Below are 72089 nucleotides of genomic sequence, written 5' to 3'. Positions count from 1 at the left end.
TGCTTATTGCATTAGCAGATTTGGGGCAAGATAAACCCTTGCGTGGTTTATCGGCGAAGCCCAATTCTATGCGTGATGATGATTGGCAGGATCTTGATGAGTTAGCCATGTCTACGATTTGTTTGCATCTGGTTGAGTCTGTTTACTGGCAGGTCTCGAGGGAGACTACAACTCATGCTTTATGGCAGAGTTTACATGCTATGTACGTGATATCCATGTCTACAGGGGAGTTTAGTCCCACTTCTATGTCCATGGCAGAGATTGGTTCCACACGCAAGTCTCGACGGCATAGAGACTTGACATGTTGGCATTGTGGACATAGAGGGCACATTAGGCGTCGATGTTTCAGGCGTTTGAGACAACGGAAGCGACAGATACGTGATGCAGATTTGGGCATGACAGATGCTAGTGAGATCAGTACGGTGGTTACTGAGTATGCTTGTGACGGCGATGTCACATTTACATCTAGCTTGTCTTCAGACGATCTTATGTCTACGGATTGCATATTGGATTGCACATTGTCTTCACATTGGTTACTAGATTCAGATGCTACTTTCCATGTCACGTCGCATCGTGAGTGGTTTAGCACGTTTTCTAGTGGGAGACTTGATTGTGTGCACATGGCTGATGGTGTTGTGTATGACATTGAGGGTGCAGGAGACGTATGTTTGTCCTTGCCCAGTGGTATGAGATTTACCCTACGTCATGTGCGTTATGTGCCAGATCTGAGACGGGATTTGATCTCAGTCAGACAGTTACGGGATAGTGGATGTCGGGTATCGCTGCTTGAGACATCTTCTGCGTTGCATTTGGGTTCGTTAGTGATTGCGAGAGGTGCTAGAGTTGGCACATGGTACCCATTGTACGTAGTACTGGTGCGAGATGGTCTAGTCTCAATCTTGTTACAGCCATGCAGAGAGCGAGAGACCCGGACAGTCTCTTTTTCTCATGGGTTGTAGGGTGCTTTGCATGGAGTGCAGAGTAGTGAGCTCGTTGTGCACACAGTTGGGGCACAACTTGAGCATTCACACAGAGAGGTGACAGAGTCAGACATGCATGCTTTGCTAGTGACTGAGCAAAGCAGAGAGTCAGTTGTGCGAGATACTTCTATGCAGGATAGACAGGTAGAGCGGTCTTGCTCTAGTGAGTCACAACAGGAGGACGTTGTGCAAGAGTCTATGCATAAGGAGTTAGAGCATTAGAGCTCTAGTGAGTCACAGCAGATTGAGTGGTCATGTTTGCAGTGGATGATTGCAGAGGAGGCTGAGATGTCATCGATTATGCAGTCATTCCTTTCTATGCTCGACAGTGAGCATGGGGATATAGTTGTGCAGGATATGTCTTCTAGCAGACACCTAGAGCAGCTGGTTTGCTCTGAGGTTGCACGACAGGTTGATGCGTCTTTTGCAGGCAGTCAAGAGATGCATGTGGCTGACACGCCTTGCCAGTCAAAGATGCCTATTGCCAGGGATATATATGTTGATGCATGCTCCGTAGAGCTAGCAGGGCCTACTAGCATTGCATTGGCATTCGGTGGTCTCATGTATGAGATGTTGATCTTGAGACCGGATATCGCAGCTGCATTGGGAGCATTTGTAGTTGGGGTTGTCAGTCGTTTGTTGACTGATGATGGCATAGTGCACGAGGAAGATATACAGGTATTGCGTACATACTTGCAGTACGTGTGCGGTACGTCTGGTGGTGTATAGACTTACACGGGAGCAGGACAGCCGGATGTACACGATCACAGCCAGCCAGTGGGCATCGGTTGAGAGCGATTTTCTCTCACCTTTTGTAGTCTTTAGACTAGGTTCCCTTGCTTAAAGGCACAGTCGCCTTTAAGTGGGAGGTTGTTGGGGTATAGGCGCCTGTGTCTTGCCCGACCGCCCAGAGTCTGGGCGCCCACTGACTTGTATACCTTATACATAGCATAAGTGTATAGGGGGCTGCTCACTCTTTGAGTCTCCCCACCCACATCGTGTGTGTGTCTTCTTCTCTCTCTCTCACTCTCCGTCTGTAGTGCTCCCCGATCCCCTTCAGCCCATATCCAACATAGCGAGTAGAGTCCATTCAAAACTCACTTGAGTATGCTAAACAAGTTATCACAACTAAGATGTATCCAAAAGAGTACCTCTTTTCACTTTCCTTGAAAGTAATTGGCTGATGTAACTTATCAGCAAAGTATAAGTCCTTGACTTGTTATCAATTTTCATCAGTACACAACTCCACCATAACTAGTGTGCAAGGTTGAGAACTTGACTTACACATGAAAAGACTAAACCTAGTTGAAAACCTAGTTACAAACATGATTTACTTTATGGTAAGCAAACTCCAACTAGAGCGATACATGCTTGCTAATTGGATATCTTGCTTGGTGCTAACATACATGCTTCGTATATTCTTTAGCATAAGGTTACACTTGTAATCTGCCTATCCTCTTTATATAAATGACAATACTAAGGTGTGTTTCCCCACCGTTTAAATAAAATCTTTTTAAATGACTTGTAAACGGGGATCAAAATGCCTTACAACATGGTTGAGGAATCAACAATGTTATAAATAACCATCCTAATTAACTTCAAAGATCCACAAGCACCCAAACCGAACCATGTCCTCTATTGGTGATTGTTAGATCTATGTCATGATTTTGCACGCCGCTCCAAATCTGTCTTTGCTAAACACTAGGGCCCATAACACCTAGTTTGCATGCATCAAGCAAAAACATATCAAAACCTGCATATCCATGACCATACTTGCCAATACTTATGGCAAATATGATGCTCATAGCACACATAAAGGAGGAGTGTAAATAATTATTAAAAGATACTAAATACTTTCTACTGCAATAATTGGTAAGCCTTGCTGAAACGTTTGTACCATAATAGAATGTGAAACATAAGTCACTTCTAGTACAAACAATGAAACATTTTTGTTAACAACACGCAATAACCATCCATTAATGTTGTTTAGAAGCACTTGTACCTTAACAAGTTGGAAAACTTATCCGACAATTTTTGGCCACTGAAATTGTTCCTGATACGATGTACTCAAAATAGTCTAGGGGACTTTGTTGTGACACATAAGTCAAACAACGCGTGCCAGTGTCAATTCCAGAGACTCATATTCTCCACGTGGAATATGTCTCAGATAAGGATGTCTTAAAAAAGAACATACTTCAAGTACAAGATGTACTTGGGGGTGGAGGTAATTGTAAACACTATCTGACAAGAATTTTTGATATTGCCTATTGAAATTTGTCAAAGGGATTGCTAAGAGGGATTACAAGGCATATTATTACAATGGCCTCATCGACTTGGACATGGGGTGTATCGGTATCCAATTTCTTAATTGGGACATGGGCCTAGCTTTCCTAGTGCTTAGGAGGGATAAGAACAACGGAAAATTAAGACTACTAAAGTTTTTGTAGCAGATGGCAGGTGTCCCTAAAAATAATATGTCTTTGTTAGCATGAAATTAGACCAAGAATTAGACATCCAAATGACCTCACCTTCTAGGATGCTAAAACAAGAGGGATGCCAATGAAAACAATGCAAGAGATTGGCAATGACAAGGCTTATCATGGTAACAACTAAATGGTTACCTCGGCATCCTCTATGGACTTTCTCAAAAGGTATAAGCAACCAAATATAGCTTTTTCCTCCAAATATCCCCACATCATTGGATGAACACCAACCAAGAACCTTTCAGGCTTGAACTTATGGGATACATCCCACAAGATTTCATCTCTGCCAATTTCCCACACATTCACAAAAACAAGGATATCTCTTGGCAAGGAAAAGCCAATTTAATCCCAATCGGATCCCTCGCCAAATGCGGTAGTAGGAGTGGCATTGATGGGTGTAGCCTCAAAACTTTTTTAACAAATGCTTGCAAGTATGCCAGGCTATTAAAATGGGACTCCTCCACTTTCTACCCCCATTGTTATGGAATTGATATCTTATTATTTATTGCAGCTGTGACAGGTGGAAAAGGCTTGACCGAGCTAAGCTATTGCAAAAGGATATCATATTTTATGTACATTTTATTATTCAAGTGCTCTTTATGAGCTTTGGCCATTTATGACCGGCCAGCCAGTTTGTACTCACTTTGACCATTCAAAAATCTATAAATTAAATACGTACAAGAGGGAAACGGTCACTCTTGCACGGGGGGAGATTGCACCCAGCACTTACCTACTGTCGTCCCCAAGCACGTGCTCATTTGTCACGCCATTCAGATCTCCCCTCTGCGCTCACTGACTGCCAACAATAGGATGACCACCAACTACTGCATGGAAACACTTTTCCACAACCCCTACATGGTGATCTTTTTCCACCCAATGACTCGCACTCTAACCTTCGCGACTGGCGGCCACATGCTCTCACAAGACCCACACACACACACACACACACTCAGTGCCGGTGGGCACTCAGTCTACTCGACCTTTCCCTGCCACCCACCTTCGCTCAGACGCTTCCATGCAACCTCACCACCTTACGTCGACTGACCTGAGATCGACGCCACACACAGTCCGAATTTCTACCAAACCCCCCTACACCACACACCATGCTAATTGACAACCACTCCTACCTTGAAGTTGAGTGGGTTGCAACTCTCATCCATGAACAGCCCGTCGTGCACCAACCTCTTCGCCCACCACTAGCAGCAGCCTTTTTCAACTCCCAGTAGCCCCATACTCATGCAATCAACGAGCAGCAACCCTTCGCAATCCTTCTCTCTCCCCTTGATCATCTGTAACATGCAAACAGTGTCCACTCGAGTTAAACACACACTCTCTCTCTCTCTCTACCCCCCCTTTTAGCTGCTAGATTTTCTTTCACTAATCACTGGCGGCGTCCAAATTTTTGTCATGGCATCCCCATGCAGCCATGAATTACCTCGTCTCAACTACAAACTCCAGTCATGTCTCTCTCTCTCTCTCTCTCTCTCTCTCTCTCTCTCTCTCTCTCTCTCTCTCTCTCTCTCTCTCTCTCTCTCTCTCTCTCTCTCTCTCTCTCTCTCTCTCTCTCTCTCTCTCTCTCTCTCTCTCTCTCGTCTGAAATGGATGTCGTCTCTTTCTACCTCTCCCTTTAGTTGGCAGCCACCCTTTTAGTGGTATACCACCCACCAACCTACTCCATAGAATGCAACGTTCTGTGCCGCCATCTCTCTTTCTCGCTCTGTCTCTCTGCCCCTCGTTGTTGCAGAACAGTTGCGCACACATCGACACCAACTTGCATGCATTGACGACCCTGTGGCGAACCCCTTCTGCAGCGTTATGAGAGAATTTGGCTCTTCTTGTCCCACCTGCAAGCTGTGAGCTCCCCTCCATTGCCCCCCTCAGCACTGCGCCTTTCTTTTTTCTTTTTTTCCTTTCCCAACTCGAGGCTTCCAGTACAAACCTTTGATCCCTCGCTTCCCATGCTCGCCATGTTTCCAGGCGACTCAAAGAAAACCCTTGCACCATGTTTTTTTTTTTAAAGAAAAAAAATCAAACAAAGAGGTGATTCCCACCGAGAGAAAGCCTCTCAAGACCATGACTACATCGTTGCCACAACTACCATTCGTTTTCTTCTCTACCTCGTAACTGACCACAGTCGGGGAAGGCAAGCTTCAAATATGGATGGCTTGGACAGTCATAACATGCAGCCAGACACCGAATCAATGACTAGTGGAAATTTCTCAGTTGACAACATTTGCTTCGCAACTGCCACACTACAGCTGACAACCTACTTGGTCATGGCGACACTCTTCAGCGAATACTGCAATACTTTCTCCTACAAGACCTACTGTCGACCATCCTCTAGCATCGACGACGGTGCTGCTAACGATTTCTTTTTATTTATTTTTAGTCTTTTCTTGTACTTCATTTTTGTACCCAGATATTATCGTAGATCCACAAGAGCTTGATCCCATGGCCTTTTGAAGACTAGTAATATAAGATTTTAATTCATTTTGCTCTTACTCTTTCCCTTCCGACTATCGCCACTTACAGCGGCGAACATTGATGAAATTCTTCAGCGAGCAGTGCAATCCTTTCTCTGGCAATGTCGACCAGTGACGATGATATGATGGTTTACTCCAATGCTTTTAGACTTTTTGTTCCAGTCTCACTTTCTTTTATTTTAATTTTAAAAATTTTTCCCCTTTACCCAGGCATTGGAATAGATACAAAAGGATTGTATCAGTTTGTTTTCGTACATGATTTTGTTCGTGGCTACGCGGTGTGAGATTTGTGTGTCTATATTTATGGTGGAGAAAAGCATTGCTATGTCTCCTGGTATTTTATTGTTTGTTGTATCCATTCAAAGATGACCATCGAAAGTAGTTCCTACGAATTTTTTCACGAGAAATTCTCTTTGGATCAGAGTACTCATAGCAATATTTGTTGATCGAGTTAGGGGTTGCCAAATACAAATTTCCTAATGGAAGACAATAAGGGCACACCTAAATCTTTTTGTTTTTAAGGTCAAAACCCAAAGATTTTTAGGTATTCACACAAAAACTTGTAAAACTTTGCCGATTTACTTGAAGGAAAGCATGGAATCTAGCCGATGTTTTGCTATTTTAGCTAGTTTCAATAACACTGGTGAAATTTTACTAGCTTCTAATTTTCTTGCGACAACAATCAATGGTTTAAAAAATTACTCACATATACACTCCACCTCACCGATAGCTGACACCCATCTGTACGACTTGAACTTTGGTTTGTTCTAACTTGCATAACATTACTCAAATGATGAATTTTGCTATTGACCTTTGTTTTCAAGAAATTGTTTAGCATTTGCCGACTTGGATACTAGTCACTTCTGCAAACCACCTCCAAGTACGTAATTTAGTGTTGTTTTTCACAGTATTTTAATTCTCCTTAATGAATCCATTCCTATAAATATATCTATGGCTATCATATTTCTTAAGATCTCATCAATTACACAACATATCTCATCTACCTATACTGCAATGACATCCCAAAATATACTCCTACAATATTACTCACTAAATTTTCTACTTGCTTGCAATTGCAAGTTTTTTTTGTTGGTGCATATATATTTAAGGACACAAAGTCAAGCAGTTTGCAATAGGGATAATACCATTGGATAATTTGAAAGCAAAAGGATCTTTTACTTTTTTGTATTTTCTTATGCCATATGAAATTAAGCATCCCTAAAAGTTCTGGGTTAGTGTACTGCTTGCACTTCATGACTTTCTATTGAGAGGATTTTGCATTAAGCTATGCAACTACTCATATGAGCCGCGATGCTTTGAGTTAGTGAACAACAATTTGTAAGTACTCTGCTACTCAACTATACTTCAATGTGGTGTCATACAGGTAGTACATTTTTTGTCATTTTTATGTCTAGCCTAGTCCATTGGTCACCAACACACAGATTCGCCGATTTAGGCAGTGTGTCGATACTCATCTTGGTGCAGATCCACATATTTAGGCAGCACATTGAAAATTAGAGATTCATGATTTTTAAACAATACCAAATGCAGATTCGCCAATTTAGGCAGCATTAGTGCACATTAGCCGATTTAGGTAGCACGTCTTATTGGTGTAGACTCGCCGGCTGAGGCAACACCGATCACAACATCATGCTGCAGTGGATGGCTAGCACTGCAACTGGTATGATTTTGTTACGCGGGTACATAATGAAAGTGATTTGGATTTGGACTTATACTGTGGAATTGGAATTTGGATTGGGATTTGGTATTTGCTGATTATTATGGCAGTGTTTATGTGATGAGACTTGACATTATGAGATTAATGATGAGTGTGACCAATGATATCCTGATTCATCAGGGTATGACATATACTGCTTATTCTAGTGGTATGGGACACTAGAATAGGTAGTATGTGGATGACAGCAGGCATAATCTAATGTTGTTTAGTTTCATAAATTTTTCTTTTATTATGTGATGTTTTGGACACAACATACTGATCACTGTTTTTGACAAGTATTGTTTGCAGATTTTTATCTTCGCAACTGAGGACATTTACTTTCCAACGGAGAGGTATGTTATGGAATTGATATCTTATTATTTATTGCAACTGTGAGGATAGGTGGAAAAGGCTTGAGCGAGCTAAGCTATTGCAAAAGGATATCATATTTTATGTACATTTTATTATTCAAGTGCTCTTTATGAGCTTTGGCCATTTATGACCGGTCGGCCAGTTTGTACTCACTTTGACTATTAAAGAATCTATAAATTAAATACGTGCAAGAGGGAAATGGTCACTCTTGCACGGGGGGCGATTGCACCCAGTGTCTGCGTTGCTCTTCTCACCTCTCTTCTCTTCTCTCTCGCCGTGTCGGCGTAGCACTCCGCTCTAGGAGGTGCGCCTGCACGTGCTCTCTCAATCTCTCTCGCTCACTGTCTCCCTCTGTTCGTATTGTGCTCGATTATGGATTTGTGCGAGTCGACAGGTACGTAGATTTATTCGTTTATGTCTTGCTATGCGCTATTTTGAGTATTTTGCAGGGCGCTCTACGCTTCCGGATGTAGCACCCATTGTACCAGTGCATTTATTTCCTCTTGAGACTTAACTAGCCAACTTTGATTTTGGGACACACAATAGCTCTGCCATCGCCCACTCTGTAGATACCATTTTGCTATATGTACTTCCATTTAAAATTTTGTGCACAGCTACGACATAGACATGGATTCCTTTAAACCTTAGAGTTTCCCAAGTCTTCTCATGATGTGGCCAAGAAGGGTTGAAAGACCCACTTGAGTGGAGATCCAAGAGACAAAATTGACCAAGCCCAGGCTCTACCAAAGAAAACACTCAGCTCAATAAGTCATGTCAATAATGAAAAATAGTTTGCAGAAGGTTCATGGACACAAAACACTCATAGCAATAACAAAACCACATGGTCCATGGATCGCACACATGGTGATGATGATGAGAATAGGTTTGAAGAGGTGTGGATGATCAAGTGTGCTTCTCCACACTAGGAAGGCCGCTCCTTAGTACCACATCCTTTCACCCCCTGAGGAAAATGTAGACTAAACTCTTGTAGCTCCCCATCGGCACAGCCTTGGAAGATCTGTATAATAAGCACCTCAGGAACGCATCAACCAATGCAAAAATTGCACATGGACTACATATAACAAGCATCCAACATGCTCAAAGACTTTGAAAAGAATCACTCTTAGGGACCTTCCTTGCCAATGCATATATGGGCTGATTTTGGATGATCGGGGTGGCTTTTGTAGTCTTCTTTCTCTCAAAGTGTGGCCATATTTAATGAAGGTCTTTGACGTACATTAGAAATGCAGGGTGCGATACTACTAACACAAGAAGATTTAGAAATTTTCTCATGTAGGAAAACGGAGTCTTTTTCAGTGTTTTCCATGCAATGCATAACATCATCAGTTTCTGCTTGAGAGGCACCACATACCTATCTAGATATGATTGGGAGCAGGGGACCACCGGCCCCCCATTAGGCCGGTGCTTCCCTGCCCCCAATCGTACCTAGATAGGTATGTGGTGCCTCCCTCACAGAAGCTCATGATGTTCAGGTAAGTCAATGTGGAAATTATTGTGAGAATTTGTCCAAAACTTCTTGTGTAATACTCTCTACATCAATCCCTTAAGAATTTGTTGTTTGTATCCTCTCTTGCAAAAAATGGTCTTCGGGTCATTTTTGAGGATGACAGATGTGTTGTACGAGATCGAGAGAATGGTTATTCTCTTATCACTACAGGTACGCTGGAAAATGGACTATTTGTGCTAGATCGTTATGAAAAGCAGATTCAGGTATGTATTGCAGAAACAAAGACTCGGGCCATGCAGGATGCTAAGTTGTGGCATGCTAGATTTGGGCATGTTAGTTATGGCAGTTTGATGACTTTACAACGTCATAATATGGTGCATGATTTGTCTTTACTGGAGATGCCACCAAGACATGTATGTGAAGGTTGCGTTCTTGGAAAGATGCACAGATTTGCATTTTCGCAGGATGGTTCAGTTAGAGCGACACGAAAGTTGCAACTTGTACACAGTGATGTATGTGGTCCTATGAGGACGCCATCTATAGGAAACAGCCTTTATTTTGTGACCTTCATTGATGACTTTTCTAGGTTTTGTTGGGTGTATCCACTCAAAGCAAAGTCAGATGTGTTTGCAGTTTTTCAACATTATGTCGCCATGGTTGAAAATGAAACAGGTTGCAAAGTACAAACTCTTCGTACCGATCGAGGAGGTGAATACATGTCAGGTGCATTTAAGGATTTTTTGGGAAAGAAAGGCATTAAACACCAATGCACTATGCCATACACACCACAACAGAATGGTGTTGCAGAAAGGAAGAACAGTTCTTTAATGGAGACGGCTAGATGTATGCTCAAGGCTAAGAGTTTGCCTCATAAGCTATGGATGGAGGCAGTTGCTTGTGCAGCACATGTTTTGAACAGGTGTCCTACTCGTGCCTTGAAGACCATTACTCCATATGAAGCTTGGTATGACAGAAAACCTTCAGTCGGTTATCTTCGTGTTTTTGGTTGTCTTGCTTATGCTCACATCCCTCAGCAGTTACGTGGGAAGCTTGATGATAAGGCAATCAAATGTATATTTGTGGGGTACAGTAGTGGAAGTAAAGGTTATAGACTTTACAATCCTGCTACAAACAAGATTTTTGAAAGTCGTGATGTAATTTTTGCAAAAACTATTGCTCAACCTATGGTTGCTTTTGATGTACCGCATATGCAGACACATGATGTATTTGAAGGTTTGCTTCCTTCTTTTGTGGAGAATCAAGAATCATAACAGGTTGATAATCTTGATCAATCTTTTGATCAGCATGTGACACCTCATGATGTAGAGGAAATTGTGCGTGAAGAGCAAGAAGTTCTCAGGGAAGAAAGAACCTTGCCTAAATGGGTTCAGAAAACTTTGCAGGATAGCAAGTTGGATGCACCGTTGCCACGAAAAACATGTGCTGGTACTACTTTTGGTAGAGAGCAAGTAGATTTGGCTTGCTTTAGCACTCTTTGTGATGCAGATGAGCCTGATTCATTTGAACAAGCTTTAGAGTGTGTTCAGTGGAAAGATGCTATGCAGCAAGAAATTGATTCTATTCAAAAGAATCATACATGGGATCTAGTGGACTTGCCTACAGGTAAAAAGCCTATTGGTACAAAGTGGGTTTTTAAGGTAAAAAGGAAACAAGATGGTACTGTTGACAGGTACAAAGCAAGGCTTGTGGCAAAAGGCTATGCGCAACAAAAAGGCATAGATTATGATGAAACCTTTGCTCCTACTTCTTGTGCGTCCACAGTTAGATCACTAGTTGCAATTGTTGCTCATCATGGTTGGAAAGTGCATCAGTTGGATATCAAAACTGATTTTTTGAATGGTGATTTGCAGGAAGAAGTTTATGTAAGTCAACCAAGTGGTTTTGTTGTAAAAGGTCAAGAGCAAAAGGTATGTAGATTGTGTAAAGCTTTGTATGGTCTCAAACAGGCTCCAAGAGCATGGTATGAGAAGATACATACTTATTTGATTGGCCAGGGATTTCAGAATAGTCCAACAGAAAGTACTTTGTATGTCAAAAAGAGAGATGGAGTTCTCATTATGCTAACACTTTATGTGGATGATATGCTTCTTACAAGCAATACTGCAGATGAAATTGAAGCGTTTAAAGATGCTTTGAGAAAAACCTTTGAGATGTCTGATCTTGGTTTGCTACATTATTACTTGGGTATTCAGTTTGTGCAATCAGAAGATGGCATATACATGTTGCAGGCAAAATATTTGCATAAAATTTTGGACAAGTTTGGTATGCAAAATTGTAAACCAATCTCTACACCCGTAGAAACTGGATCAAAGTTGAGCATGCACGATGCTGGAGAACCTTTTGATGTACATACTTATGCAGCAGCGATTGGTTGCTTGATATATTTGGCAGGCAACACTCGTCCAGACATTCAATTTGGGGTTTCACAAGCAAGCAGATTTATGCACAGCCCAGGTATGCATCATTGGCAGGCTGTGAAGCGCATACTTTGTTACCTTTCAGGTACCCCTAATCTTGCCATGTTCTTTCCAAGGGGGGATATGTATGGAAAGCATAGTTCTATGCAGCTTCTTGGTTACAGCGATTCAGATTGGGCTGGTGATTTTGACACACGACATTCCACAAGTGGCAATTGTTTTTTCTTGGGAAATGCATGTATATCTTGGCTAAGCAAGAAGCAACCCACAGTGGCTACATCAACTTGTGAAGCTGAGTACAGGGCAGCTTTCACGGCAACAGTTGATTGTGTATGGATACGCAGGTTATTAGCAGATCTTTGTGAGTGTCAACAAGCACCCACTACCATTTTCATTGACAGTCAGAGTGCTATGGCAGTTGCAAGGAATCCAATATTTCATGCAAGAACAAAGCACATAGAGGTTCACTACCACTATGTTAGGGAAAGGCTACATGCAAGGGAGATCACACTAACTTACTGTCCTACACAGGATAACATTGCAGATCTATTTACGAAGGCGTTATCACGAGAAAAGTTTGAAGCTTTTCGAAAAGCTTTGGGCTTACTCTCATACACATGATGATCTGCTACCTTGTACGGATTCACACTATCCCTACAGGGGGGATTTGTAGACATGTAGTAGTGTTAGTGTGTATACGCGCTTCACCAGGGGCACTTTTCTCCCACTGGGTTTTTCCCCCTGGACATCTGGTGTGAAAGGACACCTTATCTCTTAGGGTTTCATATAAGCTTTGTAGCTCTGAGTTTGTATATACACTATTATTCTAATACAGAGAGAGAGACTACAGAGATCTCGTACACAAGCTCTGTGTCTTCTCCTTCTCCATCTTCTTCCTACTCTGAGTTGCTGTCTTCCTTCTGTTTCCTGTTTCATCATCTTCAACAAATAGTTCCCCACGTCATATTGTACCCTTATAGATTTTCCAAAAATATTTAATGAAAGGTAACTTAAAAGTAAGGGGGGGATCCTTCCATATTCTCAAATGAAGCAAAAAATGGTGAGTGTAGCCCTCCCTCCTTCCAAACCCGCACTAGGTCAAGATAAAATTTTGACTTGTAGAGTCCACTCATGGAGGCACTAGGCCCCAATTATGGACCTAGTGTCCACCTTTTGAGGCACAGTTTACTTTTTTGGACTCCTTACAAGATTATAGCTCATGTAAAGAATCCAAGTACTAATAGATGACCCACCAGAGTTCGATTCGTTCAAAACCATTACTACAGAAAGCTTGTACAAGGTCCTTCTTGTCTTTGCTTGCTTACTTTGTTGAATGATTGCTGAAAATGATGGGTTTGATTTGGGAGAGGATGACTTTATGAGCCCATCCTGAAGGTCTATTGCTACTTCTATGAATAAACTTGAGCACCTTTATTGGCACCATCAATTCCTTATTTATCTTGGTTCTTTGTAGATTATTGTGAACTACGAACTTCATACTCAAGAATGATGTGCTTACACCAATTGTACCTTCAAAAGTGGTGGCATTGTCATATATGGAGAGGCAGGAGGGGTAGATTGGATTAGAGATGGTAAAATGCTTTGGGGTTTAGTTGTTGACCCAAAGGATGCCATCAAAGTACCGAAAGGAGAACTTGAGTTGTTGTAGCTAAAGTCGGAGCTAAGGATCTTATAGACACGAGTCGATGTAGTTATATTCTAATGCGGGAAGGTAAAGATTACAAAAAAATGGGGAACAAGCTAGTTCCATAGGAGTGTCGTTGACTTGCCGATGAGTTCTTCCATTGCATTTAATGTACATGTGATCTATCAACCAAGATGTAAGCTCCATTACTTGAGATTTGTTAAATGAGAGTTGGTTTTTGTATGATTGATGCGACATGTTCCAAACATACATAAGGAAGATTTTAAAAGATATGAAAGTTCCTTGCTAGTTAAAGACATAGCTAAGTAAATTGTTGATAATTGTGCTTAGGCCTATGTCTCCATGATGTGGGATATTTTCATAGCATTTCTTTATATCAGCTGAGAAGTCTGAGGTGACTTGTTCAAGCAGGTTGAGGATAACCTCATATAGGGAATCAATCACCCATCAGGATTTAAGCTTTATATTGAAAAATAGGAGAGATTTTTTATTTAGTAGATGAGCTCCATACTTTAGACATGAGATACAAGTTTTTAGTATTCATGCTAATAGGAGTGATGCTTCAATAAAACAACAATTAAACCCATAGGTGATCCCTCAGTGATCCATCTGAATGCTTTTTTGTGACCCTTGTATATAGCCATGAGATAGGGGAGAGGGAGAGGGTTTTGAGCTTGAAATTTAATCAAGAAAAATTGAATCTCTTGTAGAGTGGTGGGGGGAGAATTATCACTGGGTAAGAAATCATTTCCTTCTAACCTCTTCCACGCCTCTTGAATCATAAAGGATGGGCATATGAATATGAGGTTTTTAATTGTTTTGTTTAAACAAGTAATAAAATACTTGCTTTTTAGATTACCAATGTGAGGATCAATGGGGGTTATCATTTTAGTGGACTTTTGTTGGGAGGGAAGTTTCACAATACTTCCAAAAGAGACTTTTTACTTGATCCTCATGCAAGTGAGGTGGTAGGGTCAGAATGCCCTTCCTTATGATTTTTAGAAGACAAAGCCATAGTTCATTGGTGGCTATGTGTCTACATAAGGGTTGAATGGGAATATGATTGAGTCCTTTCATAAGTGTGGTTCTTATGAGATTATTCTTAAGAAGCATGAGAAAAAAAAAACATGTTTAAAGTCTTGGTGTTAATCGGTCAGTATAATGACATATAGGTATAGTAGTGCAAGTAAAAACATCCTTAGCCTTGTATACCATAAGCTTGATGGGGTAACATAGGTCGTTCCAAATCTCATTAGTTATGATGTTAATTCCATACAAAACTATCCCAAAAAAGGCTCGAATGGACCTCAAGTCCATGAAAGCATTTCAATAGGTTAGATGAAAGATAATGAGGTCCTTAGGTGGCTGACCTTGGGAAAATAATCTGCTATTGACTTCATCCTTGATAATGCCCTGCAACCATTCAAAAGCACAACATATTTTTATCACTAGGAGTACAACTAGGTGTAATTGCAAAGAGGGTTTGCGAGATGGGTGTAGGATTTTGATTGAAGCAAGGGGTGGAAGGTGGTTGCCTTGCAGTCTGTGCAGTAGATGGGTTGATAGTGGAGTGACTAGCAGATGATTCAAAAGGGGAGAAGACATGGTTCCACGAAGGTGGAGTAGGTGGCTAAGCCAAATACCATTGGTTTTGACTTTTCATTTTCTTTCCTCTTCCTGAGCTCTTTTTCCATGCCTAGAATCAGAGCTAGATTCTCTGGTGGGTAACAAATCTTTTGGGAGGAATGGGTCCAATTTATAAGATTGAACATCCAAGGGTATTTTTTGGAATGGGGTAGCTTGTTTGATGAATACCTTTTGCCTCTCTTGGTACATATAGTGAATAAGGAGTGCTTTTTTGCCTTCTTGTCCTTCAATTGAAACCAAGTTGAGAAGAAACTTCTCATTTGGCTCAAGAAAACCCCTCACAAGCCATTGCCAAGGTTCGGGAAATCATTACCAACATCCCAAATATTCTCAATGAAGACACTTGAGAAAGCAAGGATGGAGGGAAAATTCTCCTTCCATCATGAGGAGATTTATGGAGATGCAGGGAAAAAAGATCCAGAATGCAACCTTTGTTTTCCTTTTCCCCACCATCAAATCCCATGAGTAACCTTGTACCAGATGAGCTCGAAGATGGTGAGCAAGAAGCAATCAAGGAGGAACTTTCTATTGTAGGTGCTCTCCTGGATAAGATCTCTAAACCCATGGAGGCTTATAGGACACCCATCAAAAGGTTTGGGGGTTTGGGAACTATGCTTTGCTAGCTCACATTGGGCATAGGTACACAATTGTGCAAGGATATCCAAGATGGCTAAGAGTAGAGTATCAAACCCTACCCCAACATTGACACATGCAAGGTCATGCTCAATGATGGTAATCGATCAAAATACCTCATGCCAAGTAGCAACAATGTCCCACTTGATATGAGTCCAAAGTAATATAAGCTCATCTTGTTAGACAAAGGAACTTGGTCAGCTTGTGAACTGCCAAGACCGTTAGTGTGTGTAGGTAGCTTTCAATATAGGGAGCACATAGCATCACATTATTACAAGTACAATAAATGAATTCTTCAAACAAAAGATACTTCCATTATGGTTGGCAATTACAACAGAGTACTTTTAAGAGAATTTGTGTGCAAAATATAGAAAACTCCACAAATGATACGTGCATCCATTATGAGACAAGGACAAGTTGATACTTAACTCATATATTGCATTTGTCTTATAAGTGGGGTACTTGTCATCGATGTCCACTATATGCTATACACAGATCAAAGAAAATATACACAGATCAAAGAAAAAACACTCCTATTGCCCATAACTTGAATGGGAGGTCCAAGTAGAATTGGTTAACAAGTCTTGTAACCTAAAGGCCACTATATGCTATACACAGATCAAAGAAAAAACACTCCTATTGCCCATAACTTGAATGGGAGGTCCAAGTAGAATTGGTTAACAAGTCTTGTAACCTGATGTCCACTATATGCTATACACAGATCAAAGAAAAAACACTCCTATTGCCCATAACTTGAATGGGAGGTCCAAGTAGAATTGGTTAACAAGTCTTGTAACCTGAAGGCCTGGGGATCAAAGACCACCACCTTCATATAAATATGAAGATGCTCTATGAGAGAGAGTATAGGCAGGATTATGGCAATTAGTACTCATAGTGGGGTGGTGAGGGAGTGGGGGTGGTGGAAGAGGTGGGGAAGGTGGCGGGCCTACAAGTGTTTTTTTTAATAGCTCCTTCCATGCAAGGTTTGAGTCAAGATAGTGGACTCGTGTAGTAAGCCGGTACCTTGATTTAACCTCCCTTCTTTTATTGCATGATAGTTTCCCATGTCATATTGTACCCTTATAGATTTTCCAAAAATCCTCAATAAAAGGTAACTTAAAAATAAGGGGGGGTTCCTTCTATAATCTCAAATGAAAAAAAACAATGGTGTGTGTAACCCTCCTTCCAAACCTGCACTAGGTCAGGATAAGATTTTTTGACTTGGAGAGTCCAGTGTGTGTGTGTGTTGAGAAATTGTATGTGTATGTGTGTGGGTGTTTGTGTGAAATGTACTAAAGGGTCATCTACTTTGGTTAAAAAGTAGGGAGATCGTCTCTGTGTGTGCTAAATGTAGAATAGTGTGTCGTTATTTTAAACTATTACATATACACAACAGAGCATATCAGTTCAAAAGATAGATGGCTCTAGAAAACGGACAGAAAGAAGCACAAAAACGACTTAGTCTTTGATTCATCTTTGCACTTTACAATCAGAATGAAGTATCATTCCAATGATCTTGTACACTGGACATTTATGAGTAGAGATGTCTATGTTAGAAACGGCTAAAATACATCAATGGCAAACAACAACTTCAAGCCAAAAAGATCCTAAGTACCTCACCTGCATCCATATAAACAAGTTAATAGATTTGTTAGCCTTGAATATGTATTACATGTGTCAACGAACTTATCAGTTGTTATCCATGTCCTACTTACACCTGCCATCCAATTTTGCTTTGTTTCTTTCATCTGCAAGGGAATCATCACCAAATAATTTTTTTGTTCCTTTTAAGCACTGCTTCAGTTTCCATTTTAAAATCATAGATTATAAGTAAGGATAGTAAATGACCCCATTTTTTAAGAAGAGAGTTTATATTTATTTAAATAAAGTATAATTTTGATCAAAAGGACACCACCCCTTTTGATCCAAATGTCTTTCCAATAATCATTGTCCCACCATGTTTCTCAACCACCAAAATGTTTTGATTTTGTAAAAAAGAAGGTTTATATTTATTTGACCAGATCTTGATCAAAAGGGCACTACCCCTTCTAATAAAAAAATGCTTTACCAAAGTCATTGTCTACATGATTTTTTAATCCTAAACACATTAAAATCATTTGTCATAAAACTGTAGAGAATATGGCCTAGAAAACCACTTAAAGTAAAGAAAGTATGGCCTAAGTCAGGATGATTTATCCATAGATGGGATAGTGTATAAGATATATTTTAGGTAAGGAAGCAAAAAGGTAAACAAGTAAATACTTTTCCGTATTTTAGTGCAAGAACATCAAGTGTTTTTATGCTTTATCTACCAATATTTTGTAGATGCTAGAACCAATCATGTGTTTGAGAGTCTCAACCTAAATATAAGTTTAGAGAATTAAGTATAAGTGCCCTAAGAGATGCAATGCAACATATCTACTATCCATCGATAAAATTTTTCCTTTCTAAAAAAACCCTGACTTTATTCTGTATGCTTCGTAGGAGGACATGAGACATCTTTTATGAGAGTTTTTTTTTTGAAAAAACTAAACCACTGTCAGGCATGGGTGATGCCACTAAAACTAAATCATATTTATGGTAGGCTAACATCATCTTCCATCATACGAGTGAGAACCATGGCCTAACATCGACAGGTATAGTAAAAACATTCCTTTCGATAGGCTATTTTCCAAGCTCCCTTTCTAATGCTTTGTCTTGCCATACCTTTTAGGAAAAAACCTATTAAAAAAAACCCGAGATTCAAAGACAGGCGTTTTTTTTTTTGAAAAGACCCTTATTTTCGACAGACAAAATATTAACTGACATAAATAGTAACAAAATTCCTTTTGATAGGCTATTTTTCAAGCTCCCTTTCTAATGCTTTGTCTTGCCATACCTTTTAGGCAAAAACCTATTAAAAAATGCCAGAGATTCAAAAAGTGATAGGTTGATTTTTTTGAAAAAACCCTTATTTTCAACAGAAAAAATATCAACCGACAGAGAAACCAAGTGGCATTGTTGACCATATTACCAAAAAAGCATTGCACATAATCAAACCCAAGGGAAGGAGCAACATTTGCTCAATCAATCCCAACATTTTTTTGCAAAATAATATAATCCATTGTGCATGATAGTTTTAAAAAAAAACAGACGATAGTTAAGAGGCGACAAATATTTTTTTATGCAGTGAGTGCGGCACCAACCTGTGATGTAGGTTGTTGTTCCACCAACTCCATATTGCTCAAGTCAAGCAAGCAACAATGCATCAGCCAATAGTTAACCACACACTCTCTCTCTACGTATGCCAAAGCTAGGTGAGGGGAAAAGACGCCCCTCACCTGTTTATTTACAGAGTTTGAGCGTAGCGGCATCTGTAATCCAGCGCAAAGAGGATCCCACTTGCTACGCCTCCAGAATCGGCTCAGCCTCCAAGGCCATTAACTATATAGAGTAAGCTTAACTAGATGAATAGACTAGTATTATAGGAGGTTAATGCCTCAAAAAGAAGCAGAGCTCCCTGGTTACAGGCTGGTTATTTGTAGGTCACCAAAATCGGTGTGGTACAGCTTAAACAAAAGTGGCCCCGATGCCAAGGTATTTCCCAGGCTTCACGTGGTGTGAAGGGGCAGTGCTGTAAGTAATTAAAAACCCGATCGAGAGAAGAGATCAACTTTAAGTGCCATGGTACTATTAGAGGTTATGCCAAAACAAAAAACTACCTCAATTTAACCAAGGCAGTATGGCACGTGCCCAGAGGGTGTTCAACATCAAAGCCACAACAAAAATTTCTAAGTGAGAGGAAGGGAGTTTTGGGGGGGGGGGGGGGGGGTGTGAATTTGATTTGGGGAGTTAAAAAAAAAACCCTTTTTTTGGAGAAGTGCCTTTCAATTTTTGCCAAAGTTTTTTTTAAGAAAAATTGTATGCAGTGGCTAAAAGTGGAATATTTTTTTAAGTGTAAGTTTCTAGTGCCAATAGCAGCAAGCAATGGGCAATTCAAGGTAATTCTCCTAAGATAAAATAGCCATCAATTATATTTGTGAGTGCAAGCAGTCATAGTAAATTGTAGTGACCAAGTGTGTGTGTGTGTGTGTGTTGCTTAAAGGGTAGAGAAATTGTGGCTAGGGAGATTGTCTCTATGTGGCTAAATGTAGAATAGTGTGTCAAGTGTAGGGTGTCACCAGACCTTCGAGGAAGAGCACTTCTAACTCTAATTCTAAGTAGTTGTAGTGAGAAGAAGCCTTAATGGACACATTGCCAATACATTCTTATACCCATTGACTTCATCGATTTCTTTCGACCTTGCATGATTTGCACCTAATCCCTCAAAAAACTCTTTATGAGGTAGCTTCTTGCAGCTCTCTCACTTGGCTAATCCAACCTTAGTGCAACTCTGATACAAATGTTGGTGCCCATTATTTGTATTCTTTATATTATAATGTTGTAATTATCTCCTCCTTGCAGCTACGGATGCAGTTGTTTAACACAGAGTTGACGACCCTTTTCAAAATCTTCTTGAAAAAAATAGAATAAAAATTGTTATTGCGCGCGCGCGCGCGCGCACACACACACACACACACACACACACACACACACATAGAGAGAGAGAGAGAGAGAGAGAGAGAGAGAGAGAGAGAGAGAGAGAGAGAGAGAGAGAGAGAGAGAGAGAGAGAGAGAGAGAGCTACACTCTCACCTCATTGTAGGCAAGGAGAGCCCTCTACACTCCAAGGGGGCTCTCCTTGCCTACAATGAGGTGGAAGTGTAGCTTTGTTGTCTCCCATGATCAAGAGCCAACACCCAGGATGGCATGTTTGAGTTCTACGTATTTGGCTGTTGTGGAGAGCTTGCCCAAGAAATAAAGAGCGCTTGGATCATTGTGCACATGTAAGCTAGTTCATGGCTTGTTCATAGTGTATTTTTCTAGAAAGTTGTTGTGTGGAAACTACCTTCACCAACTTCCCTATGGGACCTCTACTCCACCTAGTTCCACAACAACAAGTAAAGGATGTTGTGAGGTCGCCATTGCTCCTTTTTCCCCAACCCGCATACTCTCTTTTGGCTATCATTTAAAATTGTGGCTAGCTCTCAAATTTTTAGATAATAAGGGTGTTAACACACCACCAATATAAGCTAGCCAATTACATGTCAAAAAAGGAAGCATTTTTCCCTGCATGGAAAGTAGATTATGAACCTTTTGCCTTGCAGACCCATTTTAGCCTCTCTCTCTCTCTCTTTCTCTTTCTCTCTCTCTCTCTCTCTCTCTCTCTCTCTCTCTCTCTCTACTTCCTAGTATTACATAATCATCTTGTTCCATGGAAGTTTCCCTAGATTGACCATAGTTTGGGACCAACCAAAACAAGTTGTAGGAGACCAACCAACTCTCTCTCTCTCTCTCTCTCTCGTCCCATAGGTCATGTTTAACTTCTGAGGATGATAAAAAACCTATGTAGTAAGCGCTCACCTTGTTTATGATCGAGCCAGACGGCAATATGAAGCCACAACTAGTTTGCACACCCTCACAAATCACAAGTCACACCAATGCACCTCAGGTGGACCTTCTATAACAAGGCCGACACTAACGTGCAGACGATGGCACTGCCTACTGAGAGAGAGAGAGAGAGAGAGAGAGAGAGAGAGAGAGAGAGAGAGAGAGAGCTCTTGATTGTTTTGAATGACAGAGAGGAGAAAAATAATCTATTTTATTGAGAAGCCTAAAAGATAGCTTAAGAAGCCTAAAAGAAAGCCTAAAAAATGTGTGCACAATTTGATAGGCACCACGCCTATATCACTACCTGCAGGTAGTGATATACTATCGTGCTCAGCGAGCTATGGGAAAGGGCAAAGGGAGGAGGCGACGACGAGCCAACTACCTCGCCGCACATGACAGCCACGCCATTCTTCCAGCGCCTCCAACTGTCTCAGATTTCGTCGCTGTTCCTTCCAAGCTTCGCCGCATCATCACTCTCAAGTCTGCATCACCTTACGGTAAGAGAGAGAGAGAGAGAGAGAGAGAGAGAGAGAGAGAGAGAGATAGAGCTCCACATTAAATGCTACTACATAACCTGTAACGTGTGAACCACGAAATGGAAACGTTCTATTGTACGATGGTGAGTGGTGGTTTTTGGATGATAGCTCACAGTTAGACTCTTCTAGATAGATATTTTGTTCTCATGCTACTTCTGTCACCATTGCTACACATCTCGAGCTAGATGCATGTAAGGACCAGCATTTCAATGATTCTTTTCTATGATCACATTGTCTCTGGTCAGTGTGCACCTGGGTACACTTTGAAAGGAAAATGACAAATTATGTTTCACCCAAGCTCTCTAATCCAAGGTTTTACTTGAATCTTATGCCCCTCTTTACGTTGGATATTGTGGCATTCAACGAACATTATCGCCATTGTGGCATTCAATCAACATTCTCTCTCTCTCTATTCATTTAACATTCTCTCTCATCTATCTACCTACATATATATATATATATATATTGTAGTTTCTAATGTGTGTTGCTATGATTCCTGGCTTGGGTGTGTCCAAGCCTGTTATAATGGCATGAGAGACGATTCTTATTCAAATTGGTTTTTGCAGCACACATGGGTTCCAATAGTGAGTTTGACAAAGAGGAAAGGATCCCACCTATTATAGTTATGCGGGAGGAAGAAGAGCACTCCACTCCCAATGGGGAAATGGAGAGAACCAACGACGATTCCAACAAGAGCAAGCCTCCTTTTGAGGAGTCGGGAGAGGACAGCAAGTTCTTAGCAAGCGATCTTGATTCTTGATAGAGCGGAGTACAAGTGTTAGCTTCAGGTTGATACCTGTGCTGAGCGCATAATCAAGTACTTAAGGACCCAAACTATGTGAAATATCTAAAGAACCGCCTGCTTGATGAGGTCCACAATAGATGGCAGAAGGCCAGCCCACTCTAATTAAGTCGGCAATGGAGAGCAAAGCAAAGCTGGCTGTAGAATAGGAGAAATTGTACTCACAAGACGAATTTGATGAAGCGCTTGAACAGAAAATCAACAAGTTGATGAAATCGGAAAGGCCCTCCAACAACTCAGAAGATCATATCAACTATACTTTCGAGGAGGTTATCGGATCAAAGAAACGTATTTGGTTTGAGGACGATGTTACAGGCTTGGACACTTGAAGCGAGAAATCTGTTACTATACATTTGTGGTAGTGATGTGTGTGAAAACACTTAGGATTGCCGGGGCATTTTTTCCCTCACTAGGAGGTTTTCCCCCGTGCATTGTATGTATGCCCATCATTCTAGGGCTAATTTATCTTTCCAGTGTGCATTAAGCAATATTACTCTCTGTTGTGTGCCTTGAGCTTCTTTCTTTGTCTTCGCCAAGGTGTGTGTGTTTCCTTGCAACCCTATTTCCACATCTAACCCTATGTGCACGTGGACTAGCTACTTCATGACCAGGGTTCACTTCAGTCAAGTCAGCCTAGCTTAGGAAGTGATCTAGCACTTTTGTGAGTGTTTGCAGACTGTGCATGTCCAGACACTTAGATTAGATGCATATCCTCTGGTTGCACACAGCATGACCATCAGATTTCCATTAGAAACCATCAGGAGCATTTTTATAGCGCATAGACCTATTTTTTCCTATTTTTGACATTTTTCACTTATTATTTCAAGTGACTTTTGTTGGGAACTAGGCAGGGGGTAAACCTAGCGTTTTCAGCCTAGGACTAAAGATCAGCCAGCGTTTTCACTTGCAAGCAGAACCTCTAGCGTTTTTGCATTGTAGATCCAAGCCGGCATTAGCAGAAGCAGCAAATCAGCCCTAACGTTAGCAGATTTTCCACAGCAGGACCATTTTCAGCCTAGCGTTTTTGGAGCAGCATAACAACCAGCGTTTTGCGGTTCCGTCGCGACAAGACCTCATTAAGCACCAGTGTTTTCAGTTTTCAGCTGTCAGACATCACAGTAGGACCCCCGAACCTCGCAAATCTCATCATCCCACAGCAGATCCTTGCGCACGGTCAGATCTCGCGAAGGTTACAGATTTAGCCCGGAAAACGTAGATTTCATGATTTGCGTTTTCAGCGCGTTGTTATTGCATCGTCGCCATCGACATCGTCACCGACATAGAGTCAGAATTCAACAGATAAAGATTTGCAGATTTCAACCATTAGCGTTTTCAGATTTCAGCTCGTCTCGTCGTCCTCCTCATCGTCGTTGACATCGTCGGCGAGTCCAAGCATTGTAGAGATTTGTGCAATCATAAGTAGACCGCTCTCGCCTTAGAGAGTGGGGCCTTTGGAGGAGGGTTTTACAACGTCTCTTACAACGTCTCTGGTGTTGTATTCTCTTCTCTATCTCTCAGTCTCATGCACTTTCATGCACAGTGTCCATTCACTTTGTTTGTGTCCATTGCACTCTCTCACTAGAGGAACGGAAGGCTCTCCCTTCCATAAGAACACAAAAGGAACCTTGAGCACAGTTCGGAGCACTCATCTTGAGCAAAGTTTAACATTCACTTCCGTTGCACCTTACGTTGGTATCAGAGCTTTGTCAGTGTCTGTATCACTCAAGGAAAGAACCAGAGAATTTTTTTTGCTTGTTGCGGTCGAACGTAACCCAAGTCCTCTTGGGCGTGTCGATTCCTAATCGTGTTTTTGAAGAGTTACAAGAAACCCAAGAAAGAAGGGCTTGTCCAGCCTCCCCTTGTGCCTCTTTTCACTCATTGAGAGCGACCGTGCACTTAGCGGCCGGCCAATCGACGTGAGGTGGGAAAAAGCAACCTTGGTGTGAGCGCAAGGCCGCGAAGGGGTGCGCCCGTGGAAAAGAGCAGAACTCGGGTGAAGAGAAGATCCTTCTCTAACACAGATTGCAAGCGAAAGAAGAACCTCAAGAACCTCCAGGACTTGAGAACCTCAAGAACTCAAGAACCCAAGACCAACAAGAACCCAAGTTCCTCGTGAACTTAAGAACCCAAGACTTCAGTGGATGGTCATTACTCGAAGCGGAATGGATACTTCGCATGGAGGTGGTGAGCATGGGAGTGGCGAAGAAGAGTTTTCCCCATCAGGAGGTTTTTCCGACCCTCCCCCTTCCCCATCTATGCGAAGGATTGCATTAACTCCTATGGAGGCTTTTGACAAGATGATGATGGACAGTAAGTTAGAAAGCAACGGAAGAATGGTGACCATAGAATGTAAATACGAAGATCGAATGGCAGCCATAGCACGTGAACGCGAAGATAGATTGGCAACCATCGAGCGTAAGTACGAGCAAGCACGCTTGGAAGCCAAAGAAAGACAAGAAGAATTTTTGCGAAAACAAAGCAAGAGAAGCAGACTTTGATCGCGAGAACAAAGCAAGAAAAGAAAAGAGCGACCAACACATAAAAGAGTTCTTGCGACTCTTTTCTATTGTGCAGGTGCAGTTTGAACAGAATCAGGAGAAGCAGACTCTCTCCGTCTCTTCTTCTCCAAAGCATGACACACATGAAGATTTGCATGATGATAAGCATGATGATTTGGATGATAATGACAAGCATGATAATGATAAGCATGATGATTTGCATGATCAAGATGTGATTCTTTACGAGCATGATGATTTACAAGATGAAGATGATGTGATTGTTCACAAGAATAATGTGTTAGTTGATACTTTCTCTATTGAAGCTAACCTCATTGCAGAGACGATCAATCACGAAGCACCGATCTTGGCTCTCGAGTCGAGGTCCAAAGAACCCCCTCAAGAAGAATCGATCTTGCCTCTCGAGCCTAGGTTCAAAGAACCCCCCTCAGAAAGAACCGATCTTGGCTCTCGAGCCTATGTCCAGAGAACCCCCACAGGAAGTATTATGTGTTCGAATGATTAGTCAGCAGGTACTGTTCGAGTGTTTCATTCGTGATGCTTTCTTGTATTTTAGTCAGTGTCTTTATGTGATCCCTTTTCATAGACATGACATATTGTACGATGAACACGATTCACTCATGAATGAGCACGAATGTATGCGGATGATTCATGAAAAGATGAAATGTTTGTATTCAAGGAATTTACATTCCATGTCTCTTCCTTGGCATGACAGTTTCCGAAAGAGCACAAGAAGGATTGAGCATCAAGCATCGGCATTTTCATTATGATTTTGCCACAGTTGATTGATTTAGATCAGAAAGAAAAGATTCAATCTCATTGTTTGCATGTGTTGATGAACGGTTGGGCACTCCGTCTCTATGTTCATCTACATTGCATGCACAGTCTTTCGAAAAGACGAGCTTTTCCAGTGAGTTTACATGGAATGGGTATGTTCATGTTTTTGTGTTGGAAGTGGTTTCAAGAATTTTCATCCTCGGAGATTCTTGAAAGAGGTAGACGCATGACTAAAGACGAAGTTGAAGCATTGAAGCAGCCGCAGATGACTTTGTGCCGCTTTCGGCGCGGCCCAAAGAAGAAGACTTTGCAGACCTTTATGAAGTTCAAGTATCGCATGACCCACACATCAGAGTGGGTCGGCGAAGAGTCCCTTCGAGGATCCCGGATGTTGTTGGCGATCTCCCTCGACGCTGTACAGTTCGGTACTAGTACCTCACTTTAAAAAGGAGGGGATGTCACATGACACATCTACCAGGGTTCAGTTTAGTCAAGTCAGTCTAGCTTAGGAAGTGATCTGGCACTTTTGTCAGTCTATTCGCAGATCGTGCACGTGGACAAGCTACTTCATGACGAGGGTTCAGTTCAGTCAAGTCAGTCTAGCTTAGGAAGTGATCTGGCACTTTTGTGAGTCTATTCGCAGATCGTGCATGTCCAAACACTTAGATTAGATGCATATCCTCTGGTTGCACACAACATGACCATCAGATTTCCATCAGAAACCATCAGGAGCATTTTTACAGTGCATAGACCTATTTTCCCTATTTTTGATATTTTTCACTTATTATTTTTAAGTGACTTTTGTTGGGAACTAGGTAGGGCAAATTTGATAAGCTTGTATATATAGAAATCTAGCGCTAGCACTTATGGGCAGAAGAGGCAGCAGGAGCTTCGGTTCAATAAGCACCTTCTCAACAAGATCCCCCACGAGCGGTAAACCTAGCATTTTCAGCCAAGGACCAAAGATCAGCCAGCGTTTTCACTTGCAAGCAGAACCTCCAACGTTTTTGCATTGCAGATCCAAGCCGGCGTTAGCAGAAGCAGCAGATCAGCCCTAGCATTAGCAGATTTTCCACAGCAGGACCATTTTCAACCTAGCCTTTTTGGAGCAGCATAACCTTAGAAGTCATTCCTTTAACCGAGGCTCTCATTTTAAATGGGAAGGAATGTCACGATTGTGAATATGTTGCAGTATTACATCTACTCCTAGTTGCGGATACGCAAAGTGCCATGCCAAGGAGAACCCCTACGCTTGGATGGTTACGAGACATGTCTCTTCGCCGAAAGCCACACTTCTTTGACGACTGGTCACACCCCTTCGCTCTACGGTTGCGACTCTTCGTCCAATGGTTGCAGCTCTTCACCGAAAGGATGTGTCTTTACGTCTAAAGTCGCGTCTCTCACCATGAGATGTGTCTTTTTATTTATGTCTCTTCGTCTCCTATATAAGGAGCCTATTGTACTTAGTTTTCAAGCATTCATTCAATCAATCAAACGCACATTTAGTCTCTCCAGTCTCAATTTGTTAGGTGCAGCGGAATGAATGTTGTATTTTCTCAAGATTAGTGATCTTTATTGCTCAAGGTTCCTTTTAGTTCTTTAGGGAAAGAGAGAGATTTCCGTCTTGTAGAGTGCTGTGGTCACGAACAAAGTGAGTGGATTGTGCGTGCAAGTGAATGAGACTGAGAGAAGGAGAGAGAAGAGATACGACACCCGAGAGGTTGTAAAACCTTCCTCCGAAGGCCCCACTCTCGTTGGCGAGAGTGGTCTATTCTTTGATTGGACAAGGGTGTACAATGCGTATGCAATGGACTATGCAACTTGGTCTATGCCGATGACGACGACGACGATGGCTGAAATCTGAGATCTTCTAATTGCTGAATTTCGGGACTGTTTCGGACCTTTCGGTGGCTGAAGTGACTGTTTTGGCTGCGTTTTCTTGGCTGAAAATGGGGGGAACATCTGCAACCGTCTAGGGGCTGATCTGCTACTGCGTCATAGGCTGAGAACTGCGAGAATCCAGCTGCTGAATTCTGCGTTTTTGCTACTGCTGAGCTGGCGTTTTTTGACAGGGCTGAAAAAACGCTGAATTTGCAATGATGCTGGCGTTTTTGTCAAGGGCTGAAAAACGCTGGCTGGGATGTATCTGCTGAGGTTGGAAACGCGAGGCAAGAGGACTTGTCGGCGATGGCTTGCTGGGAGGAAATGCCAAAGGGAAGGAGTGGATGGCGAGGGTCTACTGCTGAGGGGGGGTACTGTTGAGAAGTTGCCTATTGAGCGGGAAGCTCCTGCTGCCTCTTCTGCCAGAAAGTGCTAACTTGGGTTTGCTTATATATTAACTTAGCAAAATTGCCCTACCTACTTTTGTTGGAAAGTCACTTAAAAATAATAATTGAAAATACCAATAAATAGGAAAATAGGCTAAATGCACTGGAAAATTCCCCTAACTGATGCTAATGGATTCTGATGGGAATTTCGATGATCATGCTGTGTGCAACCGGAGGATATGCATCTATGCTAAGTGACTGGGCATGCACGGTCTACGAATAGACTCACAAAAGTGCCAGATCACTGCTAATCTAAACTTGATCGGACTGATTGAACCTTGCTGTGGTGTAGCTTGTTTACGGACACATAGGGTTGGGATGTGTCACGTGACATCCCCTCCTTTTCAAAGTGAGGTACTAGTACCGAACTGTATGGCGTGGAGGAAGATCGTCAATAGTATCTGGAATCTTGGAAGAGACTCTTCGTCGGCCCACGTTGATGTGTGGGTCGTGCGGTACTTGAACTTCATAAAGGTCTGCAATGCCTGCTTCCGCGCCGAAAGCGACACAAAGTCTTCTAAATCTCCTTTCTTGCTTCAACTTCGTCTAGAGATTTGCTTCTTTCGTCTTCAAGAATCTCCATGGATGAAAATTCCTGAAACCATCTCCAACACAAAACCATGAACATACCCATTCCATGTAAAGTGAAGGAAAAAAATATTGTCTTCTCTAAAGACTATGTATGCAATGTAGATGAACAAATAGATGGAGTGATAACCCGTTCATCAAACACATGCAAACAATGCGATCGAATCTTTTTTGTTTGATCAAAATCAATCAATTGTGGCAAATCACAATGGAAATGCCCATGCTTGGTGCTCATACTTTCATGTGCTCGTTTGGAAACTGTGTCATGCCAAGGAAGAGACATGGAATGTGACTTCCTTACATACAAACTTTTCAGCTTTTCATGAACAATCCGCATACATTCGTGCTTATCCATGAGAGAAACGTGCTCAACATACAGTATGTCATGCCTAATAAAAGGGATCACATACCGATGATGACTAAAATACAGGAAACCGTCACGAATGAAACACTCGAACAATGCGTGCGTATCAATCATGCGAACACACAATACTTCCTGTGATGGTTCTTTGAACCAAGGCTCGAGAGCCAAGATCGCTTCTTCGGGATCTATCGAATCTTCTTGTGGGGGATCTGTGGACCTCGATTCGGAAGCCAAGACCGATTCTTGGTGATTGATCGAATCTACAACGAGGTTAGCGTCGCTAGAAAAAGCATCCACTAATACATCATCCTTGTGAACAATCACATCATCTTCATGCAATTTATCATGCTTGTCTTTATCATCCAAATCATTATGCAAATCATTGGCATCCAAATCATCATGCTTATCATTGTCATTCAAATCATCATGCTTAGCAATATCATTCAAATTATCATCATGCTTCAAACAATCATGCAAATCCTGTGTATCCTGCTTTGGAGAAGAAGAGATTGAGAGAGCCTCCTTTTTTCGATTCTGTTGCATCTGTGCCTGAGCTTGAGAAAAGAATCGCAATAACTCTTGCATTTGTGCTTTGTTCTCGCGATAAAATTCTGCTTCTATGGCTGTCCTTCTTTCTTGGTACTTACGCTCGATGGCTGCCATATCTTCTTCGTAGGCTTTTCTTTCTGCTTCTCTTTCTTTGTCCAACTCCTCCATAGGAGTTAGTGCAATCTTTGTCGTAGATGGGAAAGGGGGAGGGTCGGAAAAACCTCCTGGTGGGGAAAATTCTTCTTCGCCTCTCTTATGCTCATCACCTCCGAGCGAAGTATCCATTCTGCTTCGAGTGATGATCATCCTGCAATCGTGGGTTCTTGTGGGTTCTTGGGTTCTTAAGTCCACGAGGAACTTGGGTTCTTGGGGGTCTTGGGTTCTGAAGTTCACGAGGAACTTGGGTTCTTGGGGGTCTTGGGTTCTTGAATCTTGAGGGTCGTGGGTTGAAACCGGCCCGTGGTGGGGCGGTAGGCGTTGGCTTTCACCCGAAATTCTTTACTTTAAACACACACACAGAGCACTTTGCAAAGAGAACCTGCGACGGGAGTTAACACTTGAATACACACACGGCTCGGAAGCTAGAATGCTCCGAGCAAACGCCGACAACCTGTAGGCCCCAAAATTGGCGCCCCTTTCGGTATTTCTTTATTCTTTAGGAGGGTAAATTACAAGGTAAGGTCCTGGGAATCCTTCACGTGTATCCACCTAGATACCATTTGATTTGGCCAAATTTCGGCAGCATAACAGCCCCAAAACTTGCGCGAAACCAATTTCCCTGCTGGAACTCGCTTGCACTGTCGTATACCCTCTGATTCTTGTCCAAAAACAGTAAATTCAGCACGCTGTATTTACTGGTTTTTGCCCTGTTTTCAGCCCCAAACAGTCCCCTAATTGTCCTCTGCCAATGGGGCACGATTCCCAATGATCCTAGCGTCCGTATGGCTGAAAAACAGTGAATTTACAGCGCATACACAGCGCTGATTTTGCACCCGTACGGTGAGGTTATGACCCCCACCAGTGCTTGCTTTGGAGTAGCAGCTAGCTACCCCTGTTCCTGCTCAAGGAGGCTCTTGCCTCAGCACAAAAGCATGAACCCACACAACTGTACATCAGTCAAATGAGTAGCCCTCTTATGGGGCATCACATAACTGCACGTAGGGGAGAGGTAGAGCAGTGTGTAGTGTGCAGGGCATCACTCCTAGCACCACACTGTACATGAGAGGGAAAGGAAGCACTCCATAGCTCTTAACCTGTGACAGGTTGCAAATGAGGCCTCTCCCAGCTTAAAAATCAACGCCCATTTTTCTGCAAGAGGAAAGTTCACGAAAATGTGACACTTTGGCGTATTTTCAAGCATTTTCCCGTTTCGGGTTCGTCGCTTAAAAATATCCCAACCGACGCGTCAGTTGACTTCACGGCAGAGTTATAAAATGTTCCCCTAGTCATACCGGAGGTAATGACGCGAACACATTTCACGGCCCAAAATAGCAGTTTCCTAAATTTTAGGAGATGCTTCCGTTGGGCTCCCACTGGTCTTCTGACCATCTATCCTCATTAGAGCCGCATCCAAAAGTGCAATGTGGCCCAACTGTCGGATACTTTTTGTTGGTAGTCCCACCTTGACTTTACGCCTTAATTGAGTTCACTTCCTAGTATCCACCAACTTGCTAAGTGCGACGAGGGGACCTATATGATCTTGCTCTGAGCCTAGACATCCTCTTACCAGACGAATTCCAGTGCCGACCACTTCCCGTCTGCGGGTGAATCTACCGTTCACATTGGCCATACAATGTCCGACCGTTTACTACTTAAAAAAGAGGGTCTTAAACAAATAAAATAAACCCCATTGGAAAGAAACCAACAACCAAGGCTAGCAGTTGCCACATCTCTGTGACATGGTTAATAACTGCCACGTCCTCGTGGCAGGGTTCTTGGGGTTCTTGAGGTTTTCTTTCGCTTGCAAATCGCGTTGAGAAGGATCTTCTCTTCACCCGAGTTTTACTCCTTTCTGCGGGCGCACCCCTTGGCGGCCTTGCGCTCACACCAAGGTTGCTTTTTCCCACCTCACGTCGATTGGCCGGCCGCTAAGTGCACAGTCCGCTCTCAATGAGTGAAAAGAGACACATGGGGAGGCTGGACAAGTCCTTCTTTCTTGGGATTCCTGTCACTCTTCAACAAAACACGATTAGGAATCGCCACGCCCAAGTAAACTTGGGTTCGTGCGATCACAACAAGCAAAAAAAATTCTTGTGGTTCTTTCCTTGAGTAATGCAGAACACTTCCAAAGCTCTGATACCAATGTAAGGTGCAGTGGAATGAATGTTGTATTTTCTCAAGATTAGTGATTTTTATTGCTCAAGGTTCCTTTTAGTTTTTTAGGGAAAGAGAGAGCTTTCCGTCTTGTAGAGTGCTGTGGTCACGAACAAAGTGAGTGGATTGTACGTGCAAGTGAATGAGACTGAGAGAAGGAGAGAGAAGAGATACGACACCCGAGAGGTTGTAAAACCCTCCTCCGAAGGCCCCACTCTCGTCTGCGAGAGTGGTCTATTCTTTGATTGCACAAGGGTGTACAATGCGTATGCAATGGACTATGCAACTTGGTCTATGCCGATGACGACGACGACGATGGCTGAAATCTGAGATCTTCTAATTGCTGAATTTCGGGACTGTTTCGGACCTTTCGGTGGCTGAAATGACTGTTTTGGCTGCGTTTTCTTGGCTGAAAATGGGGGGAACATCTGCAACCGTCTAGGGGCTGATCTGCTACTGCGTCATAGGCTGAGAACTGCGAGAATCCAGCTGCTGAATTCTGCGTTTTTGCTACTGCTGAGCTGGCGTTTTTTGACAGGGCTGAAAAAACGCTGAATCTGCAATGATGCTGGCGTTTTTGTCAAGGGCTGAAAAACGCTGGCTGGGATGTATCTGCTGAGGTTGGAAACGCGAGGCAAGAGGACTTGTCGGCGATGGCTTGCTGGGAGGAAACGCCAAAGGGAAGGAGTGGATGGCGAGGGTCTACTGCTGAGGGGGGGTACTGTTGAGAAGTTGCCTATTGAGCGGGAAGCTTCTGCTGCCTCTTCTGCCAGAAAGTGCTATCTTGGGTTTGCTTATATATTAACTTAGCAAAATTGCCCTACCTACTTTTGTTGGAAAGTCACTTAAAAATAATAAGTGAAAATACCAATAAATAGGAAAATAGACTAAATGCACTGGAAAATTTCCCTAACTGATGCTAATGGATTCTGATGGGAATTTCGATGATCATGCTGTGTGCAACCGGAGGATATGCATCTATGCTAAGTGACTGGGCATGCACGGTCTACGAATAGACTCACAAAAGTGCCAGATCACTGCTAATCTAAACTTGATCGGACTGACTGAACCCTGTTGTGGTGTAGCTTGTCCACGGACACATAGGGTTGGGATGTGTCACGTGACACAATTTGATCTTAAGTATGAAGTTTTAGTCTTAAATATAGGATTAGCACCACTAATCCTCATAGATTCAAAGGTTGTTTCGGATGCAAAACTTTGGCATGCACGTTTTGGGCATCTGAATTTTGCTAGTTTATTGTGTTCAGAGAAATCTGATATGGTTTCTTCTTTGCGGCCTCTTGAAGCACCTATTAAGCATATTTGTGAAGGTTGTATTTTGATGTAAGATGCAACGTTTGAAGTTTCCAAAGGATCGTTCAATAAGAGCTATAAGCAGATTGCAACTTGTGCATAGTGATATTTGTGGGCCCATGCAAACTCCGTCCTTGGGCAATTATGTTTCTTCATGACTTTCATTGATGATTACTTCAGGCATGCATGGGTGTATCCACTTAAAGCCAAGTCCAAAGTGTTCATGTGCTTCAAGCAATTTCTAGCTATGGTTGAAAATGTCTCTAAATGTACTATGGGCACCCTCCGTTCAGATCGAGGGGGGGAGTATATGTCTCATGAGTTTAATGTATTTTTGGCTAGTCGTGGGTAAAACACCAATGTACTGTGCCGTATACACCTCAACAAAACGGTGTTGCTGAAAGGAAAAACAGGTCGCTTACGGAGATGGCACGATGTATGGTCAAGAGTCAAACTTTGCCACATTCATTTTGGCTTGAGGTCATCATGTGTACTACTTACGTACTTAACATGTGTGCTATGAAAGCTTTGCAGTCTATGACTCCTTATGAAGCATGGCATGATAAGAAGCCATCTATTGATCACATGTGCGTTTTTGGTTGTTTTGCTTATGCTTTGGTGCCACCAACGCAGTGTAGAAAATTGGATCAAAAGGTTGTCAAATGCATTTTTGTTGGTTATAGTACTGAAAGCAAATGTTATAGGTTATACCATCCACAAACGAAGCGTATCTTGGTTTCACGTGATGGCGTGTTTGTGGAAGATTCTGTTCAGCCTTTGCTGTCATGTACTAGAGACAATAATGTAAGCTCACAAGACATTTATGACAGTTTGTTGCTTCTTTTCAGTGGTGGAAACTTAAATGTAAATTTCAATGAGGCAAATATACAACCTATAGGGGTTTGAAAATGTTACAGATCAGCCAATTTCTGATGCAGATGTACATGTCTATTTTTGATGGTAATTTATTGAGAGTCCTGTAATCGATGCACATTCTCCAAGATCTATCCTTCTTTAATACTAGTAGCAGTGGAGAACAGTATGGTGAAGTTGCTAGGTTGTATGAAACCCTTTTCTAAAAGTTCTTTGACTTGGTTCATTATTTCTTTATTTTGGGCTCGGCTAACATGATAAGGTGGCCGGTTTGGTGGTGTGCTTTCGAGAATTAAGTTGATCGTATGGTCTTCAAGACGAGAAGGAGGTACTCGCTTGAGAGGCCTTTCGAGAAACAATCAGCCTACGTGCGCAGAAAGTCTTGTCGTTCCTTTTCCAATCCAGACATGTTGGTTCTTTGTTCATTATTCAGTTCTTTCAAGAAGATTGAGTAAACAAACAGACTCGGTTTCATTAATTTTGAAATGGCCGAAGTCGATATAAGTGGGATGGACTCGTCCTTCAATTTTATATGAAGTAAAATTTTCGTGCCCTTCTCATTCTTCAAAGTCGCTTTCTTGGCCCGATAATCAACCACGACGTTGTTCTTGTGGAACCAAGGGATTCTTAGGAGGACGTCACACCCTTCCGAAGGTATGATGTAAAAGTCCTCGTGCTCTAAATACCCCTGACAATGCAAATGAAGTTTGCTAATGACAGGTGTAATGGCAACATCCCGCCCGGGTGCTGCTAGAACTGCTTTTGCCTGTGGCCCCATCTGGTCGGGCGTAATTCCAAGTCGAGCCACCAATTCAGGTGAAATGAAGTTGGCCTTGGCTCCTCCGTTAAAGAAGATGAGGGCTTCTTGATCTCCGACTTTGCCCCATGCGCGACAAAGTTCTGTGCTTTTGTCCATCTGATCTGGGTCGATCCCCACATAGTCGGGTATCAGTCCAGCTTTCATCTTTCCTTTTCTGCCACGTTTTTTGGCTGCACTGGTTCTCTCTGGCCTATCTTCTGATTGTCCCCTTTGTGCCTTTTTGGGGCACTTCGCAGAGATGTGTCCTTGTTTTCCATAGTGAAAGCACTTCCCTTCCTTGAGGTAGTCTAATCTTTGCTCCTCAGTCAGTCGAGGTCGTGAATCCTTCTTTTTTTGCAACTTTTGTTTTCTTCTGTTATCATTTGTCGAATTCTGTCCAGTCCTTGGTGTCAAAACTTGATCAGTCGGGTAAGTCAAGTTACCCGAATGTATAGCAAATCCTTGCTTAGCATGTCCCATTAACTGTTGTATGGACTCGACTTCTGTTGAGGATAGTAATCTTGGATCTCTTTGGGAAGTCCACAACAAAATCGCTCGATTTGTTGCTTGAAAGTGACCTTCTTAAAAGAAGAAGCGGGTATAAAAACATCCCAAAATCTTTCACAATAAGCATCCAAAGAATCGGCCTTGGTCATCCGAAGATGGTTCCATACCGTAATTACATCTCATTGGTACTCCTGAGTCAACCAAGAGGAAATAAAGAGCCTTTTAAACTTTGACCACTTTGTCGGGGCTTCTCTTTGTAAAAGAAGAGTGGACCACCATGTACGAGCATTTTCTTTTAGATATGATACTGTCCTTCTAATTTTGGAGTGCTCTGAGTAGCGCCCTCCAGAGTAAGTGATATCAAATTGTTAAATAAAAGCTAAAGCCTTGGGAGGAAATAAAGAGCCTTTTAAACTTTGACCACTTTGTCGGGGCTTCTCTTTGTAAAAGAAGAGTGGACCACCATGTACGAGCATTTTCTTTTAGATATGATGCTGTCCTTCTAATTTTGGAGTGCTCTGAGTAGCGCCCTCCAGAGTAAGTGATATCAAATTGTTAAATAAAAGCTAAAGCCTTGGGAGGAAATAAAGAGCCTTTTAAACTTTGACCACTTTGTCGGGGCTTCTCTTTGTAAAAGAAGAGTGGACCACCATGTACGAGCATTTTCTTTTAGATATGATGCTGTCCTTCTAATTTTGGAGTGCTCTGAGTAGCGCCCTCCAGAGTAAGTGATATCAAATTGTTAAATAAAAGCTAAAGCCTTGGGAGCATCTCCAAACCTTGAAAAGGTTTCAAACTTCACTGCCTGTCCACCTTCCTTGAAGTCCTTGGTCTTTTTGCCCTTGCCTACAAGAAAATCATATTGGTTGGCTCTGTAAAAGTGCTTCCTCTTCGAGTAAAACATCTGGTCGTTTGAGTCCGAACTCTCAGAAGAGGACGAGTCCTCCTATGAACTGGAAAGAGGTGGTCGAAAATATTTGTGGGATCTGCTCTTCTTAGCCTTTCTTATTCTTTCCGTATTTGTGACCCTTGTGTCTTTTCTCGCTCTTTCGGTCCTCATCATTGGAGTCAGAAGAGGAAGAGCTATCTGAATTGTCAGAAGATAAGGAGGATGAACTCGGTACATCCTTGAAGTACACATTTTTCTTTGTCTTCCGTGCTTTTGCAAAAGAAGATTGACGTCCCAGATAACCGGGGTAATGTGTTGCTTTGCTTGGTTTCATTGTCAGTGTTGTAGTGCTCAATATTTGATTGACTCGTCGGTCAACTATAGCATCAAGTTCGTTGTTAGTGTACATTCGTGGAACATGTGTTTTCTTTAATACCGACTTCAAAGGAGAATCAATGGCTGTTCGCCACCGGTCATGGACTTCGTCCATCGGATGTTTGACCAAAAATTTTGCATACTGAGGGTTCTTTGAAACCTTGAGTATTTGCTTGGCAGCTTCATCAACTTGTTGTTGACGCTGCATCTCCATTAATTGATACTCCGTAGACCGAGGAGTCCCATATTCCTGTTTGGTTTGTTCCTTCGTAATGTCCTTGCTTCCACCCGATCTTGAGTCGTTGGGTATGCTGCTTCCACCCGATCTAGAGTCATCGGGTTTGCTCGCCTTCTTCTTGCGGGATTCTTTGTTGGAATCCATGCGTGTCGCGGTAAAGGGATCGGATTTCTCGGTAGGAGAGAAATCGACTGTGCTTTGATACCACTGTAACAAACTTGGACACCCCAAGTCGGAAATCTAGCATGACACACACGAGAGAGATAATTTCACTGAAAACAATTCAAAATTTGATCACAATTTTGACTTGAGACGACACGGCCCGACGTAGTTCTGTGATTAGCCCCAAAGACTGGCGCCCCTCTTGGTATTTCTTTTTATATTAACAAAATGCTCAGTTGCAACTTGCCCTTGGGTCGCCTCTGCTCGCCGGCTCGTCAACACTAGCCAGAGGGAGCCCAAAGGTCTTATTTAAAGGCCCTTGGCCATGGAAAAACAGTCATGAAAAGCTTCAGTTTCAAAAGCATCTGGTACCAAAAGCTTGTACAAAAACAGCCCATCGCAAATCGTAGCATTCCATACAGCCTGCCACATCAGCAATGCAATTCACGGGTGTGCGTATAGCCAGCCACGTCAGAAGATTCTAGGCAAATTTTTAATGTCTGTGTCACTTAGGCCCCGTCGGCACTTATCCATAAGTTAAGTCTTGTAATTTATTGTCCACAAGTCATGCCACGTCATCAGTTTGTGACATGAGCAGCAACCCAAAGTGGAAGAGATAAGAGGAATTTCTCATTCCAGAACAGGTCCTGATTCACAAGGGTCATTGAGGGTATATAGGTAAGGGTAGGGCACTAGGGAAGGTGTGTGTGCACAGGGGCCGCCCCTACTCCTACGGGGCAGCCCTAGGGTTACAGATGGGCGGCGACGAGAGCTTTCAGCCCAGTGTTTTCTCTCCCACACTCAGCCCTCGCGTTTTTGGTGGAGAGTAGGTGCAGAGCTTGAAGATCATCTCTATGGTGGAGTACCATCTCAAGGAAGCCTATCATTGGCCCTTGTGACCATGTAGTGGCAGGTTTCCTGGTTCGAGATCTAGATCCACATCAAGATCTATGCTCTTAGAGCATGTTGGAGGTGATGCACATGACGAGACCGTGTCAGTGGTCTCTTGTGCAGGAGGAGTTGACAGTGTCTGTAGCAGTCGCAATTGTGTGCACCTCAGGTCTATCCAATTTGCATATCAGTTCTATGCCGGACTACCCTTGGTCACTTGTATGAGTAGATTGTTATCAACATGGAGAGCCTTTCCCAAATCTCTCTCTCTCTCTCTCTCTCTCTCTCTCTCTCATTCTTAGATGTCACGTGACACATCCAACTCTATGTGTCCATGGACAAGCTACAACACGACAAGGGTTCAGTCAGTCCAGTCAGTCTAGGTTTAGAAGCAATCTGGCACTTTTGTGAGTCTGTTCACAGACTGTGCATGTCCATACACTTAGATTAGATGCCTATCCTCTTGTTGCACACAGCATGATCATAAGCATTCCCATCAGAATCCTTCAGGGGAATTTTTCAGTGTATTTGACCTATTTTCCCTATTTTTGACATTTTTCACTTATTAATTTAAGTGACTTTTGTTGGAAAGTAGGTAGGGCAAATTGAGTAAGTTTGTATATAAGCAAACCTAGACTAGCACTAAATGGCAGAAGAGGCAGCAGGAGACTCGGTTCAACAGGCACCTTCTCAACAAGACCCCCCACCGGCGGTAAAACCTAGCGTTTTCAGCCAAGGACCAAATATCAGCCAACGTTTTTCACTTGTAGCAGAACCTTCAGCGTTTTTGCATGCAGATCAGCCCCGGCAACAGTAGCACAACAGATCAGCCCTAGCGTTAGCAGAATCTCCCCGCAGAACCCCAAATCAGCCTAGCGTTTTTGGATCAGCCAGAGACCTAGCGTTTTTGTAGATCTCTGGGACGGAACCTCAAGAACCATCAGCGTTTTCAGTTTTCAGCCCTTAGACACCGCATATCAAGTCCCGAACCTCGCAAATCTCACCTTCCTGCAGCAGTTCCTCGTCGAACGGTCCGTTTCCGCAAGGTTTACAGTTTCAGCCCGGAAAACGCAGATTTCAGCATCTGCGTTTTCAGCGCGTCGTAGTGGCATCGTCGTCCTCGACATCGTCACCGACATAGAGTCAGAATTCAGCAGATAGAAGATTTGCAGATTTCAGCCCGTCTTGTTGTCGTCTTCATCGTCGGCAAGTCCAAGCATTGTAGAGATTTGTGCAATCATAAGTAGACCGCTCTCGCCTTAGAGAGTGGGGCCTTCGGAGGAGGGTTTTACAACGTCTCTGGTGTTGTATTCTCTTCTCTATCTCTCAGTCTCATGCACTTTCATGCACAGCGTCCATTCACTTTGTTTGTGTCCATTGCACTCTCTCACTAGAGGAATGGAAGGCTCTCCCTTCCATAAGAACACAAAAGGAACCTTGAACACAGTTCGGAGCACTCATCTTGAGTGAAGCGCAAACATTCATTCCGCTGTACCTTACATTGGTATCAGAGCTTTGGCAGTGTTCTGTATCACTCAAGGAAAAAACCGCAAGTTTTTCTTTTTTTTTGCTTGTTGAGGTCGCACGAACCCGAGGTCGCACGAACCGAAGTTCGCTTGTGCGTGTCGATTCCTAATCGTGTTTTTGAAGAGTGACAGGAATCCAGGGCTTGTCCAGCCTCCCCTTGTGTCTCTTTTCACTCATTGAGAGCGGACCGTGCACTTAGCGGCCGGCCAATCGACGTGAGGTGGGAAAAAGAAACCTTGGTGTGAGCGCAAGGCCGCCAAAGGGTGCGCCCGCAGAAAGGAGTAGAACTCTGGTGAAGAGAAGATCCTTCTCAAACACGGTTTGCAAGCGAAAGAAAACCTCGAGAACCTCAAGACGCGCAAGAACCTCAAGAACTTAAGAACCCCAAGAACCAAGACTCCCAAGAAGTTAAGAACCCCAGTTTCTCGTGAACTTAAGAACCCAAGACCACAAGAACCCACGACTTAGAATGGTCATCACTCGAAGCGGAATGGATACTTCGCTTGGAGGTGATGAGCATGAGAGAGGCGAAGAAGAATTTTCCCCACCAGGAGGTTTTTCCGACCCTCCCCCTTCCCCATCTACGTCAAGGATTGCGCTAACTCCTATGGAGGAGTTGGACCAAGAAAGAGACGCAAACCTATGGAGGAGTTGGACCAAGAAAGAGACGCAAAAAGAAAGGCCTACGAAGAAGAAATGGCAACCATAGATCGTGACTACGAAGAAGAAATGGCAGCCATAGAGCGTCAGTACGACTTGGAAGAAAACGAAAGTCAAGCAAGATTTGATCGCAAGAACAAAGCAAGAATGCAAGAGATGTTGCGACTCTTTTCTCAAGTTCAGGCACAGATGCAAGAGATTCGGGAAAAGGAGACTCTCTCAGTCTCTTCTTCTCCAAAGCAAGACACACAGGATTTGCATGATGATGATTTGAATGACAATGATACCATGAAGATTTGGATGCCAATGACAAGCATGATGATTTGCATGATCAAGATGTGATTTCTCACAAGCATGATGAGTTGCATGAAGATGATGTGATTGTTCTTAAGGATGATGTGTTAGTGGATGCTTTTTCTAGCGAAGCTAACCTCGTTGTAGATTCGATCAATCACGAAGAACCGATCTTGGCTTTCGAGTCGAGGTCCAAAGAACCCCCATAGGACGATTCGATCATTCAGGAAGAACCGATCTTGGCTCTCGAGCCTAGGTCCAAAGAACCCTCACAGGAAGTATTATGTGTTCGCATGATTGATACGCAAGCATTGTTCGAGTGTTTCATTCGTGATCGTTTTCTGCGTCTTTATGTGATCCCTTTTCCTAGGCATGACATATTGTATGTTGAGCACGTTTCACTCATGGATGAGCACAAATGTATGCGGATTTTTTATGAAAAGGTGAAAAGTATGTATGTATGGAAGTCACATTCCGTGTCTCTTCCTTGGCATAACACATTCGTAGAACGAGCACATGAAAGTATGAGGACCAAGCATGGGCATTTCCGTTGCGAATTGCCAAAGTTGATTGCTTTAGATCAGAAACACAAGATTCGATTTCTTTGTTTGCATGTGTGTGGTGAACGGGTTAGCACTCCGTCTCTCTGTTCATCAACATTGCATGCACAGTCTTTGAGGAAGACAAGATTTTTTCCAGTCACTTTACATGGAATGGGTATGTTCATGTTTTTGTGTTGGAAGTGGTTTCAGGAATTTTCAGCCATGGAGATTCTTGAAGAAGAAAGAAGCATGACTCTAGACGAAGTTGACGCATTGAAGGAGCCACAAAAGACTTTGTGTCGCTTTCGGCCCGGCCCAAAGAAGAAGGCATTGCAGACCTTTATGAAGCTCAAGTACCGCACGACCCACACATCGGAGTGGGCCGGCGAAGAGTCTCTTCCAGGATTCCGGATGCTATTGGCGATCTCCGTCGACACTATACAGTTCGGTACCAATACCTCACTTTGAAAACAAGAAAAAAATGTCACGTGACACATCCAACCCTATGTGTCCGTGGACAAGCTACATCACGACAAGGGTTCAGTCAGTCCAGTCAGTCTAGGTTTAGAAGTGATCTGGCACTTTTGTGAGTCTGTTCGCAGACCGTGCATGTCCAGACACTTAGATTAGATGCATATCCTCTGGTTGCGCACAACATAATCATAAGCAAACCCATCAGAATCCATCAGAATCTTTCAGGGGAATTTTCCAATGTATTTGACCTATTTTTTCTATTTTTGACATTTTTCACTTATTAGTTTAAGTGACTTTTGTTGGAAATTAGGTAGGGCAAACCCCGCAGAACCCCAAATCAGCCTAGCGTTTTGGATCAGCCAGAGACCTAGCGTTTTTGCAGATCTCCGCGACGGAACCTCAAGAACCATCAACGTTTTCAGTTTTCAGCCCTTAGACACTGCAGATCAAGTCCCGAACCTGGCAGATCTCACCTTCCCGCAGCAGTTCCTCGCCGCACGGTCCGTTTCCGCAAGGTTTACAGTTTCAGCCCGGAAAACATAGATTTCAGCATCTGCGTTTTCAGCGCGTCGTCGTCCTCGACATTGTCACCGACATAGAGTCAGAATTAAGTGGATAGAAGATTTCCAGATTTCAGCCCTTAGAGTTTCCAGATTTCAGCCCATCTCGTCGTCGTCCTCATCGTCATCGACATCGTCGGCAAGTCCAAGCATTGTAGAGATTTGTGCAATCATAAGTAGACCGCTCTTGCCATAGAGACTTGGGCCTTCGGAGGAGGGTTTTACAACGTCTCTGGTGTTGTAACTTGTATTCTCTTCTCTATCTCTCAGTCTCATGCACTTTCATGCACAGTGTCCATTCACTTTGTTTGTGTCCATTGCACTCTCTCACTAGAGGAACGGAAGGCTCTCCCTTCCATAAGAACACAAAAGGAACCTTGAGCACAATTCGGAGCACTCATCTTGAGCAAAGCGCAAACATTCATTCCGCTGTACCTAACATTAGATGTCTTGTCTCTTTCTACCTCAGTGATCTCTCTTCTCCACAGGTGTGCATTGTTCATGTGTATGGCATTGCAAGTGTTCTAGATCAGAGTTGAGGGGCCCACCCGATCATGAGACAGTTCTTGTCTTCATTGCATCATCCGCTGCCACCTTTGACATCCTTGTGGGGAATAGCTGCACTCAGACAAGTGTAGTATCGGCTGCCCACAAAAATTTCAGCACTCCGACGAAATTTAGAAGCAGTTTTCAGCCAAGGAATACTCATTTCGGCATTCCCTACGTGAGCAGATAACAGAAGGGATCTTTCTTGCCAAGAAGATTCCAGAACGAAGCAGGCATAGCTGTTCTCAGCTACAAGTATGACAAATTTCAGCCAAAAGGCTCATGAACACATGCAATTTTATGCATCAAAATAGACTTTGGGACAACAAACGATGCAAATTATTCCGGTCCCTTGTGCTGTGTTCTCTTTTTGTGTTGTTTTCTAAGTTCTGTGCCGTGTGGATAAACGGATTTAATTAAATAATCACCAAAGTATTTAAGTGCACGCTTCCGTTTCTGTGACAAATAGATTGTGTCAAATACATAAAATAAATAACTAACTGAATAAGACATTTTTAACAGTTTTTTCCCATGACGTAATTGTATATCTTTCAGGGTTTTTCCCATATTTCTTGTATATTGACCTACTGTCGAATTTTATGTACTGCAAAGGGTAAAATTGCCTCTTTTGCAATAGAGAACGCATATATTGTACCTAGTTTGTACACCCACTGGGCATTGATGATGTTAGTGGGCATGTCATTCTATTAAGTCAATACTAAGCATGATGGAGCTGATGGGTATGTTGTCTTATGGATGACTACTATGAGTGTACCTTCCACTTCCCTTTAATGGTGATTCATCTAGGTATACTGTATATGGCTAAATCTGATAATGAGCTTTATAGCTGCACATTCAACAAGGCTTTGATTATTACTTTTGTCAGGTCATTTGAGCAAGGGCAGGGACCATCATCCTGGCACTAGAAGGGCAAAAGGCAAACAAGCTCAAAAGCAGAGAAGTACAAAACAAAAAAATGCTTCAAATGATCGGAAACAAGAAGAAACAGGCAATGGAAGGGACATATGTCCAAGTGAGGCATCTGAACCAAAGCAAAAGAAAAATAGAAAATGGGAAGATGAACTGCAGGTTCTATCTGAAAAGTTCAAAGCCACACCTGTCCATAAAGGCCTTAATGAGCGGAAGAAAAGGTACAGTATTGGCAATTGTGTTAAAATTGTTTATGTACTGCTTGTGTATCTGCCAAGTTGTTGGTGTGTTGGTCATTAAACTCAGTATGTACTTTATCCACCTGCATTTTCAGTACACAGAGATTCCTCTTGTATCATATAAATAAATGATTGGTTGATTGCTTGCAGCTACTTCTTTTAGCAGTGTGCTTGGTTTCTTTGTAGGTATCTCCAAGAAAAGAAAAACAGAAAGAAGAGAGTTACGCCTTCTGACATAAATGAGAGTAATCCATCTTTACATAAGCAAGAAAAAATCAGTTTTGGGGAAATTGTGGAAGCGCCTCCAAAGCTCTCATTTCCCACAAAGCATACGGTGAGTAATGATTTTCTTGAAAAATTTAGGAGTTACCAGTAATGAATATCCTCTTTTTCTGTGGATCTTTTATTAAGGAACTTTTATGTTTGTCCTTTGGTTTAGTATGACGAAAAATTAATCAGAGTTATCATTTTGCCAGAAAGAAATTAATCTGCATTTAGTAATGGTTATTTGTTTTGGTCCTATGATGGGTTTTGAAACTGGTGGGTAACGTGACAATATATGTAGACTCTAAGGAAGGTGGAGGAGAGGTGGTGCTATTCGTTTGACTTTAAACGCTATATATGAAGCTGAATTTGGAGGACCTTAAATTTAGAGTCAAGTCTCTTATATTATAAGTTTTCGCTTACAAGTTTGAGAAGAATAGGTATAGAATAGGTATAAGGCATTCCTAGTAGAAAAGTCAGCCTTGAACTTTGACTTTTAATGGTTTAAAAGTACGAATGTAGACGTAGACAAAGGGAGAAAGAGATTCACCAAGATTGTAGATGACATTGACATCATATCTTGGCTGGATTTCTTTTGAATAATCTATGTATAACCGTCGGTGACTCTCTTTTCAAGAAAACAATTGGTATCCCTATGGGCACCAATTGTGCTTTTTTTCTTGCCAATTTCTATCTTTTAATGTATGGGTTTGATTTTATGGAGCGTCTTGTCCTTGCTAACTCTTGCCATATATTTTTGCACAAGTTATGCAATGTAACATGCTTTGAAGATGATCTTTTTGTTCCGATGTTCCTTCTTTTCAAGATTTTATGTACTTGGATTCAAGTTTTGTAGGTGGAGGAATTTATGCTAAGGTGTTTTGTGAACTTATTTCTACCACAAATAGTGATTGTTGTTTCTTCTTAGACCTTAAGATATTTCAAACTCCCTTGGGTTTATCATCCGTATGCCTTACATTTCTTCAAATATCTCTCTTTTCGCTAAATATCGTGTCATTTGTTCTCAACTACTTAGATTTTCTTGTCTTTGTTTTAGTAAATCTTCTCTCGTTGTTAAGTCGTGCCATCTTATTTCTTTACTCGTTGAGAAAGAATACTCATTCAATAAAAGTGGGGAGCTTAAAAGCATACTTATTGTTTGACTCAGTAACATTCTAATTTATTGTTTAGATCCTTTTATCATGGCTAAGTATGCCCATCACCTCGAGAGGGTAATAGAAACTTACTTTGTTGGTTTATTAGAGTATGTTCAAAGCATGAATGAACTCTTTACAAACCTGCACCTACTCTTGGGCACTAATGATGTGAGTAGGGATGCCATCGGTGTTGTCCAGGCTATGCATTATAAAGGTGATGATCTCATTCTTCCTGCTTAGACGAGCAATGAAGTTGAGGTGGCATATTGTCAAGTTTTGAACTTCGTACTACTTTGGTTATGTTTTGCTTGTTCTAGGTAGTATTTATTTTTAGTATTTAGCTTACATTAGGATATAAGGATTTGTTCCTTTAGGAGCTGTGTGGAGTCCTTTGAAGTTGAGTACTCGTTTCAAGTTTTAGTCAAAAGTAAGTTCTTTAACCTATTTTGCTTATGCCTTTTTTAAAAGAATTTTTGAGTGAAGAATGGTTTGTTTCATCTAGTTTTGTTTAGTAACAAATAAAGAGATTTAGTTTTTCATTTATTCTTTTTTCTTGTGTCCCTTGCTTTTGTATTTTTGTGAGTTTTTGATCTCCTCATATAATTCGTAACTTCAGACTATTCTGACCTTATGAAGTATATATTCTCTTTTCCTTTGCCTCTTATTAAAGAGAGGAAAAACACTTCGGAGATGCAAAATGTCAGAAATAAACTCTTGTTTTTTCAACTTGTAGACGGCAGCAGTAGAGAGGTTACGCCAGCAAGCTATTGAAACATATAGGGAGAGGAGGAAATGGTTAACAAGGCCGGGGAGTCATCAACCACCACCATTAGCAAATGAGGCAGCCATGAGTTTGTGATTCTCAGCAGATCGAGAATCAATGGTGCGTATGGTAGCAGAAAGTGCTTATGCTTATGGTTCTCAAAACGTGCTTATGCTGATGGTACTTATGGTGGTGCTCTTTGCTTCGGATTTGCTTTTGATTGTGTGCAGAAAGTGGATTGTACTGCCCTAGGCGCTTGTACGTGGTTATGAAATCAAATATATCTCTGGTCATGTAACTGGACGGGCAAGATTGCACCAATGAAGCTCAGTGCAACCCAGTGAGTGATGTGCTTCCTTAAGCTTTTCCTACAGATTCTGAGCCTAACCTCAAACCTCAGTTTTTTTCGACCTCTTGAAAATGCCGCGAAGCTATGTTACATGCCGCCCTTTTGTGCTCCGAATTTCACAATGTGGTGCCCGAGTTTTCTTGTAGTAGGGATGTCACCAGAAATGTACATTGCATGAAAGGAGCGCTATTATGTCTCTTACATGTATTTCAAGTGCAATGTGCTTTATATAATCGTGACTTGTGGATACATTTGTATAATGGTGCACAACTAGGGTCGCTTCGATGTTTTAAGATAGTTTGGTTCCAGTGAAGGGTGCTAAATTTAAGATAGTTTTTTTGCCTAAAGAATCAAAGCTCTTACCAAGTTGCAATGCTTACTATAAGGTCAAGGTGTTGGTAGAATGAGTCACCTCTATTTATTGCCCTAGTTTTAGGTACAATGCTACAGCTCAAGAATTTGATTGGTTGAGCTTGTGGCTGTGTGGAACGCATTCACTTGTGGCTAGTTTTGTTACTCGGAAACTCTCAGCTTGTGGCCGTTTGGTTGAGCTAATTGGGACATCTTACGCCAATTTGTCATGGTGTCTTGATATTAATGGTGAGCCTTCGTATTAGATTCAGTGTCTTCGGCACGATTTTCACCTTCTTACACATATTTAAGGGGGATGTCGTCCTTGATTTTTGAGAAAAAGCATAGTGCTTTCAATGGGGAAGCAGTAATTCAGCTTTGCTAGAGAATGGCAATCCTACAGGAGCAACTTGCAACAATTTGATCATTAATTGCTTATTACCCATGTTTTGTTAGGAACGTTAGGGCCATTACTTCTTGATCCATTTGTTTTTGTTTGTTTTTGATGAAGTGCATAAGGCACTAGAATTCACTTTGTTTGCCAAGAAAAAAGCGAGGGCATGGTGATTGCTATTTCTAGTTTTTTATCACAAATTTGTCATACTAATTATCCACATGAAGAAAGACTCTTAAACATTGGAACTTCGGATGCTTAGAAAACCACTACTTGAAGAATAGAGAACATGTTCTTTTATGCTATCGTCTTTCATTTTTATACTGATCGTGAGTCTTTGTCTTAGAATAATGGATGATGTTAGGGTGAAAAAGTAAATACATGTGATCGTTTTAGAGCCAAAACACATTCTTTAGTTTTGAAAACATTGCAACCAATAATGGAATCATCATGGGAACAATTTCAAATTAGTTAACACTAAAAATTAAATAAGAAATATCACATCAAACTCAAATTTTTCTTTTTTCTTGGCCATACTCACAATTGTGAGTGGAGATGATACATTAACTTAGCAAAGAATGTACAATGAACCTCAAGAACCACATGTGCCTTGAGGGGCCAACATTTTGACGGGGTGCTTGTCTGAGCCATTCATACAACTTGGTGCATGTTTGCATACTTCGGCTTGTGTAGTAGACCTGCTCTTGACCCTATTACAAATATAACTATGTGTGCTTTCATGCATGATGTCCTTGAATTGGGCCACCAGAAAGCTTCTCTCAAAGGCTTGAAGGTTCCTTGCTTTCTAGATTTGCTTCGGGTAACAATACTTAGTAATTTGTGTGCATACTAAATTGCTTTGTTTTGAAACCTTCTAATTGTTGGACCAACTCATTTCAAAACAAGAGCACCTTCCAAGTCCTCTGCATTCATATGCAGATTTTTGGTGGCAAGACCTTATGAAGAAGGGTAGTCTTTGAATAGATGCAAGGGATCCTCCAAGGCTTCTTTGCATCCAAAGCAATGTTTGTGCCAAGTTCTCTAGCAAGAACCTCGTTTCCAGTTGGGATAGCCTCCCACAATGCCTTCCAAGTGAATATTTTCATTTGAGCTTTGCCATTTTGAAAGGTTATGGTGGATAGACAAGAGACCATTCATATTGGAAATGAGCATAGTGATTGCATTAAACTGTATTGTGAATACAAAGGGCTGCTTTATACAAGCTTGTCACATGAACCATGCCTTCTACACATGCTTCTCACATATACACAAGATTCTTGTCGACACACACTTCTTGCCTTTATCAATGGCGCACACATATTCCACACGACTCCTAAGCTAGGGGGTTGTCCCATTAGTGTGAGGTGCTATAATGCTCACATCCTAACACATTTTACTTCCCAGATGTTGCTTATACACTTTTGCCATTTCTCTTCGAATGAATTCATTTTCCACAATCTGCTTTAAACATTAGCTTACCATAAATTTTAGATGTTTTGGGAAATGGAGATGAAAGGACATGCGTAAATTAGCATGCTGATCTCCGCCCAGTCAACCTTCTTAAGTAGGCTGTGCCCACTACTAGAGCCCCTTACCATACATGCCTAGCCGTGCCTAGGGATCGTGTCCATTTGACCTGGTCTTTACTTTGTCGTGACATTACTCTCCCTTGATGGAGAGCTTTTTGTCCTCAAAAAACTCAATAAGATAAGTCTTTGTAAGAATATCAATGTTTTGTACACATGCATCATGTTGACTAGGACTATTTACTCGAAGCAAAAATCGTACTAATGATGAATTAGACTACAACACTGAAACTCTAAAGAGATTCTCTCTAAATCTCAAAATGTATCTTAGAATAAAGAGCAACCTATTTCAACGGAGATGCCATGTACTCAGCAAAATTAATGAGTAATTAAAGCTGATAGATCTTTAAAGCTTTGGAAACCTTGCCAAGGTTGCCCTATGTAGGAAAAAGTACGCTCCTTGACATAGACTAAAAAAATATTTTTGAATTGGGCCTTGTTATACGCTGGTGATGCTGCATAGACATCAATACCTACATAAAATTGTGACCATGCATAGTTGGATAAACAATTACTACGGACGGTTCACACCTTGATTGCACGTCACTTGAGAGATCCCCCAAACTCTTTGCGTTCTCCTTCCGCACACAACACATGGAGCATGGATGCATCTGCGCGTGCATCTACGTGCGCGCGCATGCGCGCGCACGGGCACACACACACACACACACACACACACACACACACACACACACACACTCTTCACAAGTGGTATTAGAGCTTCGGTGGTCCTCTCCCACTCTGCATGAACATGACCTTCCTGAAGAGCTAAGGCTCAAGCCTTGGAGCATTACATAGATATAGAAATTGTAATTGACGGACTCTGTGTGTGACAATGAAGTGGTATGGAGCTTGCTTGGTTGAAGCTTCGAGCTCTGTTGGAGCTTGAGCTAAAGAAAAATTTGGGAATTAAAAGGTAGCACATGTACCGATTAACTTTCAATAAGGCTACCCATAAGTCAGATAAGTGAAGCACAACACTTCTCCTATCCTAAACGACAACACAAAGTAGAGGAAGGTGTTGATTGAAGGTGGGAGCTCACAAAGGAGACGGAGGTGTTGATTGAAGGTGGGAGCTAACAACTGAACCAGCCAAGGCAAGTCTACACAAAGGCTTTCAAAGAATTTAACGCAATCTAAGACCCTAACCTATAGCATTGGAGATTGAAAATTCAACAGCGTTGGACTTTATGTGCAAACAACACACCACTTTCAAATCTTCATATAGTAACATAATAAGAAAGAAAACATGGTGCTAGCAATTGTGAATACACAATGCCATAATCAAAGTAGTACTGGCTTTACTATAGTGCTACACAAAATGTAATGCAATATGGCTATAATGCTGATTGTAGCGGAAATTGAAATAACAATAGTGAGCATTTTATTTAAGAGAATTCTTAAAGAGCATAAGAAGAGTAATCGATTAAAGGTAGCAAGATGAACATTACACCTAATTAGCTTGGCATGAACAATACTTGTAAAAGAGATAGATAGATAGATAGAGAGAGAGAGAGAGAGAGAGAGAGAGAGAGAGAGAGAGAGAGAGAGAGAGAGAGAGAGATGGGGGGAGGGCTTGAATAATGCTTGAAAAATTAATTAAACAAAGTAAATTCTCATTGGACCCCTTTAGAGGCCAATCAATAGGTTTTAGGCACCTTATGAGGGAAACATGGGGAGGAGCTTGACATGTGTCCTTGTTGCCTCTTTAGACTTGGTTTGCCTTGAGTGAGTGTGTGTTCTCTCTCATGCCCCTACTTATTGGGCTTGCCCCCCTTTGTGTAGGGATGTTGTTGACTTTTTGGAACACCTCCAACCCCTCAAGCACCTTAGTCATGAAGCACCTTAAGAACCTTAGTCATAAAGCATGACAAGCACCTCAAGCACCTTAGTCATCAAGCAACTCAAGCACCTTAGTCATCAAGCACGACAAGCACCGCAAGCACATGCTTAGCTTGTCTAAGGTCTAAAATACCATAAGGTCCTAGGTCTAAGTACTTTTAACGCTAACCTTTGGAGGTCTTTAATGAAGCTAACCCTAAGGTATTTTAAGCTTCATTATTTGGTCATTTCTCTTTGACCATCTCCCTTTTGGACCTCTTGCCTTCTCTCCCTTTGGTCCCGTGCTGAGATAGACCTAAAAGCACATGTCTATATTTAACTCTTGTTCCCGTTTATTTTCCCACATTAAATGATCAATTCAATATGAGAAAATTATTGGGGTTAGTTAGATATTAGATTTTATGACATTACCTCTCTCTTGAAATCATAGTTGTCCTCGACTATGAGGTAGAGAAGATAAAGCCTTAGTCATTAGTCTATGTTTCTTAGCGGATAGAGGATCCCTTTTTACCCTACGACATCATTCCAGAATGGATGACTAATCCATTTGGTGCTTGGGAGACTTAGCTACCGCAAGCATATGTGCTCTTTAGTCCTTATCATACTTTCCAAAGTAGAGTGACAAATTCTACTTGGTGTTTGGGATACGTCGTCATCACAAACATGATTATAAGCATGCATACTACTCAAATATTTTTGTGCACAATAAAAAAGAGATCTAGTCTTATAAGACAAAAACATTGTTAATTTAATAAAAACGTTTACATTTGCTTACTCTAATGTAGCATTGTAAGCATTGACAAGCTTCATACGATCCTTAAGCTGTGTTCCTTGCATCCATCTAGCATCTTCAAAAGGATGATTTTTGAGCTTAATAAGATACCGTCAGATAATCTTACCATGGCTTAGTACCTTCTCCTCATGTTGAAGGATAGCTTCGGGTTGTAACACCTCTTCTTGATCATCGATCTCTGGGGGTCCTTTAATAAGTGGTTAGGTTGGTGGCTCTCCTTTGTAAGGCTTGAGTAGACTCACACGAAAAGCATTGTGTATGAGCCAATGGTTGGGAAACTTGAGTTGGTAGGCCATCTCATTGATTGGTTTGAAGATTTGAAAAGGACCATAGTATCTTTTTGCTAATTTAACATAATACTTTTGGTGGCCCGTAGGATTTTGCCCGTAGTTTACCTCAATTGAGCCTTGGGAAACTTAAGTAAGACCTAATCATTTTCTTTGAATGTTAAGGCCCTTCTGTGCTCGTTAGCAACAGCTTTTTTCCTTTGTTAGGAGATGGATATAGCCTCCTTAATCTTTTGGAAATATTCTTGTAGGTTTCAGCTATTCTCATCAGCAACGAAGATCTTTCCCATGTACCTTAAGTAGCAAGGGACTTTTAGGTCTTCCCTCAATAATTTCATTAGGAGCCTTTCCTATAGTAGTATGGATAGTGTTATTGTACGCATAACAAGTGGTAGATACTTCTCCCATTGTGAGCGTTGATCTACTTCTGTAACATAAGTCTTTAGGAGATTGAGAATCATAAGGTTAGCTATCTCACTTTGGCCATCCGTTTGTGGGCGATAGGCCGAAGAGAAACTCAACCTTGTAACTAGATTTTCAAAGAGACTTTTCCAAAAATTACTGGTCATTCTAGGATCTCTATCTAACACGATGGATGTTGGAAATCCATGGTGTTTGAAAATTTGGGATATGAAGAGGGTTGCCATTTGGTGTGCCTTAATAGTATTTTTGATAGGAATAAAGTGTGCTTGTTTGCTAAACCTGTCGACTATTGTCCATATTTCCATATTCCCATGGATAGACTTAGGTAATTCAAAGATAAAATCCATGGATATACTCTCCCATGGCGAATTAGGGATTGGCAATGGTTAGAGTAATCTGAGTTGCTTCCCTCTATCATACTTTGTCTTTTGGCATACCACACATTTTGAAATATACTCTTGTATGTCCACTTTCATGGTGGGCCAATAAAAATATGTCTCTACTCCTCAAAAAGTAGGTTGAATCCCTCTATGCCCCACATAGCGAGGAGCATGGGATTCATACATCACTTTCTCACAAAGGAAATGAGTAACACATAGCATGTTGCCATGGAGAAGATAACCATCCTGCAAGTTGAATGGTTCCTCTTTCTTTCCTAAGGCAAGGGCTGACATTATTTCCTTAGAATTAGTGTCAGTAGCATACTCAACTATCATGAAAGAAAGGTCATTATGAGTTGCTATAGACCGCATTTTCCCTTGTTTGTCATGATAGTGCATCGGCTACTTGATTATGCTTACCAGCAATACGAGCAATATGAAAGTTGAATTGTGAAAGGAAATTTGCCCACCTCATTTATTTGTCAAAAAGCTTGGTTCACGTCATGAAGTACTTGAGACTTTGGTGGTCTGTTCGTAAGATGAATGGAGTCTCCAATAGATAGTGCTTCCATGTGTCTAGGGCCTGTAGAACAACTAGTAGATCTTTTTCATATATGCCCATCACTCATTCATCGGTATTGAGTCTTCAACTTTCTTATGCTATGGCATGCCCTTCTTGGAGTAAGACTGCTCTAAGGCAATCTCCACAAGCATCACATTGGACCTCAAATGGTTTTGAGAGGCCCCTAGTGTAAGCACTGGTTGGTAGGTAAAATTTTCTTTAAGTTTATCAAAAGCATTTTTCTCTTTAACAGTCCATGCATACTTAACGTTCTTTTTTGTTAAGTCATGTAATGGTCATGCTATTTGAGAGAATTTTTCTATGTAACGTCTATAGTATGTGCACATACCAATAAAGCTTCATAGCTCATGTAGATTCCTTGCGTTAGGTCATCCATTTATCACCTCTAACTTTGATGGATCCATACAGATACCATCTTGAGAGATAATGTGACATAAGTACTGAATCTCTTGAAGGAAAAAATCTCTCTTCTTTTGGTTAATGAATAGTTTATTCTCCCTCAAAGCTTGAAAGATTACTTGGAGATGTTGCTTATGCTCCTCAAGAGAATTGGAGTAGATGATGATATCATCAATAATAATCTAATTAACTTGCAATAGGGCCTAATTTTTTTCCCATTAGGCGGTTGAATGTGGCCGGAGCATTTGTCAAGCCAAAAGGCATGACAAGATATTCGTAAAGACCAAATGTTGTGCAAAAAGCAGTCTTTGCAATATCTTCATTCACTATCCTTATTTGATGACAGCCACTTTTTAGGTCAATCCTACTGAAGTAGCTAGAGCCTTGTAGCTTATCAAATAGATCTTCTACCTGCGATACGTGAAATTTGTTTTTTAGTGATCTGGTTTAGTGCTCTATAGTTGACACACATACGATATGTGTTTTCTTTCTTTTGCACTAGAAGGATTGATGAACAAAAGGGAGAGGAACTAGGCCTCTCCATCCCCTTACCTATCAGTTCATGCACTTGCCTTATAATATCCTCTTGTTGATCTTGAGAACTCTATAAGGAGGCTTATTAGGCGGTGAGCTCCCAGGTAGAAGCTCTATTCTATGGTCATCATCCCATCGTTTTTGAGGTAACTCCATAGGAATTTCATTGATAAAAACATCTTGGAATATGTTTAGAAAATTAGACAACTCTAATTCTTCTTGATTCCTACCACTTTGTTTTGGTAAAACATTAGCATCATTTATGGAATCTTTGACAAAAATCATATACACGGAAATTGAGCTTTTCATTGACTTATCGAAAGTAGGTGAATTTATAAGAGGTATAGTACGACCCCACTCATTGGCATCTATATGCATGTTCTTTTCCCTGTAGGTGAAATAAATTCTCCTTTCAGGGAACTGCATGTTGGCAGCCATGGGTTGAACCATGGTGTCCCTAGGATAACATCCTCATGCTAGAGAGGGGAGATGAAAAAATCTTCTTTGTCGACATAGATTTGGACATGAAGCCTCGATTTCCCAATCAAGGGACTAACAGAGGCTTGTTTTCCCTTGAAAGCTCCATCAGAAGTTACAATATCTCCCATCTCAAAAGCTTGAATTGTTACCATATACATGTGGTAGTGATGTGTGTGAACACACTAGGACCGCCGGGGCATTTTATTCCCTCTTTAGGAGGTTTTTTCCCCCGTGCATTGTATATACGCCCATCACTCTAGGGCTACCTATCATTGTATATACGCCCATCACTCTAGGGCTATCTATCTTTCCATTGCACACTAAGTAATACACTCTCTATTGTGTGCCTTGAGCTTCCTTCGTCTTCTCCAAGCTGTGTGTGTTTCTCTGCAACCCTAATTCCAACAATTGGTATCAGAGCAGGTCATGTCCTCCCGGACTTAGTCGCCAGCTGCTCTAGCACACGCCTGCTCACTTTCTCCGATTTCAGTGAGCTTTGGCAAGCGTTCGCAGGTCGACAAAAATTTTGGGATAGCTCAAAGAGCTTGGTCTGCTCAGAATTTTGATTTGGGCTCATTTCGGCCTCCGTTTCTACTAAGGGCAATACTGCACATGCTATTTCGTCATTTTGTGTAGAATTTCTGTCAGTGTCGTTTTCTGCATTACAGGTGCCTTATAGTCTTTTACGGTTTGTGCTATATAGCACAGGTTGTTCCTGCTCCGTTTCTCCTATTTTCGGGCAGTTTTCACATCAGGTGCAGCATTTACCATGGCTGACAACAACAACACACATGTGTTCAAGATGTTTGCTGCTGAGGACAGGTTGGATGGGGAAAACTACCCTATGTGGGCTTATATGATGCAACATGTTCTGTGTCAAAGGGTGTTTGGAACATTGTGCAGGGCATTGATGTACGTCCTGGTTCTGATGATGTAGGCGATGTTGAGGATGTTGCAGGTCTTGCTGCAAGGATTGCAACTGTTAGAGTTGTTTTGCCTAGGACAGAACAAGCTCGTTGGGATGTTAAGGATGCGCAGGCTCATGCATTGATTGCGTTGTCTGTGAAGCGCACCATTGTTCCTCACATCCGTTCAGCAAAGTCTACAAAACAGGCTTGGGATATTTAAGCAGGTCTTTATGCAAGACGCAATGAGGCTAAAATTGCTTTGCTGCGTAAAGAGATGGAGTCGAAGATTATGCATGAGGAAGATGATATGGACACTTTCCTTGCTAGTGTCAAGGATATCAATGAGCAGCTTATTTCCGCAGGTGAGGTCATTTCAGACAGTTCCCTTGTGCAGACTGTTCTTGATGCCTTACCAGATTCCTACCAGACTTTTGCTAGTACTTGGAGACTGATGACCCAAGGAAATCCTGAAGTTGTCAAGTTTGATGCATTATGCACATTGCTGTTGCAAGAGTCACTTTCTAGAAAAAACAGGACTAGGAAGCGTGCAGTTGAATAGGCTTTTATTACTTCTCAAAGAAAGGGTGGTAACAGTAATGCAGCCACTTCTTATGGTTCTGCTGCGAGTGGCAAAAATTCTGTTCCTAATGCTTCTACTGGCAGTACTTCGTCTGGCAATTCTGGTGATAAGGGCAAAAAGAAGATGCGTTTCCATTATTGTAAATCCAATGATCACTTGATCAAGTCGTGTCCTAAGTTGAAGGCCAAAGAGGCTAAGAAGAAAGAGGGTGGTTCCACTGCAAATGTTGGTTCCACTACAAATGCAGCCATTGTTGAGTCTTCTGTCAAAGGAGACTGTGTTGCTGATGTTGATGTCGAATGGGATTTTAGCGCAGAGTGCACTTACAATCCTGCTGTCCATGATGCATGCTTGTCAGTTGCTGCAGATTCACATGTGTGGTATTTCGACAGTGGTGCTACAAAGCACATTACCTCACATCATGAATTGTTTACCTCTCTTGAGTCTGTCCCTCATGGGAATTCAGTCACTTGTGCCAACAACGCCTCTTATCGAGTTCAGGTAGTTGGAAAGATTGTGCTCACTGCTGCTAATGGCAGTTCCTTCACACTTGTTGATGCACTTTATGTACCTGGGATCAAGAAGAATCTCTTGTCTGTATCCGCACTTGCTAGGCTTGGACTTGTAGTCAAATTTGTGGATGACAGATGTACAGTTCATGATCTCAGTTTTGGTGATGAAATTGTTGCATTTGGGCTTTTGTGCCGTGGGTTGTATAAGCTCACTTTGTATGACAAGTGTGGACAAAATTTTGCAAATGCTGTTGCAGATTCAAGGGCTATTTCAGATGCAAAACTTTGGCATGCACGTTTTGGTCATCTGAATTTTTCCAGTTTGCTGCGTTTGCAGAAATCTGATATGGTTGCTTCTTTGCCGCCTCTTGAAGCACCTGTCAAACATGTTTGTGAAGGCTGTATTTTGGGTAAGATGCAGCGTTCTAAGTTTCCAAAGGATGGTTTAGTTCGGGCCACATGCAGGTTGCAGCTTGTGCATAGTGATGTTTGTGGGCCCATGCAAACTCCGTCCTTGGGCAATTACCTGTACTTCGTGACTTTCATTGATGATTACTCCATGCATGCATGGGTATTTCCGCTTAAAGAGAAGTCCGAAGTTTTTATGTGCTTCAAATTTTTTTTGGCTATGGCTGAAAATGTCTCGAAATGTACTATGGGCACCCTCCGTTCTGATCGAGGGGGGGAGTATATGTATCATGAATTTAATGCATTTCTGGCTAGTCGTGGGATAAAACACCAATGTACAGTGCCTTATACACCTCAGCAAAATGGTGTTGCTGAGAGGAAAAATAGGTCACTGACGGAAATGGCACGATGTATGGTCAAAAGTCAAGCTTTGCCGCATTCTTTTTGGCTTGAGGCCATTATGTGTGCCACTTGTGTACTTAACAGGTGTCCTACGAAAGCTTTGCAGTCTATTACTCCATATGAAGCATGGCATGATAGAAAGCCTTCTATTGAGCACATGCGTGTTTTTGGCTGTTTGGCATATGCTTTGGTGCCACAAGTGTAGCGCATAAAATTGGATGATAAGGCTGTCAAATGTATTTTTGTTGGTTAGTGTGCTGAAAGCAAAGGTTACAGGTTGTATCATCCGCAAACAAAACGTATTCTGGTTTCATGGGATGTAGTGTTTGTGGAAGATTCTGTTCAGCCCTTGCTGTCATGTACTAGAGACAGTAATGTAAGATCACAGGACATTTATGACACTTTGTTGACTCTTTTCAGTGGTGGAAATACGAATGTAAGTTCCAATGAGGCAAATGTACAGCCTATGGGGGTTTCTGAAAATGTTCTAGATCAGCCTATTACTGATGCAGATGTACATGATGTACTTGATGAGGAAAGGGCTGAAAATGAGCAGGCTAGAGGTATGCCAAAATGTCTGGTGCACAGTTTGCGTGACAGTAAATTGGATGCACCTTTGTCTAGTTGTACTCGTTCAGGCTCTCACCATGCATCTTATGCATATGATTGTTATGCTTTGGCTGTGTCTAGCTTACATGATGTTAAGGAGCCTCTGACTTTTGATGAAGCACAAAATTCAGAAAATTGGATGGCTGCCATGCAATCAGAATATGATGCACTTATAGAAAATGACACATGGACTTTATGTGATTTGCATCCTTGCAAAAAGGCCATTGGTACGAAGTGGGTTTACAAGTTGAAATGCAAGCCGTATGGTGAGATCGATCGCCATAAGGCTCGACTTGTTGCAAAGGGTTATGCACAGCAAAAAGGCATAGATTATGAAGAGACTTTTGCTCCCACTTGTCGTATAACTACTGTGCGTTTTCTATGTGCATTGGAAGCTCATTTTGGTTGGGATGTGCATCAATCAGACATTGTTATTTCTTTCTTGAATGGTGACATATTTGAGGAAGTTTATGTAACGTAGCCTCGCGGGTTTGTCATAAAAGGACAAGAGGACAAAGTGTGCAAATGTAACAAGGCTTTGTATGGGTTCAAGCAATCTCCTCGTGCTTGGTATGAGAAAGCTGACACTCATTTGGTCAAACAAGGCTTTCGTAATAGTCCAACAGAAAGCACATTGTATGTAAAGCGTGAGGGTGATGTACTTCTCCTTGTGGTTCTTTATGTTGATGATTTGCTGATCACTGGACCAAATGAGAGACATATTGCTGAATTTAAGGCTGATTTGAATGCTACTTTCAAGATGAAAGATTTGGGGCTGTTGCATCATTATTTGGGTATACAGTTTAAGCAGTGTGATGGTGGTATTGCCTTGTGTCAGAAAAGTTACATAGAGACATTGCTATGTAAGTTTGGACTTGAGGACTGCAAACCTATTGCCACTCCCATGGAAATAGGTTTGAAGTTGAGTCTACATGATGCTGGGGATCCTGCTGATGTCACTCTTTATCAAACTGCTGTTGGCTGCCTCATTTATGTATGCAACATGAGGCCGGATATTCAGTTTGCAGTCTCATAGGTCAGCAGATTTATGCATAGCCCAGGGTTTAAGCATTGGCAGGCTGTCAAGAGGATTTTCCGCTACCTTAGTGGCACTTTACATCTTGGCTTGTTTTATCCCAAGGGGGGATCATTGCCGCCATACTTACATGCTTTTTCGGACTCAGATTGGGCTGGTTGTTTTGACACGCGAGTGTCCACAAGTGGTTTTTGTTTCATGCTTGGCAGTTCATGTATATCATGGTTGAGCAAGAAGCAACCTACTGTGGCCACTTCGAGTTGTGAGGCTGAGTACATGGCAGTCTTCAAAGCTACGGTTGAGTGTGTATGGCTCAGATGCCTTATGGCTGATTTGGATGTTGGACAGGACACTACCAACACTATCTACACTGACAGTCAGAGCGTATTGGCAGTTGCGAGGAACCCAGTTTTTCATGCTCGCACAAAGCACATTGAGGTGCATTACCACTATGTCAGGGAGAGGCTCTCAGCAGGAGAGATCAGCTTGGCTTATGTGCCAACACAGGACAACCTTGCAGATCTTTTCACAAAGGCATTGTCTCGTGAGAAGCTTGAAGCTTTCCGCAAATCTTTGGGCTTACTCCCCTTTGTGGACTGATCCTGTCCTCAAAGCATGGCTCTTCCCTTTACTCATGTGCCAGCTCTCGTTCACCGCATCACTCCAGGGGGGATTTGTTACCATATACATGTGGTAGTGATGTGTGTGAACACACTAGGACCGCCGGGGCATTTTTTCCCTCTTTAGGAGGTTTTTCCCCCCGTGCATTGTATATACGCCCATCACTCTAGGGCTATCTATCTTTCCATTGCACACTAAGTAATACACTCTCTATTGTGTGCCTTGAGATTCCTTCATCTTCTCCAAGCTGTGTGTGTTTCTCTGCAACCCTAATTCCAACATGAATGCCCAACTTAGTGGCCAAGTCCATTGATATGAAGTTGTGAGTAGAGACAGGGTCAAAAAGGATGAAGACATCATGCTCCCTCACCTTTCCCCAAGCATAGGAAAGGGATGACCCTTTGCAATGAGCATCCTCTTTTGGAGCTTCGGCCATGGAAGCTGTAGGAGTCTTATTGCATGCATTTCTTTTGGGGCAAGAACAGTAACCATGTCCTTGCTCCCCACACTTGAAACAGTTATGATCCTTTCAAAAATCCTCTAGCTCTTCAGGAGAGAGTTTATTCTTACCTTTGTAAACTTCCTTCTCCTTGGTCTTGTTGTTATTGTTGTTGGAGTTACCTTGGGAAGAGTTTTGAGCATTGTTCTTCCCTCTTGAATCATTTTGATCTTTGTTTTCCATGGGCTTGGCATTCCTTTTAGCCCCTTGTTGTAAATTAATGTGGGAAGCAACCATAGTGTGGTGGATGACTTCATTGATAGTACTAGGCCATTGTGAGTTGACATACTCGGCCATTTCTTCAAGTAATCCCGCACAAAATTATTGCTTCTCGGCGAATATCTTTTGAAAAACTGTAGCTTTGAGATGTAAATCCTAAAACTTGTCCACATATTTGTGGAAAGAACCGTTGGAGAGTAGTTTCAAACTCCGCCATTCGGTGAGCACTTTATTTTTGGCATCGCTTGCAAGAAATTGTTTCATGATGGAAACTCATAGAGTTTTTTATGTCTTTGGAGCTTCGCCATTGCCACGAAGGCTACCCCATCATTGTCGAGCAGATTTTCGAAAGTGCATAGCTACATGACATAGCTTGGTGATCATTTAATGTGGGAGAATAGATGGAAACAAGGGTTATAATATAGACTTGTGCTTATGGATCTATCTCAACACGGGATCAAGGTTAAAGGGGTCCAAATGAGAGATGATCTATCCAAGAGCTATCCAAGAGCAAGGCTAGCTAATGGAGCTTAAAGACCTTAGGGTTAGCTTCATTAAAGACCTCCAATGACTAGTGTTAAAAGTCCTTTGACCTTACGCAAAAGCTAGGGTTGTGCTTGGGAACCTGGCCCAATCTTGAGGTGGTTGTTGTTCTTGTTGACTAAGGTGCTTGAGTTGCTTAATGACTAAGGTGCTAAGATGCTCCATGACTAAGGTGCTTGAGGGGTTAAGGTGTTCAAAAGTGAAAGCACATCCCTACTCATGAGGGGGCGAGCTCTCTTTGTAGGAGCTAGAAAGAGAACTTACACACCCTCACACAGGGCAAGCTTGGTATAAAGAAAGCAACTAGGACACTTGTCAAGATCCTCTTCATGTTGCCCTCTGTTGTGCCTAAAGCCTATTGGTTGGTCTCCCAAGGGGTCCAATAATTTAGTTAATTAAATAATTGTTTATGCATTTATCATGTCCTCTCTCTCAAAGCGGAAAGGGGGACACTTGTCCCAAGACTAGAATGCTTGCTTGATATGCACTCTCAATGTGATTGTCCAAGCTTGCAGGGGTCCAATGAGCTTCCATGTTGATCTAGAAGAGGGGGTCGACAAAAGCAAGGAGGGGGCTTGCTTTGGGGGGGGGGGGGGGGGGGGGGGGGTATACTCCCCCCCCCCCCCCCCCCCCCTCCCCGCACACACACACACACACACACACACACACACACACACACACACACACTCACACTCATTGTGTGAGGTGCAAAGTGCAAGGGCAAGGAGGGGGCTTGCTTGGGGGGGGGTATACTCCCCCCCCCCCCCGCACACACACACACACACACACACACACACACACACACACACACACACACACACAAACACTCTCTCTCATTGTGTGAGGTGCAAAGTGCAAGAGCTCCATCTCATTCTCCAAGCTTGTTGAGAAATTGAGAGCCTACACCAACACTCTTGGCTACGGAATGAAGATCCAACCAAGATCCATGCTCCATTACTTAAGCTTTCCATCTTCTCCATCTTCATCACTATGCTATTATGTATGCTAAGCAAGAAGAGTGATGGTAAGTGAGGAGCTATTTCTTTCCCCTATGAATGTTTCTTCTTCCTCCTCCATACCCTCATTCCTCACTATCTCTCTCCACCTTTGAAGGTGTTTGAGGCCTTGGGACTGAGTCCAGGGATGGTTAATGATTTCTACAAAGTCTATGTTATGCTCGTGATGCGTGCAACTTTCCATCTTCATTGCATACCCTAGTTCACAATGAACACAAAGATTGTATTGCAGGTAGCAAGTCTCTCATGATGAAAGAATCTATGATACAAAGGCCTATTGGAGAAGGGACTGGCTCCACATAAATCTCGTCCTCAACTATTGTCAAGTTCTCTAAACTCTCTCTCTTGCAAAAGTATTGTTCATGCCAAGTTAATTAAGTACTATGGTTTTGTTTCTACCACTCATTAAGTTCACCCTCTATGTTCTCAAAGTAGTCTCACAAAAATGCTCACTCTAATTCTCTAAATTCCGCTATTCTCAAAGTCCATAGGACATTTCCATTACAACCATTGTGTTGTCTTGCACACTTACCAACTTCTTCATTGTCGCACACAAAAATCACATCGTTATCTCTCACCAAATCTTTGCACTTAGTTTTCCCTATTTGTGAATCATAACTCACCTCACCTAGGGTACTTTTCCTATCCTGTTGTCTTCAAGATGGTCCAACATTCATTAGCTAATATGGGCCTTTCCTGGGATTCCACTTTTCTTGGCAATACATTGCTCTTTACATTACTTACAAGCACTAATTTCACCTCCTCAACTACTAGCTAGTCGATCAAAAAAATTTAAATAGTCTTCTTAGCATAAGTTGATTAATTTACTATATCTCTTCACTTATACCATGTGATCATACCACTACTCAATCAGAGAGTTACAAGTTGTTGTTTTTGCTTTTTCAATGTACATTGTGAAGGAATGGGGGGTTGGTTTTTACAACACCTCAAACCACCATGATGAAAAGAGAATGAAGAGTATAGGTTACTTCAAAGGATATGTAGTCATTTCTACTCATAAATTTTCTCATGCTTACGTACACACATCCCCAACTAGCTTCATTCTATACCACAACAACTCCCAGTATACTCTATTGCACTGAAGTAAGTAGAGTGACCAATAAAATAAAAGAAAAAACTTGTAAAAAAAGGTGAAAACTTGTTATCTTTGTGATATGTGTGCGATGAATTGGTGTATGCACATCTGATAATGATAAAATGAGAAGGATGTCAAGGGGATATTTCCTCAGAGAAAAGAGTTGCTTTGCAAAGAAGCGAGTTTCAAGAAAGGGATCAGTTCTCCAGAAGAGGGAAATGTACATCCCACCGACCCATTTCAACATGAGAAGGCCGAAGGACTTTCAAGTTTAGATCTAGATTTTAAAGATATATGTGCGCTCCTTGCCGCACTGTCGAAGCAAGGGACTTGCCAATACACCGTATGCGAGCCACAAACGGCTCCAAGCACACAACAAGCCTAAACTAGCAAGCTCAAGAAAACAAAGGGTGTGTCACTCACCGCTCTACGCTCGCCTTCGTGGTGGATTCCTCGCCGCGATGAAGAAGAAGCTGCAGTCGTGCCGTGCTCAACCGCTTCGCCGCCGTCGTGCCTTCGTAATGCTCGATCGCACACACACTCTCCCTCTCTCTCTCTCTCTCTCACACACACACACACAAGGAGGTGAAGAAGAAGAAGATGGAGATGGAGATGGAGCAAGAGCACTCTTCAATTGCACAAATGAGAGAATGAGTAAAAATTAGGTTTAGTTGGCTTTTATAGGAGCTCACCCCATTCACACTTGGGCGCCCATGCTTAGCCAACTAATCCCTTGAATGTCCAAGTTAAAGTGCGCCTCTCATCGGCGATCACTCTACCTTTCCCTATTGGACCGACAAGCCCGGTACCTGACTCTAAATAATACAACGTTTATAGATCCTAGGGTGTCCGTGTGCCGTGAGGGTTAACATGCCCCCCTTCCTGATGTAGATTCCGTCCTCGGAAGCTATTGAGTTGAAGCTGGTTCGTCGAGGTGGAAGAGCATTTGAGATGAATGTCCTTAGCCTTCTTCAGTCACTGCAAAATCAAACAACATTGGCACAGTAATTGCATTCTCTTAAAAAGCATATGCAGTTTTAGATAGAAAAATTGATTGGTCAAAGAATTTCAAACAATTTGTTAGCAATGAACATTAAATTGCAATGTAATCAAATGCATAAACAGATGTAAAGGCAAAAAATTAAACAAGTCTGGGGTCGCTAATTTGACGGTCGAAAAGCACTAGAGATCGAATATTAATACCATGGGTAAGCTTCTTAACTTTCTGTGGTCAATTAAGTTGTTTAATCGCGAGAGCCAAGTATTCATGTTCGAGGGCTGACTAGAGGCTATATCTAGAAAACTTTGTAGTTAAGCTACCATAAAAGGAATTTCTCATGAAATCATCGCCTGACTGATTACTTTTTCTTTGACCCCCCAAGGTCTTTTCACATTGATTCAATTATGATGTGTGTGCTTATTTTGTATGCCTTGGGTTTTTTGCTTTTCAAGGAAAAGCGCCCACACTGGGAACCTCTAGGGCTCTAGTACCATAGGCAATACATGTGAGTGAAGTACCAAATCAAGCTGAGATTTCGCTTCCAGCTTAAAATTTTACATTGTGGCACTTTGATTTTTTGTTTGTTCATTTTCATCATTTTAATTTTGTAACTTTGGGAGGTCATATAACACTGTTACCCTCCCCAGGCTCATCACATTAGTAAACTCCCTTTATAATACTTAAGCTAAAGGTCAATAGGGTTAAGCCCACTAGAAAGCCCTAGTACATTTCATACAATGCTGCCTAAATCGGATTAAGAACCTAAGTAACCATTGTTTATTAGGAAGGCATTCCCCATGGTATTAAGAGAAGATTTCTAATACCTAGCTTGGTCAAACTAGCTTAGTCGGACTGCTTGATTTTTACCTCTAAACAAGTGATTATGACAAAAGATTGCATTGAATTAAATGTTTGATACTAAGCCAATGCGCTGAATATTATGCTACCAATCACAACCAAAGCAGACAAACATGGATGCAAAAAAGATAAGGGCAATGCTAATGGACAAGAAACACCTGTTTGTGTTGATGGTCGCGCTTGATTTGAAGTGTGAACGAGAGAAAGGTTCCATGAAGGTCCAAATCCTATCAATAGCAACACGTTCCTGTACACACTATGAAACAAAAGGAATACCTCCAGGAGGCACATCAGTGGGAAAAGAGAACTTTGCTAATCTCTCAACTCTAAAACAGAAACACTCCTATTGTACTAATCTTACCTACCCTCCATCACTCAAGTGATGAGGATCAAAGGTGTTTTATGGCATAGGTTTCTGTTTCACTGTACCAAATGTGACATGTGTAGGTCTGAGTCAATGTTTTGACTTTTATTGTGCATAATCGTTTGCTAATTGCTCTTGCTCTTTTTTTTTTTTTTTTTTTTGTGAGTATAAAGCTTTATATGTACATTCCCTAAGATCGGAGATTAAGAGGTCAGGGAAAAAGGTTGAGAGGGAAACAAATGAATGATGACTGTCAGCAAACACTCCCCCCTTCCTTGGGTAGATCATACTGTTTGAAATGAGCTTGTCACCCTTTGAAACCAATTGTTCCAGTTGGTAATAGGTGAGGATTTTTGCCAGTAGTTTGCTATTACCCTAGGTGCCTCGTCAAGTTGCAAGGGTGGTAAGGTACTCTCCCAGGATCGAACTTGAAGTGGTTCATTAGGTGATTCTTGAACACTGGGAGGTGTGGATTCTTTGGTAGCTTCATGGAGGTCCACTACTATAGATGGAGGCTGTGTAGAATCTTTTACCTCTATGGATGTATTACATGAGGAGCTAGAATCTTCATGGGACTCCCCCCTTCCTGAGCTAGGTGGAACAAATCGTTCTTTCTTTGGTACCCAAACTAGCTCTAGAACGGGTGTGTAACATTCCATGATTTTTTCCTTTCCGCGATTTTCAATTTGTTTTGGAGCCACAGGATTGGGTTTACATGGGCCAGGTGATAGGTAAGAGCACAATCTACGTTTTGGCACCCAGATTTGATCATTTCCTTGATAGTAGCCTTGGGCTTCCAATAGTCGTTTAGGGATCCATCGCAACACTTTCTTACTTTTATTGGAGCGAGTGGTACGTTTCTTACTAGGTTTCCGTTTTTTTGCATCAACCATGCTCACTACAGAGGTTTTAGGGACCCACTTGTATGTTTTCTCTGTTATATTAGGATGGTTCTTGTGTGTCTCAAGCTTTCTTTCAACTACATTAGTTGAAGCTCTAGAGAGTTGGGCTATGGGGACGTATGGTTCAACCTCCTGGACATGCAATGTCTTGGGTTTTATTTCCTTGGGCAATATCTCAGGGACTATGGCTTGAGTGGTAGGGCTAAGAGTTGGTTTTTGCGTTGTAACACCCCCAGTCCCCCAATCAATAGTGAATTTGGTGGCTATCATCCACGTGCGGCCTAGGTTTATATTACCCTCCATAGTTCCAGTAGGCATGACCAAAAAGTCTTGAGCTACCACCCCATTGTCATAACTGACAGAAGTGTGCCAGATTCCAAAAACCGCAGTTTTTTTCTTGTTGACACCCTTGACTTGGATAATACTCTCAGATAGAGGTGGCTTCCCTAACTGACACCACACCCCATAGGATAGCAGATTGTATTTAGCACCCGTGTCCAATAAGGCGTTATATAGCACTTTTCCATAGGCACTATTTAACTCAATGGGGTATCGTAGAGGTGTGTCAGAGTCCAACCCATCCTCTTCGATTTCCACGTGGAATGCATTTGTGACCCCAAGGTTAGCCTCTCGTTTTTGTCTTATACGTTGTTGTCGCTCCTTAGCCTCAGCTTGAGCTTGTATCTTGTTTAACTCGGTTTGTGCTTTGGCGGCCTTCTTTTGATGAATGGCCCGTAGTTCTTCTTGGCTTAAAGGATCATAATATCTTTTGAATTTACTCCCATTGAGGAATCCAATGGTTTCAACTCCATCAAGAGTTTCCACACGAAGGGTACCTTGTGGGGTAATTTCACATACTCTATATGGTCCTTTACCAGCATATTTCAACTTTTTCTTCTCTTTACGTACTCCATACATAAGGACTTTATCACCAACTTTGATATCCTTGTCCTTCACATGGCGATCAAACCACTTCTTTCTCCTATCCTTTTCCACAAGAGCATTTTGCACAGCCAACTGTCTCTCTTCGTCTAGTTTTTCTAAGATAAACAAACGCTCGGTTAAGGGGTTACCATTCCATCCTTCTTGCGAAGCTACCCTAAGACTAGGAATGACAAACTCCCAAGGCATAACCGCTTCTTGGCCGTATACCATTTTGAATGGCGTACAATTAATAGCCACTTTATAAGCAGTACGATAAGCCCATAGAGCAGATGTCAACTTCAAATCCCAATCAGTGCGATGAGCCTCTACCGTCTTGGTTAAAATAGAGATTAGAGTCTTGTTGGTGCTCTCGGCTTGTCCATTAGCTTGCGGGTAATAAGGTGTAGACTTATGGTGGGATATCACAAAGGTCGTGGTAAGCTCTCTTATTACCTCATTTACAAAATGGGTACCATTATCACTAACAATTTCAAAAGGGCAACCAAATCTTGTGATAATGTTCGCAAAAAGAAACTTAGCTGTTGTCCTCGCGTCAGCTTTTTGTGAAGCCTTAGCTTCAGCCCACTTTGTTACATAGTCCGTAGCAACTAGAATATATCGAGATTGAGTGTTGCGAGCTGCGGGACTAATTGGACCTACAAAGTCTAAGCCCCATTTTTCAAATGGTTGGGTTACTTTAATAGGATGTAAGGGCATTCTGTCCTTGCGCTGTGTGGTCTTGTAACGTTGGCACTCATCACACCCTTTTGTAAAAAGTGATGCATCCTTAAATAAAGTTGGCCACCAATAGCCTGATTGCAGCACCTTTCTAGCAGTCAGGTCCCCTGAAAAATGTCCTCCTGCTATGCCCATATGTGCTTCTTGCAAGATATACAAATATTCATCCTCGCGGGCACAACGCCTAAGAATATCGTCCTTGCCTAATCTATACAGGGTTCCGGCAATCAAACAATAGGGTTCACATTCTTTTACTAGCCTTCGAGCGATATCCTTACGAAGTTCCTTGGGTGGAAAACCATTAACTAAAAAGTTAACAATGTTCTCACTCCATTCAGGCATAGTCTCAACTATGAATAGGGAAGTATCGGGTAATTCATCATCAACTCCTGTAGGGGCTTCACCATTGGGTATGCGAGACAAATGATCAGCCATGACGTGCCTTTTACCGGGTCTCACTACAATCGTGAAATCAAACTCAAGAAGAATTAACAACCATCGTGTGATTCTTCCTGTGGAGCATGGCTTGTTTACCAGATACAACAACGCTTGATGATCCACATAAAATACAAACTTGTTTGCCAGAAGGTAGTAGCGAAATTTCTTTACTGCATAAACCATTGCCAAACCTTCTCGCTCTGTAGTGGTGTAGTTCCTTTCAGCATCGTTCAATTGACGGCTTGCAAAGCTAATGGGATAGTCCAATTTATGTTCTCCTGGTTGAGTGAGAACACACCCAATAGCAAAGTTTGATGCATCAATATGCACATGGAAAATGACATCCCAGTTAGGTGTCCTTAAAATTGGAGCATTTGCTAGTGTTTTCTTCAATTGTTCATAGGCCTGGTCACACTCTTCAGTCCATTTAAATTCAATGAGAAGCTTGTACAAAGGACGTGCTATCTCAGCGAAAAATAAAATAAACCGTCGATAATAACCCACGTGTCCCATGAACCTTTGAACTCCCTTGTAATTGGTTGGTGGTGGTAACTCTAGAATCACTTTAATTTTGCTCTCATCGGTTGAGATACCATTCTTGGATACTATATGCCCTAAAATAACTCCATGCTTGACCCAAAATTGGCATTTGAACGGGTTCAATGAGATACGATATAACCTACATTTTTCAAACACCTTCCGCAAACATGATAGATGTTCTTTCCAAGAAGAGTAAACACAAAGGTCGTCTAAGAAAGCTTCACAAAACTCTCTCAAATATTCTTTAAAAGCAGTGTTTATTAATCGTTGGAATGTAGCAGGGGCATTTGTTAAGCCAAAAGCCATCACACGAAATGCAAACACGCCAAATTCTGTGATGAAGGCAGTTTTAGCTTGGTCCTCTAGCGCTATCGTGATTTGGTTGTAGCCTGAGTACCCATCTAGAAAGCTATAAGCTTCCTTGCCTGCAACTCTTTCGAGTACATGTTCGGAATATGGTAGGGGGTAATGGTCTCTTCTAGTAGCTGCATTAACTTTTTTGAGGTCCACGCACACCCTGAGTTTCCCATTCTTTTTTGGCACGATAACTATTGGCGACACCCATTCAGAGTGTTCAATAGGATATATGAACCCACATTTGATAAGCTTTTCTAGTTCTTCTTGAATGATCTTTGCGTACTTAGGATTCATCGGGTAGGGTCTTTGTTGTACGGGCTTCGTAGTGCTAATCATAGGGATTGTATGTTGGACCACAGAAGGCGGAACACCTTTCATATCATGGTATGTCCAAGCAAATACGTCCTTGAATTCCTTGAGAAGCTCTTTGAGGACCGCCTCTTCAACTTCTGTGAGGTCTTGGGCAATAAAAACAGGTTTTGATTCTTCACCGGGGTCAGCTAATTCTATTTCTTTAACTATTGCCGGACCATCATAGATTCCATTATTCCCATCGATAGGTATTCTTTGGGCTTTTGTGTACACAACCTTTGCTTCCCCTGTGGTGTAAGATTTGAAATGTTCTGGTGCAGGATGCAAGTCTGTGGATTCTGGTTGTGCGTTGGTTTGTGCTTCCATTTCTGCTTTCTTGTGTTGTCGAGCTAACTCTTGGTTTTGACGCCTCCTTGCAGTGCGGCTCAACTTTGGCTTGTCTATGATCTCTAATTGGGCTATGTCATGGGGTCGTGGTCTACACCACATAACATTTTGGAGATATTCACCCCAATTGTCTACCAATTTTTGATGAGCATCACATGCTCCTATATAACTGAGCCATTCTGCTGAGGATCTCTTCTTGTTTATCCTAGCACGTACATTGGCTCGATATTGACGCCTCTTAAGGTTTTTCTTTTTCTTATTTGAGACCTGCTTTTGATTTGCATTTAGATCTGGCTCACTAAAGGAGTCCTCGTTGGTGTCCTCTTCACTCTCGGAGGAGCTATCATCGGTTGATGTGCTCGATCCTTCCGAATGTTTTGACTGTGAACTTGCTCCACTCTCTAATTCATGAGATTCAGAATCCGTTTCACTCTGGGAGTCAGTGTCCAAGTCGTGTTGGTCAAAGTCTTCTATTGAGCTATCAGTGTCACTGTCAGATTGGTCCACAATTGCCTTGCCCTTAGAAGATGCATGTATGGCACTTATCATGTTCAGAGGTGCAATTTGTGGTACCTCTTCCCCCTCTGGTGTGACCCAAGTGGTTCCTCTATTTCCCCAGGTATCTATGGTTGCAGCTAGGTGTACCCAATCCACATTGTCCGACTCAGTCATCCCAGGTAGGATATCCATATAAGGAGAATCTTGGCCAATGTCTGTATCCTTCTTACAAGTGTAACAATATTGTAGTGGGGCCGAGTGAACTGTGGTGTCAGAGCGATGATCAATAATGGTTTTACTCCCTAAGGGGTGTACCTTACCAGTCACCAAATCCACTCTAAGGACAGAGTCTTGGAATTGCAAATAGACATGATTTTTAGACCAATCGTGAACCATTTGTGCTTCCCTCATGAATGGTCGTCCTAAAATCATTTCATATGACATAAGGTGTTTAGAGAAATCCATTACAATGAACGTATGTCGCACCTTGTATCCTAGAACTTTGATCTTAAGATCCTTGAGCATCCCCATAGGTTTGGCTATGGTACCATTTGCCATCTTTACCACAATGTTAGTAACACTGAGGCGGGGTTTTCCCATGGATTCCCAACAATCTTTTGTAACGATGCTAACTCCCGCACCACCATCAAGAATTCCCTTTATAGTTAATCCCTTGGTAGTGATGGGTAGGGTCGCATTAGACTCGTCGCCTTCAAAATACTGCCCTAATTCGTTAATGGGTACCTCGATCACAGACTCGTGTCCATCTAAGTCAAGTGATTGCACATGATTTTCCTCATCATTCATAATCGAGTCAGGCCTATTTGGTTGCGCAAACTGCGGTAATCCCGTTCGTAGCTCTCCGTTAAGGAATGCTCGAAGTGCAAGGAATAACTCAGGATCTCCATACAGCTTTGCTATGATCGTGGTTCGGACCTCAGAAGACATGAAGTCCACTAGTTTGGCAACATTCATTGGCGTTTTGCAGGGTGTAGGTCCTTGACTAGGAACTGGTGAGGATGGAATCTCATATTCCTCAATGGGATCAGGTATTCCTTCGTTAAACATCCTTTCCAACAAGAAGGGTGTATGCTCACTTTCTGATGTCCCGTCCTCACTCCCTTCTTGGATGATACTAGATATGGCTAACGGTCTATGGTTCATGTGGGGTGGATGAACTTGCGTGGGAAACACTGTGTCATGAATTTTGACCTGCATGGGTTCTGGTTCTAGTTTCCTTTGAGTCTCCTCCACTAAACCTCTTAGATGTTTCACCTGCTCAATCTCGTCTACTGGGTTTGGATACGTCCCAATCTTCTTTTTACGATTTTTCCCTTTTTGCCCCTGCGATTTATCTTGGGGGTCTTGGATTGGATTTGGAAACACTTGTGGTGTTTTCAGAGGCTCTTTATGATTTTCTCTTATTCGGTTTTCATTTGGTTCCATGTTACGGTTTTCTTTGTCGGTCTTTCCCTTTGTGGTATTGGTTCTAGTCTCCATTGTCTCGACTGAATCTGAATCATCCTCGAGGTCATTCATATACACGGGGTCATCTCCTGTTCCTATGTTTGTTTTGGAACTTGGCTTTGAATTTTCCGTATTCTGCGACTTCTTCCTTCGTGTCTTCTTTTTCTTTGCTTGGATAACTGACGCGGTATCTCTCTCTTCGAGGATATGTCCTGGCCCTTGAAGCATGGACCGTGTAATCGCATAAGCGGGTGCAACGGGTGGTATTGGCGATGTCACACTAGCAATTTCGACCAAATTCAGGGGTGTGATTTTAGGCGCAT

The 72089-nt window shown here is 42.0% G+C and overlaps 1 protein-coding gene across 1 annotated transcript; it reads left to right on the top strand.

The window, feature by feature from the left end:
* Positions 1 to 21628: 21628 nt before the first annotated feature.
* On the top strand, positions 21629 to 46777 carry LOC147451470 (uncharacterized). Its single transcript, XM_086520364.1, has 5 exons — positions 21629 to 21852; positions 43665 to 43929; positions 44134 to 44281; positions 46102 to 46251; positions 46362 to 46777. Exons 1-4 carry the CDS (start codon positions 21696 to 21698, stop codon positions 46225 to 46227), a joined length of 696 nt encoding a protein of 231 aa, XP_086376490.1. The 5' UTR covers positions 21629 to 21695; the 3' UTR covers positions 46228 to 46251; positions 46362 to 46777.
* Positions 46778 to 72089: the final 25312 nt, after the last annotated feature.

Source organism: Adiantum capillus-veneris, chromosome 9 (genome assembly GCF_014529385.1).
Source record: "Adiantum capillus-veneris isolate H3 chromosome 9, ASM1452938v2, whole genome shotgun sequence".
Taxonomy (NCBI): domain Eukaryota; kingdom Viridiplantae; phylum Streptophyta; class Polypodiopsida; order Polypodiales; family Pteridaceae; genus Adiantum; species Adiantum capillus-veneris.
The sequence above is the reverse complement of the archived record's forward strand: the minus strand, read 5'-3'. Positions and strand labels throughout refer to the sequence as shown.

Coding starts and splice junctions, on each gene's coding strand:
- LOC147451470 (XM_086520364.1), top strand. CDS start 21,696: ATGGGAAAGGGCAAAGGGAGGAGGCGACGACGAGCCAACTACCTCGCC. Junction 21,853..43,664: donor CAAGTCTGCATCACCTTACG/GTAAGAGAGAGA, acceptor TACTTTTGTCAG/GTCATTTGAGCAAGGGCAGG. Junction 44,282..46,101: donor CATTTCCCACAAAGCATACG/GTGAGTAATGAT, acceptor TTCAACTTGTAG/ACGGCAGCAGTAGAGAGGTT.